This window comes from Apodemus sylvaticus, chromosome 8 (assembly GCF_947179515.1).
Source record: "Apodemus sylvaticus chromosome 8, mApoSyl1.1, whole genome shotgun sequence".
NCBI lineage: Eukaryota > Metazoa > Chordata > Mammalia > Rodentia > Muridae > Apodemus > Apodemus sylvaticus.
Genome location: NC_067479.1, coordinates 119,725,538 through 119,797,626, shown reverse-complemented (window position 1 = coordinate 119,797,626; position 72,089 = coordinate 119,725,538). Strand labels below are relative to the sequence as shown.

Genomic DNA, 72,089 nt, shown 5'->3' with positions numbered 1-72,089 from the left:
GAGCTGAATTTATGCTGTCATTAAAGATATTTTTTACATAATATTTAATTGAGTGTAGATTGATTTCTCCCAGGGATGGCATGTTAATTCTAAGACAGCTGTATCTTCAGCCTTTTAGAAAAATGTTTCCAAAAATTTTTGTGTTGACTCAGGTCACCTTGTTGTAAGTATGATGCTCCCCAGGGCAATGTCCTTGGATTCTTCTTGATTAAACTTCCTAAATTCTTCTGTTAAAAGGCTGTACCACAACAGAGTTTTAAAATTGCCCATTGGAAGCAAATGGTGAACTTTCCATTGCATCAACCGGAAAAGGTTTTTCATGTGAATCATGTATTCTGCCCTCAGACCAGACCACGAGGTACAGAGAACTGTGTATACTGCACAGTGAAACATGATGTGTCAGTGCTGTAATCTCTTATTTCTATTCTCCATGGTCTCTTCATCATTAAAAATTATAATTAGATGCTTTGATTTTTTTTTTTTAGCTGGAATATTTCTGTTTAATTTTGGTCTGGAGAATTTGTCCATTGGTGAGAGAGGGGTATTGAAATCACTAAGTATAAGTGTATGAGGGCTATTTTGTGCTTTTGTTTTGTTTAGAGGAGTGTCTTCTGTAACTGACAGAATGAATATGAATCCATCTGATATTTAGAGAACATTCTACTGAAATATAAGAGAATATACCTCCTGCTCACCACTTCATCAAACTTATAAACTGAGCACATATTTAGACTCATTGTAAGTCTTTATACATACAAATAACTTGAAACACCATGTGTCTTATCAGACCACCATGAATTACAACTGGATATCAACAAAACAAGAAAGAACACAAGGCTTACAAACTCACAGAAGCTGCACACCACACTACTGAATTAAAAATAGGTTAAAGCAGAAATAGAGGAATAAATTAGAGATTTTCTAGAATTCAATGAAAATGAATATGCAATATGCACAATCCTATTTAAAACAAAGAAAACAAAAGTGGTGCTTAGAAGAAAGAAGAAATAGCACAAAATCCTAGATTGAAAAAAAAATTGTAGAGCTCAGATATTGACAATTTAAAAGCACAATTTAAAGTACAGAACAAAATTAAGTCAATCAGTAATTATAAAATGTAGGAGACATCAAGAAATTATCCAACTGGGGGCTGAAATCCATAAAAGAGAAAGAGAGGAAAACAAGGAATCATGGAGTTGGTCCTTTGAGCATTTTATTAGACAAGACAGGCAATCACTTATTGAAAGATAGTGAATCTGAAAATTAATGAAATCTAAATGAAAATGGGGAAAATAACAGATACTGAAGAAATTCAGAGAATGATAAAGGCCAAGCTTTTAAAAAACGGTCCTCCACCAAATTGGATATCTTAAAAGAAATAGGTAATTCCCTGGATAGAAACAACTTACCACAATTAAATCAGACTCAGATAAACAACGGTTTTTCAAATCCATTTATTTATTTATTTATTTATTTATTTATTGTATATAGAACTAAACAACATTAGGTAATTTCATTAAGTGATAATACTCTGAAAATATCCAACACTACTGTATGGGAAAAAAATCTTGGAGTAAATAACGACACAAGGGATTTACCTAAACATACTAACATCACACTTCATCAAGCCTATAGACAACATTAAATTAAATGGAGAGATATTCCAATCAATTCCACTAATTTACAAAAAAGACAGGGTGGTTCATTCTCTATTCAAAGTACTATCTAAAAGTTTAACTAGAGCAATATAACTGAAGGTGATGAAGCAATATGTATTAGAAAGGAGAAAGTAAAATTACATTTATTTGAAAATGACATGGTCGTAAGCATAATGAACCAAAATTACCCAAAGACAACTCCTGAGCTGATAAACATTTTCAGGAAAGTTATTGGATACATGTCTAACTAAAAATACAAACAAAATTCAATGGCTAAGCCTCTGAATATGTACTTTGAGGTCCTGATTAATGAGTAGCAAGTCGACTACAAAACATTCTTGTCATTTGAACTGTCCTGGTGTTTGAATTGTGCTGGAAAAGCTCGCCCAGGTGTTTGTGGTTTTGTGTTGGTAACACTGTTAAACTTCGGGCTTTTTCCCTGCACCGAATTTGCCTGAGCTTCCTGTGAGATCTGCAAAACTGAATGGAAGCAAATCAAAGTGTATGCCAATGCGTGCAAATGACCTGCTGGACACAAAGGAAGCACTGATGTAAATTTATGCAAATGAACCCATGGTCTAATGAATATGCATGAACGAGAGGGCTTACACAGATGAGCTCGTGGTCTAATTAATATTCATAGTTAGGGGTGTATGCAAATGAGGTAAAGGAGCGCTTGCAAATTTATGCAAATACACACATGTATGGGCTTGCACAAGGGCTATATGCAAACTTGTGTGGAGGTGAATGTGGAGCCATGACAGTGGTGCTGAGATGATTTGTGTGTGTGGATCCTGATGACTTGTGTTGCCTTGGTGATTCTCCATTAGACCCCAGGCTCATTTGCATACCGCCTCTCATTCATGAATATTCATTGAACTGCGAGCTCATCTGCATAAATTTGGGGGATCTGTCCCAGCATCAGAAGTTTTCTACGTAGGCTGAGCAGGTTCCTTGGTACAGAAACGAGTGATTGATGTGGGGGCAGGTTTGTCTGAATGTTAGAATGTTTCTGTGAGATCTACAGAGTGTACGAATACTTGTGTCAAGGCAAATGAAGCATGTCACCATGGTGCTTTTTCAAGATTTGAGTAAACATTGAGGGTTGTCATGTTTGTGTGTGAGCTCCACCTGCTGGTTGGTTGTTGTTACTGCAGTCTGTATCCTTTCCATCCAGGGCTGAGTGGTGCCACATTCTTCTTCTGTGCGCGCCACCTACTGGTTAGTTGTGTTATTATAAGCTGTGTTTTTAAATGGTGTTGGTTGATTTTTGTTGCTGGTTGTGCCTTTATCTGTTCACTTATTCTACAAGTTGTCACATCCTCCTGGAAACAAGGCCTTGATTTTGCATCTGTGGCAGGTTTCAGTTAGGAAACATATAACTGGGAGCTGTGGCTATGGCAGGGCCAGGGGGCGTCCTGAGACTCATTCTAAAGTATGCGATTTTCTGCTGATCATCAATCAGGTATTGATTATCAATCGATAGATTGATTATCGATCAGTGACCACCAATTAGTTGTTGGCTGTTGATCAATCAATGATTGGTTATTGATCAATGACTATCAAATGTGCGTTGATTATTGATTGATCGATTATTGGTTATTGATCAATGATGGATCCACGTCTTGCACCTTGCTTGCAATCATCCCCCAGCCTCACACACACGCACACACACACACACATATTTTCTAAAAACTGCAAATGTATGCAAATTTATTCAAATTCAATAATGCATGGAAATTCATTAATTGATCCTGGGCTCAGGGCGGCTGAGAGATGTCTGCAAGATGGAGGAGGAGTCTGCTTGACAGTGAGAATGGGGAGCTTAGAGAAGTGAGAGAGAGGCCAAAGGAAGCTGACTTTCCATCGCACTGTAAACCAGCAAGGAATATGTGGTCCTGGGAAAGGCACAGTGAGTCATGGCACAGTGATGTGAAAATTTCTGTTGTAGGCACACAAAAAGAAGTGAGGGAGCTAAGAAAACAAGGAGTCGCAGGCAACTGGCGCAGTAGTGCCGCCTTGGGAGAAAAACCAAGAATTGATCATCTCGAGTTAATGTAAAATTCTCTGACAATATTCAACACCACTTTATGATAAAATTCTTGGAGTCATTAAGGATACAAGGGACATGCTCGGGGCTCCGGGGCGCGCGAAGTTGCTGGGGTTAGGCGCAGAGCGCGGGGCAGGCGGGGCCGGGCCTCGATCGGATTCCCACCTGGGTGGGAGTCTGGGGGTGCCCGGGGCGGGGGGTGGAGGGGAGGTGGGAGGGCGGGTCGGTGACAGAGGAGGGGCGGGAAGGGGTCAGGACGTGAGGGGCTTCTCACCGCGCCCCCCGGGCCCTTGTTATGGGTCAACGAGGTCTCAGGAATGTGGGGCTGCAGAACGGTGGACCTCAGGCGCCTTGCGCCCCAGCCCAGGGATGGAAGACCCCAGATGCCACAGGGAGGGAGATGTACCCCAGTTCCCCGGAACCTACTGGGATCCGGCAGACCGGCTGGTGACAGTTCGCCCAGGGCCGCAGACTTGGTCTGGGCCTGTCTACAGACCTGCTGGAACCCCCAGCCATTCCTCAGGCTACTGCTGGCCGAGCGAGCGGCTCTCAGAGTGACAGGGCTTTGGCACACCCCTGGATCTGAGATGTAGCCCATATGTGCGCTCAAGTTTGGGCCTTAAAAAAAACTTTTATGTGGTTGAAAAAAGAAGAGTCTAAACAAACAACAGCTTGTGACAGGGCAGTTGTAACTGCATCATGGACCCGAGTTTTGGGTCCCTTCTGTCTATTGTGAAGGATACTGCTCTCTTCAGCATCTTTCTCCGGATGGCTGGAGAAGTTGGCCTTCAGTGTAGTGAGCTCCCCTCAAAGCTGGAATTATCTTGGCTCTTCACACCGCGGGCAGGAATGCATCAGTTTACCTTTCGTGGCTCAGAGAACTGAAGTGGCCTTTTTGACCTGCCTCTGCCCCCTCCCCTGGAGTGACATAGACATTTCCTCCTCCAGGAAGCCTTCCTGGACTAGTGGAAAGCACAAAGACCTCGTGCTTTGAACCTATCTGCTTCTTCTCTATGCAGAACAGCCTCCGGGAAGGGTGTGTGTGTGTGTGTGTGTGTGTGTGTTGTCCATTCCAGGTGCGAGAAATAGGAGAGGGATTGTGAAGCATCTCAAACAATGGATTTGGCAAATCATTTCTATTTAGCTGAGGAATGCAGGCAGGAGTCAGTCCTCTATCAGCCTGGCCCTGGTGCTTAATGTGGCTGAGTCTAAAGTTGGGGGAGGGGTGAGAGAGGGAAGGACATTGGGATCTATACAACTCCGTGTGTTACTCGGGTCTTTTAACTGAAGACCTACTGTGCGCAAGGCCAGGACCAACGGGAGTGCTTCAGGATGGAATGCTGTTGTCTTTTCTTCTAGTTGATCTGCTTGGGAGGGCTCTTGAAGTCTATGAACAGAGATGTAATATTAATACTAATAACTAGTTTTCATGTGGTCATTTATGGTAAGCCAAATGCATTTACCTCACATACGCTGGATTTACTGTTAATGATCTATACTTGTCCTTGGAGTCTTACTTTTACACGCCCTACTGGTTAGGGAGATGGCACTAGAATAAATTATCTGTAATGTTACAAAACTTACCGAGAGTGAAGTAGGGCTGGATCTGGAAGCTTCTTAGTGCACCTGTCCGTCTCCATCTCGACAGAGCCTATCTGCTCCCGCCCTTCAACCATGCCTGAAGCCTTGGGCAAATTTCTGTCCATCTCTGCTTCCCATTTTGAAGGACCAGGTTGAAGTCTCCAGGGCCTCTTCCAGTAGCACTTAAACTAACAGTGCAACATGATCTCAGCACCCAGTTAGGTTTTTTTCTATTCATGTTTAAGTTAGCATACAAAGTAATAGGTTCCATTGTGGCATTTTTGCATGCTTTTTTTTTTTTGAGCCTTCTCGCTCTCCTCTTTCCTGTTCTTCCTGCCCCACCACAATATTTTTTTTAATTTTATATTGTGTATGTATTATAAGTATGTGTATGTGTTTGCATGTGTAGGTAGAATCTAGAGGTCTCTATTGGGTGTCTTCTTCAATTGTTTTTCATCTTCTATTGGATTTATTATATATTATATACATATCCATATATAATATATGCATGAAAGTAATATATATATAATATATATACATATATATTATATATATAATATATATACATATATATATTTGAGATAGAGTCTCTCACTATGTATATGTAGCCCTGGCTAGCCTGATCTTATGCTAACCAGGCTGGACTTGAACTTACAGAGATCTGTCTGCCTCTTAAGTACAAGTTTAAGGATGTGGCACCTTCCCTCTACTTTCTGCTCTCTGTGTGGGTGTAATGTCTTCTTCGCCTCTTGCTGTGTGTGTAGACCTTAAGCTTGCTCTGGCCTTCTCCATAGGCATTTCAGAGAAGCAGCCTGCTTTTCTGGTATACAGGGTGGCTGGGGTGTGGCCTGGTTTACAGGGGTTTCTCCCTCCTCCCTGGCTCTGTGACCCCTATCTTCATCATCATCATCACCATCATCATTTTGTCTTTATTATTTTGAGACAGGGTCTTGCTATATAGTCCAGGATAGCCTTGAACTTGTGATCTTTCTAGCTCTGCATCCAGAGCTCTGAGATGATACGCATTTACCACTATGCCTTGCATCCTATTAAATTTTTATGTTATGTTCTGCTGATATATAAAATAAAAATGATCAAAGTTGCTAGGCATGATACAAATAATCCCAGCACTCTGAGGCTGAGGCTGGAGGATCAGGAGTTTAAGGTCATCTTTAGCTACCTCCTGAGTTTGAGGCCAGATTGGACTGAATGAGACCCCATCAAAAAGAACAAAAACAAACCAAAAAAAGGGTCCTTGTTTTTTGTTTTTTTTTTTTTTTTTTGGACATTCAGTCAAGAAGTTAGGAAGGGGGTTCACAAAAACCACAGTTTAAAGTACAAAGTGAGATATGGGGCTGTGTGCCATAGTTCCAGATATTTGGGAGGCTGAGGCAGGGGAATGGCTTGGACCCAAAATTTGAAGCCAACCCTGGATAGCGTAGTTTAGTGAGTACTTCTAAGAGCAGGATGTTGTGAGAAATCGAAGTTTCAGGAGTACCCCTGATGGAGGAGGTATACTTCAGGCAGCAGGAGGTGAGAGATACCAACTTCAAAGGGGCCTGGTTTCCTGGGAGGAGGGAGGAACAGCCTGAGGACAGATGGGAGAGTAGCTCTGCAGGGCCAGTGAAGACACCTGGATGAGCCACACTGAAGGTGGCATCAGTTGTCCAGCCAGGGGATGAATTCCATCCATCCATCCATCCATCCATCCATCCATCCATCCACCCATCCATGAGAAATGGAGTGCCTGCTGTGTGTGGGCATGGGTTGGCAAACCTTGGGAGATCCTGGGATGCTTGTGGTTTTGGCATGAAGGTCACAGAAGCAGGTCTGGGCTCAAGGAAGTGATTGATGCATGGAAATCATGGTGAGTGGCTGGGACCTGCCCGGAGTGGTAAAGATGATGAGACCCAGAGAGACTTTAGGAGCAGGACCATTTGTGAGGGCTGGGGTGTGGCTCGGTGGTAGAGCACGTTCCTAGGATGTGTGAGGCCCAAGGTTCCATCTTTATCATTGCAAAAACAAAAACAAACAAAGAATCCCAAACCAAACAGAAAAGGACTGTGAATTTGTCACTGGTAAGGAGATGGACAGACAGTTCCAGGCTGTAGCCCTCAACAGCTGAAGGAGTTTCCATGATCTTTTAGCAACCTTGACTCAGGCCAAACCAGAGGTTATGGCTTCATCACAGACAAGAATTTCAAGTATGAAGCAGCATTGGAGACTTTATAAAAAGTATTTTGATATAGACAGAGTTAGCAGGGAGAGAGGTGCTTAGAAAGAAAGCCACTGGTGTGGGTTCATCAGAGGAAATCGTGGGTATGGGCTCTTCAGAATAGGATCATCGTTAGTTGTCTTAGTATTAATCATATGTGCACTTTTGATGGCTGTCAATTTATATTTTAAAAGCTTGCCTAGACCCCCCATCCCCTCTTAAATTAGAAAGAGTTGAAGTAAAATATTTATTTATTTTGTTGATGTTTGTGGATGTGGGCATGCGCATGTCTCTGTGAGTGTGGAGTCAGAGGACAGCTAGTGGAGTCCATTCGCTCCTTGCGCCCTATGGGTTCCTGGGGCTTGAACTCAGGTCATCAGAGTCTTACCCCTCAACCACCTCCCTAGCCTACTCAGCCTGTTTTGATGTGAGGTTATAGGGTAGCTCTGGAGAAGCCTCGGATGGAATTATAATATGATCAGGTAAAATTAAGAGCCACCAAAGTTGCACAAGGAGTTTAATTAGTCCATGTTCTTTCCCTGCAAATAAGCTTTCTGGTCAGATTCCTAGAAACTCGCAGACACATCTGGGAATGGGGAAAGGCTTCAAGCAGTTGTCATTGGCTACGGAACGCTTGCTTCTCCGCTGTGAGAGGTTTTAATCAGAACCTTGGTGAGGGGCTGCTCTCCCTTCTCATGTCCCTGTGATTTTCTGACATTCTGTCTTGCTTAACATAGCTTGGCAGGAGCTTGGAGAGATGGCTTAACAGTAGAGTGTTTGTTACTCTTCCAGAAGATCTCTTGCTGGTTTCTAGCACCAATACCCACATCAGGTGGCTGACACCTCCAGAAGATCAAGCATCCTCTTCTGGCCTCTACACACACACACACACATACACACACACACACACACACACACACACACACACACACACACACACCTTCCCATAAATAAAGACAAACATATGTAAAAAAAAATGCATAAACCTTACAAAGAGTTTCTTGGGTTGGGTCAGGAAAGAAGCATGCTTGGGAAATGGCACTGGATCTGAGTGAGGTCTGATTGCTACACTGTTTCCAATGAGTTTCATTTTTCTGACTAGTTTCTGAGTATCTTTAGGATGTGGCTTCTAATAGCCAGTAGGCTGGGGAGTCTAGTTGGAGGGGCTTCCCACAGGCAGGCAGGCTGGAAAGAAGCTTTGGGAACCTCATAGTCCCGGGTGCCTCCCTTCCAGCCAGCACCAGGAGCGCCCACCTTAGCTCCTCCAGACTCCTGGATCCTGCTGATGGAGTGTCTTTGTTCCCAGGGCTTACACATTCGGGCCCCTGCTGAGCTTGTCTTCCACAAGCTGCTAGCCAGAGTGGAGGGGATGCTGCTGATTCAGGTTCCCTGTGGGAGCTGCCCACAGACCTGGCCACCTTACGTTTTAATTTATGCGGGTTTTATCCCCTGGCTTCTCCCTGCTGGGTGCCTTGTAAATCTCTTACCTTCTGTGAAACCTGGAGTGTGGTTGGTGGAGGAAGGAGGAAAGGCTTTGATGGTACATGTCTGGTGGCTTATTTCTGCCAAAAGAGTCCCTGCCTGTGACTGTTGAGTGGCCCAAGAGCCTCTTGTCCTGGCAGGTTTTGCAAATTGACGTTAGGGTGTCTGCGTTTGTAATTTGTTAGCATTTAGCCCCAGGTTTTGGGTTTTTACATGTATCCACCATGAATTTAATGTGGTTCTGTTTAACAGTGGCTTAAATCTCATTTTAAAATATGAGGCTAACTAGGTTAACATTCATAACAGTCCCAAGAGGTAGCATTTCACAGGAACAGTGGCTAAGGCTGAAGTTCTCTTTCTTGTGGAGGATAGAACAGGGACCAGCCCAGGAACTCTCTGCACCTTGACATCTGCTCACCCAGGCAATTTCTTATCAGCCCCTGGGAATCAATCTCCTGCAGGACTCACAGACAGGACTCAGACAAAAATCAGGAGCTCTCGTGTGTTTTGGAGTGGGGTGGGTTAGCTCTGGGTGACCTGGAACTCCCTATGTAGACAAGGCTGGCCATGAACTAACAGAGATCCAGCAGCTTCTGCTATCTGAATGTTGAGATTAAAGGTGTGTGCTCCCATTTTTAAGTCCTTCTCCTTCTTCCCTGGCCTGCAGCCCTGTGGTGCCCGCTCTTAAGGACTTAGGAACAAAGGATGGTTTTCCTGGGCACAGCCCCATCCCAGACCCTGTTGTCTGTGCTCCTGTTGGGCCTCACAGGCTGCATGTGGAAGGGACCTTCCCAGGAGACTTGCGTCACCCCGGGCAGACAGACAGCTTCTGACATCATGCCTTTCTCAGCCAGGTGACTGAGGCTTCCTCCTGCACATCTGTGTTGACACCCCGAATGAGAGAGACCTTGTGAAGGGCTTAGCAGACAGGAAGTTTGTCCTGACTGATGGGCTGCGGCTTCTGGGGCTTGGGTTTTGCCATTTCTCGTCATGCTTGTGAGAGTCGGGAATGACTCTCTGTGGAGGGCTCAGATTCTGGCTGCTGCCTTTCATTGCAGGTGGCCTTTGTAAAGTCATTCGGGCTGGGGGACTGGGCACTAAGGTCCCTCTAGTTCTTGCCCAGGTGGTTTTCAAGGTGAGCCCTGTCTGGAGTTAGCTTCCAGACCCAAGCCTTACTAAATCATCTCCTCCAAAGCTCTCTTTGCTGCTGACCTAAAGCAGGGAGGAAGAGGGAGGGACGAACGTTAATGAGTAACTGCAGCTCTGATTTCTGATGGAGGACAGGGATTGTTTAGAGAGATGGCTGATCATCTGGAGGTGGCCTGTTCCGCAGCCTCCCTTCTGGCCTGTCTGAGTTGCTTCTCTTCCCTTCTCAAGGAATTTATATTTGGGCTCCCCTTCACTTACTCTGTCCTGCTAGGTTCTTCTCTTTTCTTTTAAAATCTGCTCTGGGAATGAGCCCCAGGGTCTCATGTGTGCCAGGAAAGCTCTCCACCGGCTCACACCCCAGCTTCCGATCAGCAGCCTGCATTTGCAGTGTGACTGCAACAGGGGCCAGTGGCTGCTGGCCTGAGCATTGCAGCTTCAGCTCCTGTGGAGGCCAGAGGCAGTGAGGAGAGACCACCACCAGCTCTGCGCACTTTGGCTTCTAAACCAACACAAATCAAAAAGCCAGGTAGAACTGGGCTAGGTTGTGAGGACGGGAAGGGCACACAGGAGTGTCCTTTGGCCACTTGAGCCTCACATCCTGAGAGCTCAGTTTGTACTCCAGAGCCAGAGGAAGCATTTTGCTTCTTCTGATCTATCCCTTGGTTAACACTGTGTGTGCTTTGACTTTGTCATGCCCTTGCATCCTGTTTCCCCTCTTGCAGTGGTGTATCTGGAAGTGACTTTCTGAGCCTTGACACTGTCTCTGCTCTCAGAGCCAGTATTTACTAAACGGGTTAGTTTTGTGGGTGAAGTGGGTAGAGAACAGCCAGGAGACCTTGAAGGTCAGGAAGCCCCTAGATATTTCTGGGCCACCTTGATGTGTTGGGAAGATCTGACTGTCCCTGCAGGATCTCTGAAGGGCCCATGATCTCTGGGCAGTATTCTGTTTGGTTTTAGTTTGGTGACTTAGAGCAACTTTGTGCAGATTTGAAAAATAAAAAAGGCACTTCCCAAGCTGGGTGTGGTGACACATACCTTTAAATGCTTTAAATTAAGGCAGAGGTAGAGGGATCTCTGTGAGTTCAAGGGTACTGTAGTCTAAATAGCAAGTTCCAGGCCAGGCAAGGTATAAAAGGAGACCTTGTCTCAAAAAATAAAACAGAAACAAAAACCATAGAAAGAAAAATGGTAATTTCTTAAATTAGAAAGAAAAACTGAAATACACGCATGCACACACACACACACACACCCTTCTCATATTATGGAGTACACACAATATATTCCCCTCTTAATGATGGGAGTATTATTGTTGGTTCGAGGTCAGAGCCTCCGGAGGAGTGGTGCATGGGGAGTGATCTTGGTCAGAGGTAAGCCCAGAGTTCACTTGTAACAGGGTCTGATGATGCACATGTGTGTTAGTGTGTTTGTGCATGCCTCACTGTGCCCATGCGAGTCTGCACAGACAGGAACGTGGTGGTGGTGTTCTGGGACTCCGCTGGGAAGCCCAGCTGTGGCCTCTCAGTGGATCAGCGTGTACCTGTGCCTCTCTTTAGCAGGCATAGTACTGGGAACTCTGCCTGCTCCCGGTGCTCTGGTGAGCTGCCATGGAGTGGTGTGCCCCAACACTTCAACCAGCCTGAGGGTGGAGGTGCCAGGGACTGATGAGTAGATCTTGTCTCAGCAAGCTGCTAGCCTCTGCTGGGGCCACAGCCTATGGGAGGAATGCTCTGAGTGGCAGGGTGTCTGGCTGGGTTTGAGTGGAGTGCGTGTTTTTGGGTGTGTACGCACTCAGAGTGACATGTTTTGTTTTAGAGAAAATGAGGTTGAGGTCTGGGCTTGCAATTTTCCACTTGTCTTAATCCTGGGAAAATCTAAACAGCTTTGTTTAAAAATTGGACATGGAGATTGCAGGGACCCGAGTGAGGAAGAGCTCTTTGGTCTCTCAGGAAGGCAATTAAGTTTGCAGCCAGCCTGTGGACTTGTGTGGCTATTATGTATGTATGTATGCATGCGTGCATGCAGCACGTGGAACTCCTGGTTAACGAGGCAGAGCACTTACGGCATAAACCGTGACACGAGTCACTAAATAGACAGTAGATTGTCACTGGGTCTCACTGGTTTGCTGCAGAGGATAGTTGGGAATGGGGGAGGGGGAAGTGCCAGGCTGGGAGGGGCAGAATAATACAGGGCAGTCTATCAAGGGAGGACTGTGGTGAAGGGGCTGGGGTTTGGGTAGATTCAGGAAAGGGGCTCTGTGTGCTTGCAGGGGTAGGGGTTGGCAAGCTTGGAGATTGGTGGAGACAAGTGCTGTTGCATAGAGAAGGAGTCTGCTGGCCAGGAGGGTGGGGTCCTTACTCCCAGGTGCCTCAAGTGCTCCCCAGAGCAGAGCGGTTTGGGTTTGGGAAGACAGCACTGGGAAGCAGAGGCTGGGGAATGAGAAAGGATGCTTCAGCAGACACAAGCTTAGAGCAGACACCAAAACGAAGTTTCTAAGACAGCAACGGCCTCTGCTTCTTCCTCCTCCTCTGTCTATTGTTGTAGACATAAAACAGACATTCAGAATTACATATATTATAGAAATGGAAAATCTCCCCTACTTCTGCCCTTCAGGGATGATGGTCATTCATCCTTTGGTTTGTGCTCTTTCCAGATGAAAAGGTATTTTTTCATGTTTGTTTATTGATGGTGTACATACGTGTCAGAGGGTGCATGTATGAGGTTCAGAGGGCAATTTTGTGGGAGTCAGTGTCTTCTACCATGTGAGTCCTGGGATGAAACTTAGGGTTTTTAGGCTTGGGAGTGAGTACTGTTGCCCACTGAGCCATCTCTGTGACACTTTCCAGATATTTTTATGGTAAGCTGGCATCCGGCCGTTGCCCCGCTCGACTTCTCCTTCCACAGGTCGGCTGGCTCATTCACTCACTCTTCAGCCATCTTTCCACAGCAGCATGACCCCATTCTTCTCAGTGGCTGCGCAGACTAGCTGAATGGCTTTTGTGTCAGTTTTCTAAGCAGCAGAATAGCCGGCTCCAAGACTCAGTGGGATCAGGTAACTGCTGTCCACCTCTCTGTGCTGTGGGTTGGCTCTGTCTTCTCTGAGCTCGGCTGCCTGTGCCCATGCCAAAGCTTTAACACGGCCGGCAGTCCACTGGTCACTCTTCAGATCCTGGAGGGTCCTGGGGATCCTGGCTCGCATGTGGGGCGGTTGACTCTGGCTCTCAGGTGGTCCCCTACAATATGCTTTCTCACTATGAAGGAAGCTAGTAGTCTTTCAGTTGAAATCTGTTAAGTGGCACTGAGATCTGGGCTCTGGATGCTCCCAACACAAAATCCAGCTACTGCTGGGAAAGGGAAGACTCTGCTATCTACTATGGTAAAGACACTGTTCTAGGGTGGGAGAGAGGTTATGTTTCTTTGTAACACGACTGGCCAGGCCACATTCAGGGTTGTGTACCCAGGGATGGAACTATATAGGAGCACAGTTCGTCCCTGTATACAGGGGTAGGAGAATGGACCAGGGATCAGACCGCACAGACTGCTGGGCAGCAGCGGAACAGCCCCCTTCTCTGCCTAGGATGCTGTTCCTCCTAGGCCAGTCACTTAGGGTCATCGCTAAGAAGGGGATTCTGTTCCCGTGCTGCTTCCAGGCGCTGTCTTGGGTAGATTTGGTGTGTGTGCTCCGTGTGTGGGGAGGGGGTGTGCAGATTGTCTAACAGAGTCCTGGGTTTTGTAATAGATAGTGTCTGTTGTCCTCAGGCTCCTAAGACTGCCCCCATACCCCCTTCAGCCTGTTTGCCCTTTGAAAGTAGCCAAGAGCTTAGCTTCTAGATACCCGCTGCTGTTTCTTATTATCTCTTTGAAAAAACTGTCAGTCTGGGTGACAGGCCTTTAACAAAGCCAGATGGGCACCCCAGGTCCAGGTCTGCTGGGATTTCATCCGTTTCTTTGTTCAACAAATCTGTCCTAGGTTCCAGGCTTTCTCTTGTCGCCCCAGCTGTGGAAGAGGAGGATCCGGCCCTTCTGACTCACAGATTTCACTTTCCCAAATTTCTCAGGCAACTCACCACTGGACTCGCATTTTGACTTCCCACAAGGTGTTCTTTTTAATGGTTTTCTCGTGCCGAGCCTCATGCCTCCGTAGCTCTTCTCCCCTGTGAAAAGTCATCTGTGGCCAGGAGGCAGGAGGAAACAGGGAAGAGTCAGCAGCAGGGCACTAATGAATCCCGCTCCCAGTTCTGAGGTTGCTCTCTCCTAGCTGAGGAGAAGCTCTGCCGGGCTCTGGATAGCTTATCCATTATCAAACTCACCTCTCCCTGGGGCATGGCTGGCCCCAGGCGGGCCACACCCCTAGAGCTCAGCCCTGCTCTCCTGCCTTCTGGCCTGTGTGCATTCTTCAAAGAAAAACAAAGGCTGAGTGGGCCTTTGAACTCCCTTTTCTTTTCTCCCAGCTTCCTGGCAGCATCTTTTGGAAAAGAAATGTTTTGCAGCCAAGAGGTTCACTGGGAAAGCATTCTGCACCCCAGGCATAAACTCGCAGCAGCCTCCTTGGATAGCTCAGCAAGGGGACTTGGTGAAGGCTGTAATTTGGGAGGGAGTGCAGCCTGGTGCACCTGGGTGAGTTAGGGACACCCCGTATGTTTCTGTGGTGACACTGGTGGTACCAGCTTATAGGCTCCATACATCCCAGCGCTAAGTGCGGATGGGCATGCGTAAAGCTGACTCTGCACTCCTTTGAGCGCTCTGGCATTCTGGATAAGGCCATAAAACCTCAGCCAGGCTTCTGGAAAGGCTGGGCAGAGGTTCTCAGCCTGCTGTTTTGGGTGTTTGGTACTTTGAAGCAAATGGGAAGTCAGCTTCCCATAGAAGATACCTGACTCCCTGGTTGCAATCTTATTCCTCCTTCCCCGGGCCCCGTTACTGGATCTCCGTGGCTGGGGGGAGTGATGAAGCTTTAGTATGCTCTGGGGCCACAGTTTCAAGGAAGCAGCAGATAATTACTAGACAGTCCAATTCCTCAAGCACTGAAACAACTAGGGCTAGGTGCTCTGAGCAAAAGGAGAGCTGTAGTTATGCTAGGGTTAGGTGCCTAGGTTTCAACATTCTCTGCTTGTTTTATCTAGATCTCTGGTTTCCTGCTGGGATGGTCCTATAACACTGTGTGGTACCCAGGAGTGGGCTATGGGCCATGATGACAGCTCACCAAGTAGAGTAGGAATCAGTGCAGAAGCAACCAGTACCCTCTGTGTAGCACTCAGATGAGAAGGCCCATCTTTGGGAGAGCTGGGGTTTCCATAGTTACGCCAAAATTGGGCATAGAACAAGTGTTACCCTCCACCCCATGCGCTGGTTATCCCCGAGTCATGGTTGTTCACATCCTAGCAGAAAGGGATTATTCTTGCCTGAGGATGCTCACTGGACCATGCCTTGAGCCATGGGGAAGGTGACAGTCTCAGGTAACACTTCTGGGATACAGATGTGGCCAAGAGGGAGTTCACAAATGGGGAGGCAGGCCACCATGCCCAGGGCTGGATGAACTTGTGGGTGTCCTGTACCTTCTCTTGTAGAACACTGCAGTCTGCGACAGGTCAGGTGGGACAGTCTTTCTGTCTGAGGAGCTCACATGTTGACATGCAGAAGAACCCTGTGCATATGCAGGGCTGGTGAGGTCTTCTGTATTGTCTTCTTCCCAGGGAATTCTTTTAGGCTTACTGGCTTTGGGAAACATTAATTGTAGGGCACACGGGTCAAGAAAGGTAGTCGCTGAATTGGCTTCAGCCCTGGGGGACTGTAACACGTTTGATTTTTTTTTTTTTTGGACCTACACTGCAGCTGGCCCTGGTGGTGCTGTCCCCATCAGAAGAGGGGGGTGGGCCCCCTCTGTCTGCATGTGGGGGAAGGGAGCAGGGACTCTAGTCAGGGAAGGTGGACAGTGACTCTGGGCTAAAGGGCCTTTCTCCTTTAGGAGCAGGTGCTCCCTAGCCTGGTGTGCTGAGTTTGACTCTAGCCCGTGGCCAGAAGAAGGAAGCAGACTGGAAAGGCAGAGTTGTTTAGCTTACCATGAAAGCTGTGGTTTACTTTCAGAGAAGTGTGGAAAGAGTCAACTGCAGAAGGTGACCGTGCCTCCAGGCTGTCGACCGACCACACCCTGAGGTGGCTGTGGGAGGGTAGTGGAATCTCCCCAGAAGAGCCACACCCACAGGAGACCTCACTAAGTGTTTGTTGATGAAGATAGGAAGAAAATAGTAACAAATTTGCAAAGAAATACAGCAGGGCCAGCTGTGGTCTGAGGGCCTTGTAGACCTACCTATCTGTCCCTAGTCTGGCGAGCTGCCGAGATCCTGCCACTTGCTATCTGTCCTGTGGAAGCTCCCTGATGAGGCAGCCTGTGCCAGTGGTGCCAGTAGCTTGTCCAGGCGTCTGGGGATGAGATTTGCAGGGAGGGTCAAGCCAGACACACATGTCTGGATCCTTCCCTGTCTTGCCTCCAGGGGAATAATTCCTTAATCTGTTCCTCTTGTGGATGCCGGAGACCGACTAGGAACTGCTCCCTGGCCTTCCTGAGGCTGCTGTGCAGTATGAAGAACCCTCTCAGAAGGTGCTAATTCGGGGGTAGTAGTGCTTTTAAAACAAGTGTCTTTAAAACAGTCTTAATTCATGCCAGGATTGGAAACCATGCTGCTGCCACATTCTAAGCCCAGTGGGATGACAGGCCTGGTCTGTAGCCTCTGCTCCCACAGAGTTAACATCAGTCTCAGGATTAACACAGCCTCTGCTGGCATTCTCTGCTCGTGGGGCACACACACATGTACACACAGAAACACATAGACACACACAGAGACAAATACACATAGACATACACAGACAAACATACCACAAGCTGGGCGGTGGTGGCGCACGCCTGTAATTCCAGCACTCTGGGAGGCAGAGGCAGGTGGGTTTCTGAGTTCGAGGCCAGCCTGGTCTATAGAGTGAGTTCCAGGACAGCCAGGGCTATACAGAGAAACCCTGTCTCGAAGAACCCCCCCACAAAAAAAAACCAAACATACCACAGACTCATAAACATACAGAGTCACACACATAGATATACACACAGACACACACAGATATGCACACGTACATAGACAGACAATACACAGACACACACACATACACAAAGACACACACAGATACACACATAGATATGCACATATGCCCATAGACACAGACAAACACATATGGAAACACATAGACTCACACATAGATATACGCATACACAGATGCATAGACACACACACACATATAGACACACACACACACACACACACACAGAGGCAATAGCTGTTTTAGTATTAGGGGTCAAACCTATGACTTTGTACATGCTAAGCCTGTACTCTTTCGGTGAACTACACCCCCACCCCCCTATATTTTTGTTTTAATAGATTAATTTATGGGGTACAGCATGAGATCCCCAAATATATGTCTAGTTTGTAGCGATCAAATCAGGATAATACCTCGTGTGGAAAACATTTATCGTTTCCTCGTGTGGAAGATACTCAACATCTTCTCAGTCATGAGGCCTGGGGGCACACATCTTTAATTGGAGCACTTGGGAGGCAGAGGCTGGTGGATCTCTGTGAGTTCGAGGCCAGCCTAGTCTACAGAGTTCCAGGGCAGCCAGGGCTGCATAGTGAGCGAGTCTGTCTCAAACAACAACAGTAACAGCAAGAAAACATCCTCTCAGTTATCTTGAAACATTTGCTTTCAATACTAAATACTAAATATGGCTATTATTGCTGTGTGTGTATATGTTCTCTGTGTGAATGTGTATCTGTTTGTCTGTGTGTATCTGTGTGTGTGTGTCTATGCGTATCTGTGTGTGTATGTGTCTGTTTGTGTGTGTGTGTTTCTGTGTGTGTGTTTATGTGTATCTGTCTATGTCTCTGGGCATGTCTGTCTATGTATATCTGTGTGTGTGTGTGTGTGTGTGTGTGTGTGTGTATCTGTGTGTATCTGTGTGTCTGTCTGTCTGTCTCCCTCCCTCTGTTTCTCTGTGTGTCTATCTGTGTGTGTGTCCGTGTCCGTGTCCGTGTGTGGGGGTCTCTGTGTGAGTCTCCGAGGGTATCTTGTTTCTGACATAGGCACCTTTTGTGCTCTACAGCGTTCCGTCTGCACCCCGTGTCTCCTAACCCGTCTTCCCTCTCCCTTGCCATGCCCACATTCTCCCAGGCTCCTGAGACTTTGCGGACTTTAACTTTTAGCCTCTACAGACAAATGAGCACGCAGGAGACAAGTCTGCTCCGCCCTGGATCTCCCCCACTGCGCATGTGCACATGGCGCCGTCCTTTCTGAGGAGCAGAGCCTGGGATTCTCCTTCCTGCTTGTGTGGCTTGGCACCTGATGGACACTCACATTTTTTTCCTTCTTTTGATGCTGGGGGCAGAACCTGGCTCTACACAAACTCAGCACGTACTCCATCTCTGACTGACCTATGGCCAGGCTCGGTTATTTTATTTTATTATTTTTAAATCAAGTCACAGTTTACTTACAGTCCAAGGCTCCTTTGGAATCCTGACCTTCCTGCCTTGTCTTCCTGAGCGTTGGGCAGTATGCTACCTCAATGACCCCCTCTTACATATTGTGAATGAGTAAATGCTGTGGATAGACTCTAAAAAGAAACATGCCCCTGATGTTATGTCTTGGTCCAGGACGTAGTTAGTGCCTGCTGGCTGGGTTTAACCGACTATCCACCCTCGGTTAAGCTTTTCCTGGGGAAGAGACAGGAACCTGCCTCAGGTCAGGAGCTCTCTCTGAAGGTGCCCAAGCCCTGGAACAGAGAGTCACACTGCCTTTCCCAAAGGCTCTGGAGAGGATGCTGAGGGGAAAGGGAAGTATTACTTGAATGTCTTACACTTGGGGAAACTAAGGCTGGCTCTCTTGAGTCCTGGGCAGTTGGGCAGAGAAGCCTGGAGCCAGGCTTTCTTGATCTTACCTGCGTGGTTTGGTCTCTCGTGTCCCTTCCACAACCTAGAGAGTCCTTTTCCTTTTCTTCCCCAGCACTGCTCCGCCCCTCCTCCTCCCCACCTTGGGTGAGTAAGGCTTGCAGTGAGGTGACCTCTCTGGCCTGTAGGCAACTTTGCAGGAAAGCATGTTCCCGAATTACCAAGACCATAAGGACTTGAGACAGACATGTGTGGGGTTATTTTGGGGTTGGTGGGTTGGACTGAGATCTCTCTGGCATGCTCGGCCTCTGGCCTCTCAGAATTGACCAGAATGGAAGGCTGGTAAAAAATCAAGGCTCCAGGAATAGCCAAGAATTCGCTTACCCTCTGAGAAGAGATGCCACTGCCCTACCCGGACCCACAGTGGAAGTGGGGCCTGAGGGAGGGTGGGATGGGGAGAAGAAAGTTCCAGAGCCTTCCGCTTCCTCCCTCAGCCTGCCCAGTCAAGGGGATGGTGAGTACAGTCCACGGCTCAGGGCCAATCTGATAAGGAGCAGGACTCGGGGACCAGCTGAATGTCACTAGTCCTACTCCAGTCACTCTCTGGGGAGTTGCCTGGTAACAGCCCTTGGCGGAGCCTGTGGCTCACACTCTGTCTCTCTGAGTCTCACTGCTTCTCTGTCCTTTTCACACTGAGGCTGAGCAGCAAAAGCTCTGCCTTCAGATCTTCAGGGAACTTTCACTTCTTCCCGCCTTCCCTAGAACCTGTGGGTGAGTATGGAGCACCCTCTCGGTGGGACTGGGAGCACCCTCTCTGTGGTATCTTGGTGCCCTTCCTCCTCCTGCTCCTCCTTTTATATCTGAGGAGAGATCTCACCACATAACCCAGGTTGTCCCCAGTTCATGACCCGTCTGCCTCAGCCCTCGAGGGCTGGATGCCAGACATGAACCCATACCTATGCTAACCTGTCTGTGGGGAGCTGCAGTGGACAAGCAGATCGTGGACACATGATGTTGACTAGAGCAGTGCAGAGGTCAAGACCAGGGCACAGGGTCTTTGCTGGCTTCTCTGAGCCTTAGGTGTGTGTGTGTGTGTATGCTAAGTAAACATTCTGTTGTGAAGCCTCACCCCGGTCCTTTTTTATTTTTGGTTTTATTTTTCAGTAGTTCTCACTTTGTAGCCCTTGCTGGCTTCTGGCTTGTGATCTTCCAGCCCCAGTTTCCAAAACTAGGACTCCCGGCATGCACTAGCGTGCCTGGCTAGCCTTAGATTTCTTTTATGCATAAAGTAAGGGACCTGCAATGCCTGCAGTGATTTTTGGCTGAAGAGCGAGAGGAAAGGATGGTAGGATGTTTGTGCTGATTCTGTGCTGCACCATGGGTTCATCTGCGCTAGCTTGACCCCATGGCGATGCTGCAGTCTGAGGGTTCAAAGGTCACACCAGTGTCTCAAAACTCTCTCCTGTTCTACAGGCTCTTATGCTTATAAGCAGTGTTCTAGCAAGCTCAGGAGTTACTTTTAGCAACTATCTATCTCCATCTCTTTCTCCTTGTCTCTAGAACTCTGGTGCCATGGCCGCCAGGCTGCAATACTGTCTGTGTGGTTTGCATACATTGTGTGGACTTTCTGTGCTCGTCTTTGGACAGTTTCTGCTCTTAGGTCTTCAAGCACTGGGCTCTTTTGTTTTGCGGTTTCTGACAGGAATGAATGACCTCCGGCCTATGTCTCACCTCAGACACCACGGTTTTCATCTCTAGATGCTCACAGCAGACTTTCACGTCTTTCCTTTTCTTTTGTCCTGTTTCCCTTGGTGGCTGTAACACACCCATAAACCATGTTCATCTCTCCTTGCCTGTGAGGCTCACCATCTCTCCTTTTTGCTTGGGGTTGTACCCATTGATCTTTACTGCTTCTGTAGTGCTTGCTGAGTTTTGATTGGATGCCAGTTGGTGTGAGTTTAATATTGACAGATGCTGGGTTTTGTTTCATTTCTTTAAATAGTATTGGACTTTATTCCGGCATGCATTTACATGACTTGGGATCAGTTTCAGACATTTCAGTTTGCTTTTAAGCTTCTTAAAGGGTAGATCTAAAGCAGACTTGCAGTCTAGGGTGAACTTAGCTTCACTTCTTAGGCAACACCCTTCTGAGGACTCTGCTGAATGTCCGGGGTGAGGTCTCTCTGGATGTGTGTGCTCCACAGATGGCGTGGGTATTGCTTTCCACTGCTTTTCCCAGGATTTAGAATTTCACCCTGGTGAGTGTAGGGATCAGCTGGACACTCCAGAGAGTGCACTGCTCTGCAGTCTCTCCCGTCAGTCCCCTTTTCTCTGGTGTGTTGCCCTCAAAGTCCTTGTCTCATGAGCTCTAGTTTTTGTCTCCTCAGCTGGGTGAGACCAGCAGACTGTACCTGGAGTCCTCTGAGAGCCTCTGTCTTGGAGGAACTGCTGAAGCTATGGGCTGTGGTCATCTGACCTGCCTCCTGTGTTTCCCTTCTCAGGAATTTCAGTCCCTGCTGCCCCTAGTCCAGCGGCTGAGGCAGTTTCAAGAGTCTGTTTAGTTTCTTAGTTGTAGTCTATTGTGACTGGAGCTCTGCATAGTTTTAACTCCAAAACTCCAAAACTGGGTGTGACTCCTTCTCTTGGGCCTCAGCTGGACCTGGAGCTACCCTTCCCCACCAGGTCTGGTATCTTCAGCAAGATGTGGACATGGATCCCATGTCTGGTATCTTCAGCAAGATGTCTCACGAAACCCCAGCATGTCTCCTCCCCTCCCCCACCACATACATACAGTTTTATCTGGTTCTGTATTTATCTCTCCAAGGTGGCTGCCCCCTTAACTACAAAGACAATAAGGCAACCTCAGCGCTTAACCTATAGTGAGGACCTAATGTTTGTTGAATAAATAACTGAGAATACATGGAAGAAAATTTAAACTACCCAAGGCTTTTGGTAACTAAGGAGATTTTAGATACTGTTGTTTGTTTTGTTTTTGTTGAGTTGGAGCCCAGGGCCTCATGTGCACTAGCCAAGTGTTGTACCAGGGAGCCACACCCCCAGCATGTTATAAACACCACTAGCCTGGGTGCAGTACCTGTTTTATTATAAGGTAGCTTTGTCCTGTAGCCAAGGGTGCTCTGGAACTTACTGTGTAGCTGAGGTACAGAGGTTGGCCTTGAACTCTTGATCCTCCTGTCTGAGCCTGCCAAGTGCTGGGATTATAGGTGTGTACCACCGTTCTCAGCTCAGCATTGGGTTTCTTGAGTCTGCTTAGGACACAGTGGAATCTGCATTCATCTAGAGGAGTTCTGAGAGAGTAGAGATGACATGGCATGGGAATTCGATGAGACTCCTAAGAATGTCCATTTTGTCTGGAAATTACTTTTATGAGGTGTGATGGAGGAGGGCATGCAAATGTTGGCCTTCATTGTGTGAGGGAATGAGAGCCCAGCCTACAGATACAGGCCATGACCAGGACAGGCTCTCCCACGCTTCAGGCCATCTAGCAGAGGAAGAGGCATCTTGGGAGGTGGTGAGCTATCAGGATTTAAGGAAAGTCCCATGTCTGGTAGTGACGGATGTTGTGTTTGGGGTGCAGCAGTGTATGAAATAATCTCTTAAATACTGCGAACTCAATGCTGAATCTTACAACTTAATTAGGGCCCTGGGATTCCTGTCTGCCTTTCAGTCTTCCATCCTCAGTCTGTAAGTATACACACACACACACATACACACACACACACACACACACCTTAAAGTGTGCTTCTTCCCACTGCATGTCAACTGTGAACACTATTTCCTTACCTCAGTAGGTTTCTTCTCAGGAGCCTGCAGACTGGCAGCTCCCCCCCACCCCCACCCCCAGCTGTCACCTGCTCTTGTCTTTAGCATCCTGACTGCCCTCTTGTCAGCAGCTTCTCATGTCCTCTCCTTATTTGGACATACAACGTCCTGGAGACAGAGATGGCTCCCTGGCTCATCACTTTCCCACTGCCTGCCTTCCCTACCATGTGGCCTGGGAGCCCCGTGAATCCTTCGGCCTGCCCACCAGGCTTCGGTGCTTCCGGTCTAAGGAGCGTCCCTTGGGTCCTCCGGGTCTTCCTTGGGGGCTTCCAGGACTAGAAGCTGTCATTGGAGATGTCACTCACAGGTTTAGGACGCTGCGCACTGTGGGCTCAGTGAGTGGTTGTCTAGCAGGTGTCTGAGAGGCTCTTCAAGCTCCTGCCCTTTCCCATTTGCAGGGAGGTCAAGCCATATTCCACCCCAGGAAGGATGGTGGCTCCGTGGCTCCTGGCTGGAGAGGGGTGGAAGAGAGGCCAGTTTGGAAGAAATCAGAGGCCAAAGAACCTTCTGGGTGGGGGCGGGGCGGTCTTAGGTCCTCTCAAGCCCTCGCCCGGACTTCCTGCTCATGGAACCTTTGGGGTAACTTCTTAGCCTGTTTGCTAGGAAAATGCATGGCGCCTGTCTGGTTCTGGTCCTTCTCTGTTTCTTTCCTGGTTCAAGGGGCACTGGTGAGTCAGAGGGGTGGGCTATGGAGCAGGGGCTGTGTAGAAAGCAGGACTGACAGAGAAAGTCCAACAGGTGGCCGAGTGCCCATGAACACCCTGGGCCCTAGACTCTTGCCAGCCTCCTCCTGCCTGTTGGCCTCCCTTAGCCACGACCACCAGAGAAGTTTACTATGAGTCAAGTCCTATTTTTTTCTCTGCAAAATGGGGGCAGGGGGAAGGGGAAGGATCCTTCAAAGGACTTTTGGTAGTAACTTCCCAGAGGTCATGTTATCCTGAAGACTATGGGAGACTTCTATCTTCCTAAGTAAACTGCCAGCCCCTCTATAGAACCACTCTCTGCTTCCTTATGAAGGAGAAGGTTCTTGAGGACTCGATGTCCCAGAGGGCTTGGGCTAGACTGCATGTGGGCTGCAAACATCAGTGCCCCCTTGGGAGGGAGCACTGGGGAGGAGGAACGTTGATCTTTGGTCCCAGCTGTATGCCCAGTGTCTACAGAGGCCTCTGATAGAAGCGGTCACTCAGCAGGTACTGTCTGTGACTGTGTGGACGGAGTCTAGGGAAGATGGTCCCAGCATCAGGTGGGATCTATGGTGCTCTACCCTGTCTGTCGGCTTTACACATGATGACAGCCAAGTTCAGCAGAAAAGCAGTGCGCCTGAGGCCACATGCTGCTACTGGGATGGGCCTGCCCTAGAACCCAAGAGTTCTGCTCCTGTTCTATCATAGGATGTCAAGACAGTGATAGAGATGACATCATTGCAGTCAAAATTGAGTGTGTGTTCTGTCATAATCTCTAGGGCTTTGATAGCCATGGGAACTTCTTCCTCCTCTTCTTTCTTCTTCCACCTCTCCTTTCCTTCCTCTGCTTCTTTTTTTTGTGGTTCTGTTAATGGAAGCTAGGATCTCACCTGCAAAGCAAGCACCCACCATGGGGCCACGCCCCAGTTCCTTCCTTACCTCTTTTCTTTTGTTTTCTTTTGTTTTCTTTTCTTTCTTTCTTTCTTTCTTTTTTTTTTTTTGTTCTGAGTCAGTCTCCTGCTGTGTAACCCAGCTGCCTTGGAGCCTGCAGGGGTCCTTCTGCCTCAGCCCCCAGGCCAGGCTCCCACAGCCACCTTCTTAAAATGCATTTTCTGAAAGAAATTTTCCTGAACTTGTTTTTTATGCACCTTGGCCGACTTCAGCAGTTCCCTTGTGTCTGATCCAGAACATCCTTGCCCTTGATGTGACAGTAATGGAAGTACAGGTGCCTCTCAGGGTCCATGGGGGCAGTTTCCAGGGCTTCTCTGGGGACATTAAAGTCCAGTGATGCTCTAGCTCTTGTATAGCTTGGTGGTGTCTGCATACAATCTGTGCACTTTCCCTACTGCATACGATCTGTGCACTTTCCCTATCTGTTTGGATTTGTCTCAAGGTTACTTCTGATTCAACCCCTTCCCCAGAAAATCCCTGAACCCTTTGCAGAGTAAAGTCCTTCTCCTACAGGAGGAGAAAGCTGTGCTACTGGGGGATGGATTGTGTGTTATGATATTCAGTACAATAGAAGTATCCTTATACTGTAACGTAGAGGAAATAATGGCGAGAAGGAGGTCTGTTGGATACAGAAGCAGTTTTATTCTTTAAATACTTTTGGTGACCCTCAGGTATGGAATTAGATATAGAGGGAGGTTGCTTACTTATAAGTTTTGTCAGCTGTATCCATGGTAGCTATTGCCTGCATACTAATAGTTTACAGGAGTTTTTGTGTCATTAGGCCGTCTGCCTTCATCTGCATGGTTATAGGTGTGGAATATGTTCATTAAACTTCCTTTTTGACACTTAAGAGTGTGCGGGCAGGTCTTGGGAATTCGGGAGGGGATGGGACATAATATACTGGGTTCCCCGAGGCAGGGCTGTGTGGCTCTGGGTCTCTCAATGGTTTTCTCTTAGCATTCAGGGCTCCCAGTTTAGGGGCTGGGGACAACGGTGAGAAGTCATTTCAGTCTTCCACTTCTGTAGGGCTCATCACAGTGCCCAGCCCCAAACTGTATTCCTCTGCCCTATCTTGTCCTCGTCACATCTTGGTGACCTTGAAGTGTGGCTGGGATGAAGACTGGCACTGGAGGCTGTGGCACTGCATGGCTATAGTCTGCGTATGGACAGCGTAGGATGCACTCTCTCCATCCCTCGCCTCTGCCTCATGCTAGATGGCCCGGGTCTCATTCATTCCCAGGTCCGAGGACCTCTTCTGGACCAGTCACTGTTCTAGGCTCCGGGGTACAGGAGTGCAGCAAAGTCCTGCCCGCAGGAGCTTACTTTGTGGTGGAGGAGTAGATTGGAGGCCTGTGGGTAACAGGGGAGCAGGGTATACTCCCTTCCCAAGCAGGGTATACCAGGACAGAGGAGATAAGAAGGCCCTGGGGTACCAGCCTGTGAGACTGCTAAAGGCCCATCTGCCTAGAGGAACATGAGCCCCAGGGATGATCGCCAGGCTAGGATCATAGAGCCCCGATGCTGTTCTAAAAGCTACAGCTTGTTATTGTTGTTTGAGACCGGGTCTTACTATGTAGCTCAGGCTAGCCCTCTTGCTTGCCTTTGTCTCCCTGAGTGCTGGGATTAAAGGCATATGCTCGCACACCCAGCCAAAAGACTGTAGCTCTCATGGATGTGCAGAGGGGAGCCCCGTGGGGGCCGGCTGTAGGAGTGACAGCCCCCTTGGTTCACGGCTGCGATGTCAGTTCTTCCTCAGGCACCTAGTCTGTCTGCCCTGCCCACTCAGTCCTCACAACTTGGGTCTCCATCTTGCCGAGAAGGAGGCTGAGGTGTCTAAGGACCCAAAGGTGCTGGCCAGTCTGAGCTAGCTTGTGCTCTGGGTCTCAGGCGGGGTCAAGCTGACTCGGTGCCTGCCCCTGGGCTACTGCTCTAGCTCGGGCAGCAGGGCGAGGAGCAGCCCCTCCTCTCACTCCGGTTTGGTGGAAGGAAAGGCAGATGGGTTCCAGATGAGGAGGCTGCTTGGGAAGGGGAACTTGTGCCCCATCTGCAGACAGCAGCCCTCCCGCCCCGCCCTGACCCTGAGGCTTTGACTCACCCTGCTGCTAAAGACCTGAACTTTCTGCTGCTGATTTGGGCTGGACTTGAGCTCCTTGCCCGAGGCAGGAGAGTGGAGATCACTGCCTTGGACTCCCCAGGGGAGGAACCTTCCAAAGTTACCAGTGAAGCTGGCCCCTAAAGCATTTTATCCACCCCCTCTCTCTCTCCTGTCTTTGCGACCTTCCAATCACAGAATGTCACTCTGTAATCCCTGATTTTATCTCTCCCTAAAGAAGCAAGGAGGCCTTTTCTTGTTGTTTTAAAGAAAAATTAGGCTGGGAAAATGGAGGTCACAGAGTGAGGCTGAGGGAGGAGCCAGAGAAAGAACACAGGCCAGCGCTGAGGAAACTGCCTGCATCTGCGTGGGGCACCGAGGAAAGAGCTGGTCGGATGGGGGTGGGGGGATGGGGAGAGGGGGCCAGCACATGGGCACACGCCGGATTTCTATCTAGATGTGGGGTTTATTACTCTTATATTGACCGTGAACATGGGTGTCTGAATTCAAGGAAGTTCTGTGCCTTTCCTGTCCTCATGTCACGTCACATCAGCTGTCCCCAGGAGTGGGGACTAGACGTGTGTCTTCCACGTGTATGCAGGTTTACATGCACACTCATATGTGACCTCTCTACCTTCATATGCACATCCATACACAGCACACGCATTTGCTTTTATCGTATGGTGCTTGTGTGTGTGTGTGTGTGTGTGTGTGTGTGCACACGCGCACGAGAGAGAGAGAGAGAGAGAGAGAGAGAGAGAGAGAGAGAGAGAGAGAGAGAGAGAGACTGACTGATTCCAGGTCCAAGGAGAGGTGCATATTTGACGTGAAGCTGCCACTAGCAATTGCCCATTGGCTGACAAGACACAGTATTTCTGATCAGGGTACAGTCTCTACTATTCTGGACGTCACTCTGTGACTCAGTTTACCTATTTTATGTATAAGAAGAAAGAACCTGGAAAGACTGAGCACATAGTGGGTGCTGCAGTGCTCCCAGCTGTGTTGACTGAGGTGTCAGATGCCAGCTATGTCCTTACCAAGAGCAAGAAAGAGAACTGGCGGTGGGATGGGGGCATCCTGCTGTGACTCCCTGCCATATGAGGCAGGGCCTGGCACCTGCAGCTGGGGCAGCTGTCCTGACTTGGAGTATGCGCAAAGAGCCCAGCCCTTGGCCCCTGAGCCTGGGGGCTTGCTGTTGCTTTGAAAGGTGAAGGTGACAGTTATCACTGAGGGAAAGACTCTTCCCAGCTTCTCAGAGCCCTCGGGTTCCCAGCCACAGAGCCAAGTCACAGTGTCCTCGACTTCGCTCCTCTTCTGGAAATTAGGCTGCTGAGAAGGCTCTGCAGGTAAAAGCTCTTCCCACCAAACCTGAGGAACAGAGTTCAGTCCCTGGGACCTCATGATGGGAGGAAGGAAATAACTCCCACAGACTCTGTCTTCTGTCTTACAGACACACACACACACACACACACACACACAAACACACACACACTCTCACACACACACTAATATAAAAACAAAAAGCCCAACAACCTAACCGGTACCACTGCCAACAGCTTCAAAGTACAGAATCACCACGCAGCTGCAGAAATCAATTAGACTATCTCCCCTCGCGGTGGCTGTGGAGAGAGGGAGGAAGGTACTGTCTCCCAAGATGCTTCCATAAATTCGATCAAGCGTAGTGCGGGGCCAGGCTGTTACTCATCCTTGACTATGTCTCAGTCTCATGGTTGAGAAACCCAGCAAGTAAAACCCAAGGGTAGGGAGGCAGGGCTACGAGAGGAGAGGGGGCCTGACGCTCATGTCATAGCTCAGCCTAATTTGTCATCCTTCCTAGTCTGCTCTGGCATCTTCCCAGGGCTTCAGGCTCTGGCCTTCCATGCAGGTGGGAGAGAGGGACCAGGTATGGGCAGTCTGCCCCAGCCCACAGTAGGTGCCGGTCCCGTCTCCCTCAGGGTCTGGCTCGTCCTTTCTGTTTAGGACAATAGCTGCCAGCGCCAGGCTTTTGCTTTGGGGTCCCCAAGCATCATATTTTAGGCTGCCTCTTCTGTTTTCGGTCCCTTCACATTGTCTCACACTGTCGCCCAGGCTGGCTTTGGGGCCGTCTTCCTGCCTCAGCTTCCCAGATGTGAGTCACAACGCCCGACCTAACTCTATTTTTCTTTCTTTACCATGTTGTTCCAGAAATGAACACTAAAGTGACCCCCAAGTAGAGAGGTGGGAAGATAGCCCAGTTGCTAAAGTGCTTGCCATGTAAACTTGCAATTCTGAGTTTGATCCCTAGCACCTGTGCCAAAGCCAGCTGTGCACATCTGTAAGCCCATTGCTAGGGAGGCAGAGACAGAAGAATCCCTTGACAAAAGGCCATGTGAGCCTGAAGGTTCAAAGACAGATCCTATTTCAACAAACAGAATGGGCAGTGACTGAGGAAGACACCAGGTGTTGATCCCTGCCCCCCCCCCCAGTAACCCCCAAATAGCATATTGGCGTTATAATACTTTTTTCTTCTTTCTTTCTTTCTTTCTTTCTTTCTTTCTTTCTTTCTTTCTTTCTTTCTTTCTTTCTTTCTTTCTTTCTTTCTTTTGTCGGTTTTGGCTTTTTAGAGACAGGATTTCTCTTGTGTAACCCTGGCTGTCCTGGAACTCACTCTGTAGACCAGGCTGGCCTCAAACTCAGAAATCCACTTGCCTCTGCCACTCAAGTGCTGGGATTAAAGGCGTGAGCCACCACTGCCTGGCTTAATAATACTCCTTAAGCATGACTTGGTTCATTCCTGCCTTGCATTTCAGATGTCAACTAGAACTTTTGTCTGTGGTCAGCGTATTGATGGACATGTGCCGAGGCCCTGAACCTCTGCACCCGTTCCTGCTGCGCCAGCACCTCGTGTATCTCCCTTACGTATCCCCAAGGACTCAGTTTCCATGTCTCCTCTCTTCAGATACTCCTGCATCCTCCTTTCACAGTAGCCCCCAGCTCCTGTGCTCACTCCCTTCTGTACTGTGGGATGTGGACAGGGAGGAACATCAAGATCTTGCCTTTGCTGTGGAGTCAGGTGCGCAGAGAGTAAGTGATCTGTCATTTCCACCACTGGGGCAAACATGACAGGGTGATGTAATAATCTGTCATGTCGTAGGTGCTCTCAACAGAGTGAGATGTACAGATCTGAGCTAGCTATTCTGCATGCATAATGTATTGATATTGGCTTAGTGTATGCTGGGAGTGTGTGTGTGTGTGTGTGTGTACACGTGTGTGCACACAATGCATTGCTTAATTTTCCTTTAAATCCTAGGGTTTATGTCAGAAAGTTCAGTACCATTATGCTTTTTATCCGTTGCAGGTGGCCTGACTTTTCTCTCGGAATCTGACGTTTTGTGAAACACCAGCATTGCCTTTTGTGGGTCAACTCTCACCCAATGTGTTAGGCATTCTGGATTCTTTTAGTTGTGAAACCAGTGCTATTCAGTTATTAGGGGGAATTTTCTTACATTATTTCATTGGTGATTTCCTTCTTTTTCTCTCTTTCTCCCCCACCCACCTCATTCTCTTTCTCTCTCTTTTAAAATTTGGATGGTAAATCCCCCAGATTCTTTCATTTAAAAAGACTGGTTTTAGTCCTCTCTTTTCCTCTGTGTGTGTGTGTGTGTGTGTGTGTGTGTGTGTGTCAGGGAAGGAGGAAGCAGGTCTGTGGCTGGCGGGCAGATTCCTCAGCTTTCTTTCCTTTGCTGCATGGAGACACCCGAGGTGAATGCATAGACGAGGGGGCATGTTCTTTGGCTGCTGTGGTGTCAGAGGTTTTGATCCATGATGAGCCAGCTCTGTTTCTTTTGGGTCTCTGGCAAGGCAGCATGCCACGTCAGGAAGATTGTGACAGAGCTAAGCTCTGAGGAAGCACAGAGAGGAAAAGATTCAGAGAGAGGGAAGGATGCACGGGCACACGCCCTGCACGGGAACATCCCTGTGGCTCGCTGCCTTTCACTGGCTCTCCCCTGGGGAGACTGTACTAGTGCCACGGTCTGGGGTCCAAGCCTCCCCCTAACACATAGGCTTGGGGGACATTGCAGATCCAGACCGAAGCCCTGGAGAGGCACACTGCAGGCATTTGTTGTCAGGGAAGGATCCTGAGGTCCTGTGAGCGCTTGAGATTCACATGCCACTTCTCCCTGAAGACCAGAGGGTATCGTTTTCTACTGTGTCCCTGATGATGCTGGAAAACAAGCAACTAGTCCTTTGTTGGGTGATCGGTACTTAAACATCAGCTGCTCCACTCCTCCCCTTTCTTGTCCGGTCTCCCGGCACAAGGTTCCGACACCACCAACTCTTGGACTTCTACCACATTCCCTGGGGAGTTGGGCTAGCAGGGAGGACAGCAGCCTCCATTCAGGCCCTGCCCCCACCCTGTTCTTGGACATGATGGCAGTAGCCTTTCTGAGCCAGAGCTCGATCTCCTCAAAACCTTTGCACACGTGACTCCTGCCAGCTCCTCCAGGTTCTCAGTCAAGCCCTCTGGGGGACACATTCATTGGCCCTGGTGTGGGGCTGCTCCCCGAATTCTGGGCATTCATGGGCCGTAGATGTCTTCCTGCATGGCCATGTGCGTCTCTACTGGTGTTTTTATACTCACGGGTGTGGTTCTCAGACCTTCCTGGTCTTCACTGTGCCCTCCAGTGTCTGAGGGGAGAGGCCTGGGCTGCCCTCTCCCCTCTCTTCTCCCCTTTTTCTCCCCTCCCATCTGGTCTAGCACTACCTGTTTGCTATAAGGACCTGCTTGTGAATACCGTGGGCTTTGCAGACTCTATGATCCGTGTTGCAGTTCCTCAGCTTGGCCCTTGTCTCACACAAGTGATCACAGGCAATACACCATCGAGTGAGTATGGCCGAGTTCCCATTATATTTATTTATGGAATGCTGAAATGCAAATTTCTTATGATTTTCACATGTCAGGAAACACTGTGCTGCTTTTGATTTTTTTTTCAACTTTATAAAATATAGAAACCATTCCTAGCCTGCAGGCTGTACCAAAATTGGCAGTGGGTTAGATTGGGCCCACAGACCCCTGACCCCCAAGGCAGGGTAATACATGCCTTATGTTTTCAATACATACTTGTTGAATGACTGACTGACATCTTGGACTCTGGCAAGAGGTAGTGAGTTGTTGCTTTCCCATAATGAGCTCCATAATCTCTGTCCTTTATCACATTCCTTTTAAAGTACTGAAATTAAGAAAGAGGGCCAGCTGGTTTGCTTTATTCATACGTAACTCACTTCCCTAAAAACTTAACCTATCTTAAGGCTATGGTTCAGTGGGATTTTGTTTGTTTGTTTTTGTTTTTGTTTTTGTTTTAGCATATTCTGTTGTGTGACCATTACCACTCTTACTTCTAGAACATTTTTGTTGCCCAGAAAGAACTCCCACTGGCAGCCTCTCCCATCCTCTCCCTGCTTCTCTCTCAATCCCAGCCCTGGACAGCATGGGTGGCGCTCCATCTGTCTCTCTACATCTGCCTGCTCCACACATTTCTTCTAGGTGGAGTCATGTAGTACGTGGTATTTTGTGACTGGCCTTTAATTCGGTGGGATCCATGCCGTAGCACTCGTCAGAACTTCGTTTACTTTCTTTGTGAGATACTGGGGGATTTGAACACCAAACCACTGAAGAAAGTTCTAGCGTTGAAAAGGGCACAGTCTCTGTGTGTTGTCTGCTCATCATTAGTCAACGGGCAGAGTGGTCTTTTCACTCAGAACACGCGCCTCGAGGGCTGACTGCAGGCTTTGTTTTGTTGAGGTTTTGAGATAGGGTCTTGCACAGTTACCTGGGCTGATCTTTACCTCCCAATCTTAAGCAAGGCTCCTGTCTCAGCTTCCCAAGTAGCAGGCTACCACTTTAGGTTAGCCTTTGTTAAGAGAGTCTTCTTACATAGTCCCGGCCAGCCTTGAACTCCTTTTGTAGGTGAGAATGTTCTTAAACTTAAATCTTAAATAATTGCCTTAAATCCTTCATTTTATAAGTCTGGTTTCTAGGATAAGAATTGCATAAAATATTACCCAATTTAGAAGTAACTTAGAGACCTGTTTCCCTGCATAGGCTCATGCCACATTCACAGCTATTCTGAGTTAAAAGTTTTAAGCCAACATTCTTTTACCAATGTTACAAATTTATAAAAGTGACACCTGTAAGTTGCAGCTCTTATAACACAAGAACTTAAAATGATAAGATGAGTGTGAAATTGCAGAGCCAAGACCAACTCCATGGTGTTTGAAACAATATAGACATATTGTCCAAGAATCCTTAAGAGATTTTGACCAGGGGATTTCACAAGTCATTTCTCTTATTGGTCATCAGAAGTACTTCTGTAGTCAGCCTTTCATTTCTGTCTTTACCTGCTTCACTTTGGGGAGGGCTGCTTGGGATGATGGTCATCCAACAGCATTTGTAAGTACAAGAACACAAGTGATCTTCAACAGATAGAAGACATACAGAATGGACAGAACACCATGAATTAATTCCAAAGAGAAGAGAGTATGCCTGGCATGCCTGGCACCCGCTATCTCACCAAAGATTTTGGTCCAGGAGAGAGATGCCTGCTCTAAAGGTCACATCTCTTGCATCTCTGTGGGGAAGTGGAGATCTAAGTAGCAGGTGTTTTCTCTGCCTTCCTACTTGTGCTTCAAGCCACCACAGGAAAAGTCTTTTGAGGCTTATTCCCTACGACATAGAAAGGTCCTTCTTCTTAGAGGTCTCCAGCCCATGGTTTCCATAGTCAGGAGAACAATGTCACAGTTCACATCAACTTAGGTGCTATGGAGATGCCCATATCTCCATCCTGGTCACTCTATACCTATGAGTAAATTAAAATTCTATGCTGGGGAGAACATGGTCAACAGACAGACCAATTCACCCCCACTGAAAGACAAATTGCTATTATTAAGAGATCTACTTACCATAGGCATAAGGCATGGCTTCTATAAAACTTTCCCACCACAAATATATAGATATTTACCTCCATTTTCATCCTTTGAGACTTACGACTTACGACCCTGTCACTGAAGAATGACCCTTTGTATGAGGGCACTGATGTACTTAGAAATAATTTCAGGAATATCTTTGCTGTATAAAACTTCCATCCACCTAATAGATGAGACTTTCAGTCTCCTGTCCCTATTTAATTGTCTAAAGTATAATGTGGGGCATGAAACTAAAAGAGCATTAGCCAGAGCTGAATGCATGCTATCATTAAAGATATTTTTGCTGAGCCATGGTGGTGCACGTCTTTAATCCCAGCAAATTCCCAGCATGTATTAATGCATATATGTGAAAGAAAACACACCAGATTGTGGGGGTGTAAAATTTGGCTAGGTTAGCTTGAGCCAGTGAATATTGAATTACCAATTAGGGGATTCTCCTGTAGAGATATGTGGAATGTTCAATGATATAGTTAAGTCAGCAAACAAATTTGTGAGACAATGCATTCCCTGTGCTGTGATTGGCCCCAGTAACATTGCCCATAGGGACAAAGTCAAAAATTATCTTTTTACTGTCATGCCCTCTACCAACAAATGTCTGCTCTTTTTAAATGTTAATATACCTATGTGTCTTTTTCAAAGATGTTTATCATTTTAAAAAGTCAATGGTTCCTATTGCTTTTTGAATTTTATTTTCTCTATGTGTAAATGCTCTAATCACTTATTTGTTTCTATTCTCCATAGTTTCCTCATATTTAAGAATTTCATTCTTTTTGCTCAGAAGCTTTGGTATTTAATATTTGTTTCTTGTTAGAGCAATGTCTTCTATAGCTGAGACTTGGCTTATTATTTGCAATTAAGACTTGCTTTGAAGATTTAATCCTGCCTCTGCTGCAATGTGCCTTCAAGATAGTCACAAACCTCCTCTAAGGCTGGGCCCTACTGCTCAGTGTGAATGGAAAGACATTAGTGAATGAGTGTCCCTTAATCTCCATGGGTTTTGTGGGAATTACAAAAGCTCAGAGCTATGAGTCTTCTTAGCAGTGCTTTCATTGTGTGCCAAATTTTGGGTATGTTGTGCCTTCATTTTCATTAAATTCTAAAAAGTCTTTAATTTCTTTCTTTATTTCTTCCTTGATCCAGATATCATTGAGTAGGATGTTGTTCAGTTTCCATGTTTATGTGGCATTTCTGTTGTTGTTTTTTTTTTTTTTTTCAAACCCAGCCTAAGTCTTTGGTGATGTGGTAGGATGCACTGGGTTATCTTCAATCTTCTTGTATTTGTTGAGTCCTGTTTGCTACTGATCATATGATCAAATTTAGAGACGGCACCATGTGCTGCTGAGAATAAGGTATATTCTTTTGCTTTCGGATGAAATATCTACAAATATCTGCCAGATACATTTGGTTCATAAGTTCTGTTATATGTTCAGTTTTGACTCTAAGGAGGATGGTTCCAAGGATGGCCACAGCTACACCTAAATCCAGACCAGAAGAAGTACATTTTAACTCGCCCTGACTGTGCTCTGTCTCAGGGCTAAGACAGGACTATAGTTAATTCATTTTTAGTGTCATTTTTTTATTTTATGTGTCTGGATGTGTTGCCTGTGTATATCTTTGTGCAGTACCTGCAAGGCCAGAGAAGCATCAGATCCTTTGGGACTGTATTTACAGGAGTGGATCACCTACCAAGTTGTTCTAGGAATGAAACATATTTTCTTTCAGTTCACAATGTTCTTCACTAGCATTCTGCCTGTCTACTTGCACTTTTATTGAAAAATTATTTGACCTTTTAATTAAAGTATATTTTGTTATGTCTTGTACTCTCTCATTGCCTTCACTACATCTACCAAGTCAATCATTTTAAGTATGTTTTAGAAAGTATGTACAAATATGAGAAGACAATATGCTGAGTGCATTTCTGTTGGTTGTGTGTATACGATCCAGGGATGAACAATTAGATGAAGACTTGTGTTGGATAAGCAATTTGAAAAGTCTCTCTGCCTCAGGCTAATTCTCCCACTTGAGAGACACTTGCTGTGTTTCCACTTTCATGGTGAACCCATATCCCTCTGGAATCATAAACCAAATTATACTTTTTCAGAGGTAACCTTAGACATTATAATTTATGATTACAACACAAAAGGCACTAGTACATGCCATAAATTTTTACAACTGCAAAAGTTCTTTCATGTAACTTAAGAGTTCTCATTGCAGTTTTCACTATCAGAAAAGGACCTAATAGCATCCCCACTATAAAAGAGCTTAATAATCACAGACACAATTTTAGGAATTCTTATAGGATCATCATTAAGACTTAAGAAGTCACTTATTTGTCTATATAGCATCATTCCAAGAGAGTACATCTTCGTGTATCAGCAGAGATCTTCTGCTAAGGGGTGTACTACTACTTAGTGATTTTTATATCTTTATATAATGATATTTTATATATGTTTAATAATAACAGGAAAAGCATATTAATGCAGGAATATAATATAATATAATATAATATAATATAATATAATATAATATAATATAATATAATATAATATAATATAATATAATATAATTAAAATAATATAATATAATTAATATAATATAATATAATATAATATAATATAATATAATATAATATAGCAGGAATCTTTTGTAAAACGAATCCCTTACAGCCTTGCTTAATAAGGGCGCACCTGTCACAGATTATATAAGAATCTGAAGAAGGCATTTTCAGGAGGATCACCTGCTAGTGTTTAACTTGTCCCATTATAGCTCCCGAGAAGGTCCAGGGCAGCCAGGGATCTATCACACAGAGAAACTGTCTCAAAAAAACAAAACAAAACAAAACAAAATGAACATTAAACACTAGAAATCCTAAGGTTCACCCTTAGAGCATCCCACAGTAGAAGTGAATAGGGAACAGGCCTTAAACCCCAGCTATCTAGGATAAGATATTCTCACCACTACAATTGAATAAAGATTCATTTGAGCAAGTAAGTTACTACATTCCTTGGAGGAGCTGTCCCTGAACACATCTGTGCAGAGCTGGACCACTCGGTTTTCCCTGATTCTTGTTTGGCAGCGGTTGTCTGGTTATTACACGAATGATCCGTTATTAGATTTGTAGAAGTTGCTTAATAGAATCAGAAGGTTGCTTTACCACCTCCTTAAGAACAGGAACCCTGCCTGGCAGTGGTGGTGCACGCCTTTTGTCCCAGCACTTGGGAGGCAGAGGCAGGCAGATTTCTGAGTTCAATGTCAGCTTGGTCTACAGAGTGAAGTCCAGGACAGCCAGGGCTACACAGAGAAACCCTGTCTAGAAAAACCCTGCCTCAAAAATCCAAACCAAATAAACAAAGAAGAAAAACAAAAACCAGAAATCCTGTTTGTTTACTTTGAATCCCCGCCCCTGACATATTGCAACAGCACTGTATCCAGCACAGTCTAGGAGCTCGGAAGCCAGGGGTCTAACAAAGCAGAACAGATTCAGAGGAAGATTTCAGAAGGAAGTGCATACATTCCCCATAACCTAGCTTAGCACACAGATGACCTCAGAGGTGCTCCACCTACACTCAGAAAGTAGGCAAGGGACCCACAACCAAGGTAGCATTTTCCTCCTTGTAGGTGACACCGACTGCCAGTGTAGTGACATGGAACCCCTCAGTGTGGGATAAGAGAACACATCCCACAGCTTGCCATATGGGGATTTGGATAATCATCTTGGCAGTCTCACCCCTTTTGTGTCCCCTTGGTCTCAGGACCCTGCCTGATTGAAGCAACTCCATGGACTCAGGTACAGCAATGGGTTATACAAATGCAAGAAGTTTGGAAACCATGGCTCTACTGATACTGCGCTGGGTTAACACCACCCAAACCACTGCAGTTTAAATGCTCCCAAGCCAGCATCCCTGTGACATCACCAGTGACAAGTACTGTAGAGCATTGTGGGATATGTAGTCTTGGTCTCCAGGGCTATCTCAGAGTTACTTGCAGCTTCTGCTGCCTCCCTAGCTCGACAGGGACACATTTCTCACTGCATAAATTATTTAACAACAAACAATTCTCAGCTCTAAAACCAAAGACATTATTTGTTTAAAACCACCTGCGTCTGAGAAGGCTGCTCTTGCTTGTCAGTCCCCTCTACACACAATTAAAACATCTGGACATTTACTGAAGTCCCGTGCTGCTGAGGCTGCTGCTGCCTATTCTCAAGCTGCCCTTACAAACACACACACACACTCACACACACACCACACACACACATACACACACAAAACAGGAACCTCTTGAGGCCAGAGTGCCATCCAAAATCTCACTGATCACTGTCCGGAAACATTTAATAAATTAGTATGTCTCAACTCAACAATGTTCATGCCAGACCTTCCTGTCCTCGACTTGAGGGTGAGGATTCATTTAATTTCCTAACAAAAGCAGTATAAGCGCCCCACACCGGTAGCATAGCAACATTGTCACCTTTTGTCCCTAAGCCCAAAGAGCCAGGGATGAGATATTCAGGTTATGCACAAAAGTTTCCTAAAAATCCCAGGACAGCTGCAGAGGCAGAGGAAAGTGTGTGACATGCAGACACATTGGGTGCCTGGCTGGACAGACTCTCTCATTGAGGTTATTATTATTAATTAATTAATTAATTAATTTGTTTGTTTGTTTGGTTGGTTGGTTTGGTTTTTGATTGTTTTCTGTTTTTTTGTTTGTTTGTTTGTTTTTGTTTGTTTGTTTTTCCGAGACAGGGTTTCTCTGTGTAACCCTGGCTGTCCTGGAACTCACTCTGTAGACCAGGCTGGCCTCGAACTCAGAAATCCACCTGCCTCTGCCTCCCAAGTGCTGGGACTACAGGCGTGCGCCACCATGCCCAGCTATTATTTATTTTTAATAGAAAATAATATAAAATATATCTGAGATTTCTTATTCTTTTGGCTGATTTTCTTTCTTCCTCTACCAAATAATATAGCAGGACCAAATATCTGTGTTATAGGCCACTTCATTAAGGTAAGTTCCAGGACAGCCACAGATATGCAGAGAAAGACTACATCAACTCTGGAAAAAAAATCTCACAAGGCAAAACTCCAATATTAATACAAATGAAGATTCTAGAGTGTGTAATTGTGGAATCACATACTCCTCCACGGATAGGAACAATATAAATGTCTATATAATTTGTGTTCAAATTCAGCAGTTGAGTCCTAGAAATTTGAAATAACACACAATGTTTTGGGTGAGAATGAATAAATAAATAAATATTTTTTCCAAGAGCATTTTATTTTACATAGGTTTTAGGAGAACATCAAGGACTGCAGCTCATCAGTAACATAGTATAATTTTAACTTGTTGATACTCAGAGCTGCTTTAGATCTAAATATATTAATTTTTTAATTTTATTAAGATTGAGTAGATATGGTCTTCCTCTCTCTCTTCATCTGTTTCTTTGTTTTTTTTTTATAGTTGATGTTTATTGTAAGAAATGTTCTCTTTTTATTCCTATAAACACACATTTACCACCTAAGGTATTTAATGCTAAATGTATATGTGAAAAGTAAACATAACAGCAATTGTAATACTTTTCAGTTATTAGCACAGTGAGTAGCACATAGGCATGCACACTGTATTTGACTTGTTTAGCATCTATGTTAAAGAACTTTTATTTCAGCGATAATGCATTGTACTGTGTAAGGTGAAAAAAGTATCATCAATTAAAAAAACACATTCAGTACATTGCACTTTCTAATTTCTTTTAGTTTAGAAAATTTGTATGTCATCAATTTTATTTTCACAGGAAATTTTCATTTTACACTGTACTGTATTACTCTCCTTTTCTCTTTCCTTCTTCCTCCTCTGTCCCTTCTCTCCCCATTCACTTCCCCTCCACCCTCTCTCTCAGTATTCATGGCCAGCCTCTGTCCCTCTTCTCTCTCTCTCTCTCTCTCTCTCTCTCTCTGTGTGTGTGTGTGTGTGTGTGTCTTCCTGCCTTTCTGTGTCTCTACTGCCCACTCAACTACTCTTTCCATGCCCTAAATAAAATATTCTATTCTATATAAAAAAACAATTGAGAAAACATAAATAATGCTAATCTTAGATGGAAATATGTCTATGTGAGAATATGAATCCAGTGTAATCCAAGACCAAATTTCCATTTAAAGGTATTAACTGAACCCCTCCAAATATAACTCAGCATATGCCACAGCAAAATATACCTGATTATTAATACTACTGTGGCAAGGAATTAAAAAAAAATTGACCTACCACAATCAGTTACCTTGGACAGACATTCATTTCTGCACCACAGGCTATGCCCACCCAGGTACGATGCTTACCATGGATATCACCCACTCTCTATCCTCAAACAAACCCACTCCTTATTTGTGAATTCCTGTGTATCAACCCCCATCTATAGCAAGCGTGAACTTGCAAACATACCTCTTGTGAGACAGATGACCAGGTAGGCTGCCTACCCATGCACATCCAATACTCTCCTGGAACCCAACCCTGACACCACCCACATTCATCCCTAACATCCTTGTCACCTTATCCCAGCCAGTAACTTGAGCAGAGACTCACTGCTGGACCAGAGGCCACATTGCATTCTTCCAGGACTCCAAAAACACTGATTATCCACTGTCTTGCTGCTCCCAACAGTATCCATAATAACACGATCCTGCCTCTGGAGCATGAAGAACTTCCACTTTTGATGGAGAAACCCTTCTGGTTCATCGACCACTTAGTCTGACAAAACTCCAGGTGGAGTTCCAGCACCCCAAGTCCTTCACTCATTCGGGGCCTCTCATGACACTACCCCCAGTTACCCTGCTCCTCTTGTCACTGTGTCCCATGCCCCAAATAAGATAGAGATACTAGGTTCAAGAAGCGACCACACCAGGGGCCACAACAAGAGCCCCCATTTTAGGTTTAGAACCCTTGTTCAGCCACAGACCACACAGACAGAATGACAAACAAACAGGGAGAAAGGACCAAAACACACATCTAACAAAGACAAACCCAAAAATCAGCACCTAGACCTATAATCACCTCAAACCCAGATGGCTTTTCTTATTTAAAGGTGTATTTGACCGTGTTATTCCTGGCAGATTCAAATTTGTAATTAACTAGTAAAATATATTAGCATTATCTGACATGAGAAGTAATGAACACATTCCTGTCATAATAACTCATTTAATTCTGTGGTGCATATATAAAGTCAGGGGTTAAATACAGTGTGATAATATATTTTAAATTAAGGTGAATGTTCAGTAAAGCAGATGTTACATGATTTATACTTTCTTTTTCAATACTCACATTATATACAAATGTATAAAAGTATGAATGCCACATAGAGTCTGTGAATCTTATTTAATATACTAAATCTCTTTGTACCACAGAGCCGTTTATTCATACGGAAATCACAGAGTAAAATGATTTCTCAGGGAGTGCATTAAATTTCTGTCTTTATGAGTAGTATAATTGTTATTTATCATATAAGTCAGATAAGTATCCATTATCCAATTTTCATCTTTGCAAGCAGTGTTCTGATAAATGGTCTCTCCCAAAAATGATCTCTAAATCATTGAGAACACAGTCTAGGAATTGCTATTTTCAACTTATTCTAGATAAAACAGTGGGATCAGAAATAAGCATAAATATGAAAAAAAACAGAATTTATAAAAGCAACAATGTAACTTATCATTCTGTGTGTCTCTGCAAGGCTAAGAATGGAGAGGGTTAGTTAGTAATAGCCCTATTACACAAAGAATAAATGTCAGGGTTAGGGTCAGTCTCAGGATTAGATCTAAGGATTTCTTTGTTTTGCTGTGTGAACTCAGCTTCTTTTAGTTAATCTTTTTTTAGTTAATCTGCCTACCTAATCCTCTTTTTTTCACATTATCAAAATTTCTTTCCTACCCCAAGGAAAGAGGGCAGTGAGTTATCCACTAATCTAGAATTCCCAGACTGGAGATATCTTTACATTACTATAGGGCCCAGTTCATATACAACAGAAAACCTCTACTGCTTTGGTTGTTTTAGTTTCAACTGGGGATTCTCATTAGATGGATGAAATCATGGGACTTGGCGCCCTTCTTTGGTAATGATATCATAAATATCACATGGGCCGTGTGTCTTCACCACAGCTTTAGTCAATATAACCAAATGGTACAAGACAAAATGGTGAAGATACTTATTCTTCATGGTCTCAGTGAGTCAATAGGATCCCTATTACACAAAATATCAGACCTATAAGATATTCATTTTATATCTCTATCTTTTGATTTATTCTTATTCTGATAGCTTCTTCCTTTCTTATTTAATGACTTCTCAAAAGATCCTTAAAGTTGATCCATACACATACTTCCAAAACTAGCATACTAACAAAGGAAGTGAAAATTTTGATATTCACAAAACCCAACCGATAATCATAAGATAAGCTTTCAAGGGACAGACAGACTTCTACTGGCAAAGAATATTTGTGCTACACTGTGCTGATTTTCACTGTCAGATATTTCTGCAGCTAATTTTCCTCTGACATAAAATTCCTTTCAGTACTCTTCTACTCTACACATGCCTGGTTTACTTTCTTCTGAGACTAGCAATATGTTTACTGAAAAACTTTATGTGAAATTTGCATCTGACAGTAAAAATATGGAAATTTAATTCCAACAAGCAATAAACACAAATTAATGGCTTACTAAAATATGTCCCTTTATTACCTATGGATAGATTATACACATGAGATCATGATTTGTATTTAATATCATGTACATAATAGCAAATGGATTACAAGTAAATTCAACTTGCTAACAGCATAATTTCATTATGACATTACACATAAAAAACATATGAAAGGATGAAAATATATTTAATCAATAAATCCACACAGGTAAAATAAATATAAAATAATAATATGTGTATTAATCATTCTTTGGAATAGGTAAAATAAGGATGTATTTTTAAATTTTATTGTCTACTTTTTTTTTTTAAAGGCTTATTTTATTTATATATGTGAGTACACTGTAGCTGTCTTCAGACACACCAGAAGAGGGCATCAGAACCCATTACAGGTGGTTGTGAGCCACGATGTGGTTGCTGAGAATTGAACTCAGGACCTCTGGAAGAGCAGTTAGTGCTCTTAACCACTGAGCCATCTCTCCAGCCCTATTGTCTACTTTTAAGGACATGATATATGTAAACATGTAATTATGGTCCATATGGTATCTCATTGATCCCTATCCAAATTCTAGCTCATAACACAGTCTGCATCCCTTAAGGTCCTAAATTAATTTTAAAGAGTTTACAACTCCTAGACCAGTAGATGTAATTCATATTAGACATACTTCTCACTCATACAAGAAAAACATAGCTGTTCATTAAATTATGACATATACCTATTTGAAGTTTTATACAGACAAAAACATGTTAATTTAAAAATATCTTTATCTTTTTAAAGTCTTTCTTTCAGCGATCTCTTATTGTGAAGATTCCTAGAAAGTGAGTCAGAGAGTTAATGTGTGGTACAGGAAACCTGAAGGGTCTCCAGGCGGGAGTGTAAAATCACGGATAACAGGAATCTACTGTCACCAGATTTCATGTGCGTGGGGTGGCAGGTCTTGGCATACAGAAGCTAAAGCATCTGCTTTTCCATTCCTCTCTAAAATGCCAAATCTTTATTGTCAGACTTCATTTTAGAAAACCAGACATAATTTTGAACTCAGTAAACTCACAGGCACTAGTTTCCATGTTGTCCCCAACAAAGCCTGAGCCTAAATCCAGTTTGTAGGTTAATCACCAACAAGACTAGAGTTTCCAGGTTATACCCTCATCAAGACCAGTGTCTCAGTGTATTCCCTCCAACAAACCTGCATCCCAAGTTTACAGGTCCATCCCTTGCCTAATGACCATCAGTGCAGATGGGAGCAGAAGTTAAGTTTATGATATAACTTCCAGCACCAGCCAATTATGTTAAAGGCCACAGTAGCTTTCCAATTAGATGCTTGCATATGTACTGCCTGCTTGATGCTTACCATAAAGGGTTGCCAATATAGACATTAGGGGCTCCCCCACCATCAAAAACATTATGTGAAACGGTGGTGCATTGGGGGACGGGGCCCGAGCTAGGTCTAATAGAAAAAAGACCTGCTTTGAGCTGTGTCTAATCAGTTCCTGCATGTGCCTTTTTTGGTAATCACTAACATTCCCCTGACTCAACATGTTCAATTTCCACTAATGTGGAATAGCAGGCCAAAACCTGTCCTTAAAAGGGAAAATACTGGAATTGAGGTGATGATGGTAGAGTATTGGTCCAATATTCAAAACCTATGGTTCACAATAAGAGACTGCAAAAGGCTCCAAACAACTTTCCTATCTGACCATGAAACTGGTAAAGCAGCCTGCACAGCAGCCTGGACCTGTTACAGAGCCTTCTCCGGTTTTTAGCCCACAACAGAAAGCTAGCAGCTTTCTGGTCTACTTGTTGTACTGGCTGGGGTAACAAATCCAAGTGAGCAGTTAGGTGTCTCCAGAGTCCTGATATGCACACTAACTGTTGTGCTTCTTCATTTGTTTTTGGGAGTGTCCAAGTGCAATGACTTATCTTTCACCTTGGAATTAGTGTATCTGAATATCCTACATTACTATATTCCTAAATATGTTGAGCACAGGTTCTCTGCCCATGTTGATGAAGAGAAACAAGATGAGAAGTAAGAGCTTGGGTGTTGGGCAATCCCTGGGGATTGATGGGAAGCATTAGTCAAATGTAGCCAGATGTTTGCATCTGAGAGGTCCCTTGTGGTACTCCTCACTTGCTAGATCAGGCTGTGACCTCTGAATAACTTCACTATCAGGGCTTAATCTGCTCAAAACATTTGGACCAGGAATTGATTGAAGAAATGTATGCTAAGCAGGCCGGTTAGAGACTAGGATGTTAGGATTCTCATGTTCGTTCACAAGGTTTTTCTAGAAATCTGTCTCCAAACCATAACAAAGGAGACAACTCTGCTGCACAACCAGTCACTTTGCACATGCTCACAGCAATAACAACAACAACAACAGTAACAACAACAACAATAACAATAATAATAATAAATAAAACAGGTAAGTAGCAAGCTGCTTAAAGTGTCAATACAGAGTCATAATCAACATTAAGTCCTGGTGTGCCTGAAGTCGTCATTTTCTAATTGAGGAAAGCAGAGTTCTGCCACAGGGGACAGACTACACTGGGTGACAGCCATTTGAGAAGAAAAAGCATCTATGTACTTGCAAACATGAGCCTAGCACGGCTATCCTCTGAGAGGCAACACCAGCGATTGACTGAGACAGATGCGAATACTCACAGCCAACCATGGGATTCAGGTCATGGATCCCTATGAAGAGTTTGGGGAAGGATTGATGAAGCTGCATGGGAAGCCAATCCCTTAAGAAGACAAACACTATCAAGTAACCCAGACCCCTGGGAGCTCAGAAAGACTAAGCCATCGACCAATGAGCATGGGCTGTTCCATGGCCTCAGGAACATAAGTAGCAGAGGACATCATTGTCAGTACTCAGTGGGAGACTATACGGCTAATTCTGTAGAAATGTGATGCCCCAGAGAAGGAGAATGGGCGAGGTGAGGAGGTGGTCTGTGGGTGGATGAGAGGAGTAGAGGTGAGTGTGATGAATTACCCTCTCAAAGCAAATGGGAGGGGGAATGGGGTAAAGAGCCCTGGGAGTAGAGACCAGAGTGTGGGGCAACAATTGGAATGTTAATAAGTAAACCAATTAAAAAGTAATTAAGAGAGAGAGAGAGAGAGAGAGAGAGAGAGAGAAACAGAGACAGAGACAGAGACAGAGACAGAGAGAGACAGAGAGACTGTTGTATGGAGGGCTAGCCTTATCCAGCAAGTCTTTCCATGAGGTCCTCATGCATGGAGAATGACAAAGCTCCTTTTCAAACCCAGGAACATACTTGGCAGAGTCAATAACAGCCTGGGGCCTGGGCCTTGGGAGATTTTCCAGAGGCCACAATATACTGACAATAAAATAGAGCTCCTTTTCTAAAACTAGGAATATGCTGGAGAGAGCTGGTACTGGTCTGAGGTCAGGGCCTTCAGGACATTTTATGTCCTCAGAACCCAACTCTGTCCACCATATGGGGCTGCAGTTATCAGTCCTAAGGCCACTTTAGGCTTAGGCAGTAATGTTCCTGAGATAAGGTCTTTTCTCCAAGTGCAGAATTTTATGATAGCTTCTGCTGACTTCCTGTTTATTTCCATTTTCCCTCTGTAAGTAATTCACAAGATGGTTTACTTCAGAGCTTTACTTAGCATAAGACATGGCTTCTGCAAGATCTCCTCATCACAATATTTATACATAATTTTATCATTTTAAAGTTTTATTTTAAAAGACATATATTTTATATTCATATTTTTGTCAAAAATATATTTTATATTTATATAAATACACATTTATGTTTTATAATCATATTTTTATAATTTTATTTTTATTTAAAATATAAAATAAATATATAAAAATAAATATATATAATACAGAAATACATACACAAATATATGAATAAATATGTAAATATATGCTTTTCTTAAGAGCTTCATTTAGCATAAGGCATGGCTGCTGTAAGACCTCCAGCCCACAACTTTGATTCTTACGTTTTTTTCTTTTTAAGGATATATATATATATATATATATATATATATATATATATATATATGTGTGTGTGTGTGTGTGTGTGTGTGTGTGTGTGTGTCTGTGTGTGTGTGTGTGCAGTACTTATTTCCTACATACACTTCCTGAAAAATGAGGTTTGGAGAGCACATACTGTATATACACATATATACAAACATATATATAAACATATATATACAAACATATATATATATATATATATATATATATATATACATGTATATGTATATATTATGTATATATGTGTGTACCATGAATAAGGACAGTCTCCTTTCCCTATTTAAATTGGGTCTATTTCATTTACAAATTTTTTAGCATACAGAATAAAATCTGACTGGAGATGTTGCGAGTCTCTGCAGATATCCACTATATATCATTAAGTCTGCCTCACATAGTGACACTTTAGGTAAAACCGAACCACAAGTATTCAGTGTGTGCATCGGATGCATGGGGACCCATCACCTGCGTTCACACAATGCCATCAAGACACACAACCATTTACGGGTGTGCACAGCTCAAGGCTTTCTCACAAAATGATAGAACTACCATGATTGTGGATGTCACCGACAGGGGTGGTAGACAGGGTCAGCGTGTCTTGGCGAGATTGTGGGCGTCACTGACACGGGAGGTGGGCAGAGCTCAGTGAGACTGACTGTTACTGTGGGTGTCACTGACAAGGGAGGTGGGTGAGCCTTCATGTTTTTTAAGCCTTACTACTGTTGGTCTTTCTTAAAGTTTAACCCCTCAGTAGGTTAAATCATGTACCAGATTAGAGAGTGGTCACTAAGCTCTCAGTGTGAAGAGGACAAATAAGTATCATTTCTTACAGTTTGCTCTCCAAACCTCATTTTTCAGGAAGTGTGTGTAGGAAATAAGTACTGCACAGAAATACAGACCAGCATGTTTTTCTTTAAATATTCAACATTTTCTTTAATTCACACCACCTGAAATTTTCAGCAAAGGTGGGAAGACTCAGGTAATACATCTTGGATTCACTGAGAGAATGACTCATCTCTGGGCAGCAGGCTGTTCTGTGAATATTTAGGAGCGAACCCTGGCTTCGAATCAAGTCCCATTGCAGCTTGCTGGGCATAATCTGATTTGGTTGTCAAAACAAAAGTACCAAGAAACAAAATCACCCACACAGTTGGAAATGATTTCAGCTTGCACAAGCCAAGAGCCAAGAAGAAATTGGCTGTGTGGGAAATTCGCAGTTAGCAGAGCCCTGAGCTTCCAAAGATGTGCACTTTGGCATTCCTCTCTGGAGAAAGAGCAGCCCCCCCCCCACAGCGACCCCTGCTGTGAAGAAGTGGCAGTACCTGGAGCTCAGAGTCAGAGCTGGGGATCTAGGGAGATTTGTGTCTTCTGGATCCTTCCTTGGTCCCTGCTCCAGCCGTGGCCTCTATAAGTGTGGACAAGCTGACAGAAGGACTAACTATGGACCTGCCCTGCGAAGACTGCAAGACTATCCCGAAACTTGGGGGAGTGTGAGTGAGTCAACCAGGGCTGTCCTGTGTTTTCCCTGTCTGTCAAGTGTACTCTTGGGCCATGGACCAAAGGCAACAGGGAAACTACAGCTAGATGACAAGACCAGCTGAGACAGAATACCAGTTGAGCACTTGTCTGTGCCATCTCAAAAATCTTAGAAGAACAGAAAGGAAAGCAGCTGCAAGGAGATTTTGTTTGCACTGAATTTGATGCATTGTGTGAGAGGGGGACAGTGTGGCAAGTCTTTGCAAACTTTGTAGGGCTGAATGGGTCATTAACCTAAGGTAGGCAGTATGAAGTCTGCTTTTTGAAATGTCAAGAGGCTGAGCTGGTTAGAAAACAATCTGAACCCACAGCACCTGCAATGCAACTCCATCCTTGAACCCAGGGGCTAGGCGTTTTGGTCAGCCTTTAGGAGCACACATTCCAGAACCTGAGTTCCTGCAGAATTCCACCTCTCCCTGGCTGGCAGAGTTCAATCCTGTCAGTGAATGTTTAGACGAACAAAATCACATATGAGGATTCAAATCACCTTTGGAAAACAACTAGGGCCTCCTGACAGCCTAAGGGAATATGGCTTGGGTGACAAGTCATAGCTACTAGAGAAGGGGGTCCACATAATGAGCACTGAGGTCCCCATCACCTGTAGCACCAGTGAGGTAGCATCCCTTGTGGTGAAGAAGTCACTGCACTGCAGCTCTGTAGGAGAAATGAGGATCTTCACATGGAGACTTTAGCATTCTTGCCAGGCCTCATTCCTTGACTCTGCCTCCTGCATTGCCCTCAACCACCACAACCATCCTGCATGACAGCGGTTCCTTGGAGGGGACCAAGATAACTCGAATAAAATAAAATAAAATAAAATAAAATAAAATAAAATAAAATAAAATAAAATAAAATAAAATAAAATGAAATAAAATAAAATAAAATAAAATAAAATAAGGAGCATAATATTAGTTATATCAATTTGGCTCCAGTCTGTTATTTTGTAGATCATTAACATTTCCCTAGCACTACAAATATCTTCTCACCTCATTGGAACTCACTTTGTAGACCAGGCTACTCAGAGAGATCCACCTGCTTGATTCACTCCCATAGTGTTTGGGTTAAAGGTCTGAGTCGCCACACCTAGCAGAAGACACTCACCTTTAACCCAGAGATTGAATCTGGAACACACACCTTTAATTTTGGCCACACCTTCATCTTGAGGCCTATATAAGAACACAGAGGAAGCAAGTTTTCACATTGCCTGCTTACTTTCTCCTAGATAGCAAGGCTTAGGACTTCCCTGGCATTATTGATTACTTGTCTGTGATTCCATCTTCTACTGAAGACCAGCTGAGACATCCAGCCTCAGGGACTGAGACCTTCTGGATTCTTGGACTTTGCTTCCCATCCAGCTGTTGTGGAATAAGGCAGACAGCATCATGTAAGTCATTCTAATATAATCCCCTATCTGGAAAGAGAGAGTGAGTGAGAGACCATTCTATGTGATCTTTTAGTCTTTAAAACAGGCACCCCATGTAGATTTACTGACCCATGAGCACTTCCCCTATTGCCTGTCTCATCAGTGCACTATAATTTTAACTCTAGAAAATTGCATCTAGATTGGTAGAATCTCAATTTGAGAAGCTTCCTTCTTTTCTTGTTTTCATTATTTTGATTTTTGAGACCATGCTTTCCTGTGCAACACTAGCTGTCTTGAAACTAGTTCTGTCTACCAGGTTGGCCTTGAGATCAGAGAGCCTTGCTTCTATTCCCAATCTGCTTCATTCCTATAGGTGCTGAGATTAAAGTCTTGCACCACCAGACTGGGCAGAATCTTGCCTCCTTAGGCAATGCTAATAGATGCTAGTATTGTGGGTTTAACACCCAATTTACCACAGTGCAATGCTTGGGAGGGTGTAATTAACTAACTGGAGATTTCTCTATATCAGAAGGTCAAGGACTTACCCTCATCATTCCATGGATAACCTGAAGGTTCTCAGTTTTGTCAAAAATACAGCAGATTCTGAAGAGCATTTACTGCTGAGTGCACATGATTTGCCAGCTGTGAGTTCAAGATCTTCCACGTCTCAGCCACTTTCTTTCTGTGGAGATTCAAACCACAGATTTGATGATGGCTGGATTGTTGATTGGGATCTATACCCCTTTTATTATATATTTGAGAGTTTGGACAACCTGAGATACAGCAGCAGATTGAATTGTGCCATGAAGGGCACAGAGTTCTTCCAAACTGAGGGTCAGAGGGAGCCACAAGTGCCCTCAAGAGATGTGGACAACAACAAAGTCAAAGGTATAGAGGAGCCAGACCAACCCTTGCCAAGCTTGCTCAGGAAGAAAGCCCTGGAACTTGAGACCTGTGATGGTGGAGGCTGCACTGACCAGGATCGTGCTTCTGACATTTCCAGGAATCTAGGCTATTGGGGATGGCTTCAAAGGACTTTCAGCTAAAATAAGAAGTGAATGAATTCACCCAGAACTCTGTTTGGGGCCCAGGAACCCTGATGCCTGCTAAGACTTTTAATTGGAGGATCATCTGTAAGCTCCTGTATTACAACAAAGGAACTCGCAAGGAAGCTGTGTCTTTGAAGCCAGTTACTTCATGTTTGGTATTTTACAGCTTTCTTAATAAAAGTGTTGAAATGCTGGAAATTTGTGTTCTTGTTGAAATGGACCTAGGGAAAAGATGAAGTGTGGAGTGGATACACATCTGGATACACTGTTCTCTAAACCAGGTACCACAAATAGACTTGTTGGCCCATTATCCTTTTCCCTATCTAATAAGTTGCCTATTATGTTTAACTATACACAATTGTACCCAGAGTGAGAGGAATTTTACTTTGATAACCTTCAGTCTTTTGTTTTGTTTTCTTGTTTTCATTTTTGATACTAGGTCCCAGGACTAAATGGTGTTTTATTAAAAAGTTTTCAATCTGGGCGGTGGTGGCACATGCCTGTAATCCCAGTAATCTGGGAGGCAGAGGCAGGAGGATTTCTGAGTTCCAGGACAGCCTGGTCTACAGAGTGAGTTCCAGGACAGCCAGAACTACACAGAGAAACTCCGTCTTGAAAATTAAAAAAAAAAAAAAAAAAAAAAAAAAAGATTAGAGGAATTTGATCCTCAGTACTAGGGAAGGTAAAAATAAAGAATATGGTAGGCATTTTGCCTATGGTATGTGTTCATATGTAGTCACAGGTGATTGTGAGCCCCCATAAAGGTACTAGATGCAAATCTTTTTTTTTTAAAACAATCATTAAGTACTCTAAATTGTGGAGCCAGTGGGACATTTCTCTAGCCCATGAAGGGATTTGTGTGTGTGTGTGTGTTTGTGAGTGTGTTTGTGTGTATGTGTGTGTGTTGTTTTCTTTAAGTGTATAGAATGATAGTAGACTGTAGAGTTGGTTAGGTTCAACTCTTTTTCCTTTTTTTTTTTTTTGGTTGTTTGAAACAGGGTTTCTCTGTGTAGCCCTGGCTGTCCTGGAACTCACTCTGTAGACCAGGCTGGCCTCAAACTCAGAAATTCGCCTGCCTCTGCCTCCCAGAGTGCTGGGATTACAGGTGTGTACCACCACTGCCCTGATCCCTGATGACTTTGAACTTAGAGATTTCCCTGTCAAAATATTCTGGGATTCATAGCCACTGTGTCTCAAGATCTCTAAGCCAAGATCCAGGTCAGGTTCATTCCAGATATAATCAAGTTGACCACCAGGGATAGCTACTACATGGAATATAGTTGGTCTTGCCAGTTGCTTCTTGCCAGTTACTTCAGTCCACTTCACAGATAAACTAAAGTGAGGTGGGGTTTAATTTCTGGAAAACTTGATTTGTTTACTTCTAGTTTGTTCTTATTTCTGAGATACTAACCCCTTATATAGAGATCAGAATATTTGGAAGATTTGTAGACTGCAGTCCTCATTCTTTTAGTATGGTGTTTGTTAAAAACATGGCTACTTTTCAGCCACTCCTCTGGAGTTGACAGATTGGACTTAGAGGGGAAAGAACCCCATTTGGGGAGAATTAGCAGATCTTTGTAAATTTTGTTCTCTTCTGATACTTGACTAATTTCCATTATTTGGGAGGCATCTTTGGTTGGGACAATTTTGTATAGAAAACAGTTTTAGTTTCTTGTGGGCTTTGCTTGGTGTTGTTTTTCCTTCAATATAGACACCAAGCTCACAGCCTCTTGAAAGACAGGCAAGTACTGCATTCCTGATCCATATCTATAGTCTAAGCATCTATCTGAGTATCAGACCTGTCTACCCTCCATATTACACCATCAATAAGGATTTTCTCACTGGCTTTTCATAGCAGAAACCTTGGTGAGCATAGGTGCTCTTAAATGAGCAATCAAATGAATTACTATTTTTAATTTTTTATTTATGTATTTATTTATTTATTCAGAACGGATACTGTTTCTATAGTCTAGCCTGGTCTTGAGCTCATTATGCAAATGAAGCTGTCCTTGAACTCCTGATTCTCCTCATTCTACCTCCCAGACACTGAAATTATAGGTGTAATAACCCATACCTGGCTTTAAATTTGAAGATATATTTTATTATCTGTAGAGAAATGGCATGAGGAGATTGCTCCCAGCTTGCTAGTTTCCAGGCAACCTAGGGTCTTTGTCATTCTCAGCCTACCAAGACAGAGGAGACACACTTCCTCATGCAGAGAACCTGATGTTCTCCCAAGCAAGCTGCAAACCTGAGGAAGTGACCTTCCTGCTCCCTTTCCCATGAGAAAGTAACTTTGCTTATAGTTTAATAGACATCATGATGGGCAGCAATGCAGCAAGCAGCAGGCATGGCAGCTGGAGTAGAATGCAGAGAGCTCACATCTGCAGGCACAAAGTGCGAAGCAGAGAAAGCAGACTGAATATGGCAACAGTCTTTAACCTCTCAAAACTGACCTCTGGGGACTCACTTCTTCCAGCAAGGACGCATCTGTTAATCCCTTCCAAGGAGCACCACCAGCTAAGTGTCCAAATATCTGAGTCTGTGGGGACATTCTTATTCAGTTATATTAATGACTGTGACGTGCACATTAGCAGAATTCTGAAGTCATTTGCTTTTAAAAGTAGGTGTATAGATTCAGAGTTTCTTGGAAACAGTAATTTTCTAATAGAAATTTCTCTGACTCTTAAGTGATAAAGTCTTCAGGACTGGTAAATAAGCTACTTAAGGAGAATTTAAGAGAAACATATGGCAGTTCTGGGCTTGTAATGAATACACCATTGAACACCCTCACACCTGCCTGGAACAAATTTGAAAGCAAAACTCTTCTGTTCACAGAATTAGTAATTTATTCTCAGGGCCTTTTCCATATGCCCCTAAAACATTTAAATTTTCTTTTTTACTCCTATGACTTAGCTGACAACTTCTGTGTGTCTTTAGCCATATTTATATGTCATTAATACAAATTTAAGCCATATATTTTTAGCCATATATAATATGTCATTAATACAAATTTCAGAAACAGAAATCAAATCAAAGGTCATTTTAAAAACTAAAGAGTCATGTGTATGGATAAAGTATGTTTTAAGTGTTAAAGATTCTTATAAATCTTACAAAAGCTAATTTGACTTTGATAGGGTATTTAATGCTTCATATAATAATCTTTGATATAAACATGCATAATTACCAAAAGCACTGTAAATATTGTATTAATTTATGAAATATAATGCAGTGATAGCCTAAGTTGTGGCTAGAAAAATTTGACTTTGTGCCTCTTTTGATCTAATAATGAGCTTACTAGTTAGTCCCTAAGACTGAAGCTAGAGACGTGTCAGCATTTGGTAATCCTGGTGTTGTATGGTACAGTTTAGTTCTGCCAGTGTTTTCTGTCCTCTGGCCCCCTCTTCCCTTATCTGCCCTCATGGCTCTGCTCTTGTCTTTGTCTACCCAGTCTGCAGGTCCTCACCCCTCTGCAGTCTCCCAGTAAACCTCCTTACACCTGACCTCTTGCATGTAGTAATTTCTCAAGAGCACATCTTGGCATGGGTGTGCAGTAATACCCCCTTGCTGTATTATATTTCAGCCTCATGTATTACATTTGTTTTCATGATAATCAGTCCCTTGTGGTGTGTTCTTTTAATGAACTTCTTACGGGGTGCAGCTTGTATGGCAGATGTGTTATACTGTGTGTGTTTTCTTGAGTGGCTAGTATGACCTAGTTTAAGAGCCATTTTCTGTCAGATGATGAAGGATGTTAGCATTCTGTCCAAACTCCACCCCATAGTTCCCTGGCAATAGCCAGGTAGGCCTGACCCACTATAAAAGAGGCTGGTTGCCCCCTCTTTGCTCTCCTGCCCTCTTGGTCTCTTGCTCCTCCCTTGCTCTTTTCCTGATTCCCCTTTTCCCTTCTCTCATTCCCTTCGCCCCTCTCTCTCCACGTGCCATGGCTGGCCTCTACATCTCTACTCTACTTCTCTACTCTCTCTTTCTCTGCCTCTACCACCCTCTTAACTCCCGGCCCCATGCCCTTAATAAACTCTATTCTATACTATACTATCATGTGGCTGGTCCTCAGGGGGAAGGGATGCCTTGGCATGGCCCGCTGAGGCACCCCATTCTCCCATACCTCAATACACCACCATAGAACATATCTCCTCCTCTCTGTATCTTTCTACAAACACTCCAAAGGAAATATTTTAGTAGATTGTTTAACTAATTAGTGGTAGCAAGTAAGTGACTATTAATTTGACTTATTGATGTTTTATGCAAAGTGAATGTTAAGTGTTGTTATTCAGGAGGGCATGGAATCATTCTCTATAGACCTAACTCACCCAGTTGAAAGGTTGAAATGTTTTCAAATATGAGGCTTAAACTGTAGAGAGGAAGTTCTCTGGACAGATTGTACTGATAAAGCATCCTGAAAATAATGCATTTGACAAAAAATTTACTTGGCATTAATCTTTTGTCTTGCATTAATTGGACATTTGAATTTTCAAATTTCCCATTTCCTTTGATAAATATCAACGAAGAGTACATTATGATATCAAATTGACTTAATTTTTTCTACCCACCACGAGGCAGTGCTGTTGGAGGAAGCAATCTGAGAATTATGACTGGGAAAATGGGTGTGTTTTAATGAATAAAGACAGTTACATGTCTAGATAATTCTTTTCTTTTTAGTTTATGATATGGTTTCAGGTATGATGTGACTTTATACACTAACTCTGTGTTTTCAGTGTTCATAAACTGTAACCGTCAAAGTTCATTTTCCTGTCAAGTATTTTGTCCTGAGGAAGTAGATATTTTGCATAGAACAATTTAACGTATTTTAGTTTATCTCAGTATTGCTGGTAATACTGAGAATTAGGACCATTGCACAAGTATCTAGTACATAGTGTCATCTGTATATAGTAAAACATTTTCTTTTTATGTCTCTAATTTTTGAAAAAAACACAGTGAATGTATACTATTTTAATAATCTGTTAAAAACAAGTTGTTTGCAGTTTGGACAGCACATACCATTGTTGTCACTTATAGTTTTACATCAAAGACAAAATAATCAAAACAGTGAAGCCTAATTATTTTAGGGTTAAAAACTGAGATTGCACTTGTAAATCTGTCGGGGGTTTTAAGTAAATTGTGTGGCAGGAGCTGTAACTGTTGTTTGCTGTCTTGCCTTTTCTTGGTTGTGGCTGAGTCCAGAAGCTGGAGCAGCAGTTCTGTCACGCAGGAGAAGGGACACTGGCTGCAATAGTCAGTGCAACACAGACTGTGCATACATTTGACTTTTTTGATGCCTAATTTTATCATGAATTTTTTAAGATTAAGTAAAAATTGTTTTAATCTTTGATTATTTATAGCCTGTATTATTAACCTTTATGCTGCTGGAATAAAATACTATGACCAAGGGAATTTATGGAAGAGATTATTTTGGCTTGTGCCTCCAGAGGGATGAGACCATCATGAAAGGGAGCTGGGAGATCACATGTTAAGCCCCAAACATGAACAGAGAGAGTGAACTGGAATTGAGGCTAGTCTACATGCAAGTCTCAGAGCCTGCCCCTGGTAAGGTATAGCTGTAAAGTCACCACCAGGGTTCTGATATTTGAGCCTATGGGAGACATTCTCATTCAAACCACTCCACTCCACTCCCAGGCTCCAAAGGATAAGAGGCTGTTATTATAATGCAAAGTGTATTTAATCCTGCTTCAGAAGCCCCCATAATCTTCCACAGTCTCAACAGACCCTGTGAATTCTAAATGTGTATTAATTTCAGCATGCATTGGCACAGATACACATTACTATTCCTAAAAGGAGGACTGGGGGCACAGTCAGAAAATGCTGGACCCAGCAAGACTGGTAAGGCTGCATGTAAATAGCTAATCCCCATCTCAGCAACTCCCAGCTGTGGGTCATGACCCATATATAGGGGGGGGTTGCCTTAGACCATCTGAAAACAGATGTTTGCATTATGATTTATGACAGCAAAATTACAGTTATGAGATAGCAATGAAAATAATTTTGTAATTGGGGGTCCCTACAACACAAGGAACTGTATTAAAGGGGTTCAGCATGCTCTTCCCCCTTCTGCTGCCTCAAGAAGAACCAAGAAGAAAGAAACACTTCTGCCAGTGCTGGCTCCAGGCAGAAGACTTATCCACTGTGATGATTTGAATAAGAATGGGCCTCATAGGCTCATGGGTTTGAATGCTTGTCCCATAGGGAGTGGCGCTATTAGGAGGTGTGGTGTTATTGGAGTATGTGTGGCCATGTTGGACGGAAGTGCATCATTATGAACGTGGGCTTTGAGGTCTTAATTTATGTTCAGGCTACACTCAGTGGACACAGTCTCCTGCTGCTGCTTACAGATCAAGATCTAGAACTCTCAGTAACTTCTCTAGCCCCATGTCTGCCTGGATGCTGCCATGCTTCCCACCATGATAATAATGAACTAAACCTCTGAAACTGTAAGTCAGCCCAATGCAATGTTTTCCTTATAAAAGTTTCCTTGGTCACGGTGACTATTTACAACAATAAAACTCTAAGATACCTACTCACCCACTTTTTTGCTCAGTGAGACTGTTCCATCAGTTTCTCTCCACCTCCCAGATATTTATTTATTTATTTATTTATTCCCTTTGATTCCAAATAACCTCTTTCTGAGCTTTCATTTACCCAATCTAAATTTTTTCCTTGCTGATCATTTTAGTACTTGTCTTTGTTTATTGGGTACTACTCCCCAATTTTTGTCTTAATTTTGAGTCTTCTTAGGGTCACTTTTGTGTATGTTTGTCCCCACAGCAAATTGTTCTCAATATGTTTGTCAGTATTACTTTTTTTGACCTGTTCAGCTGTCCGATGCACGTTTAGCATTTAAGATCTCTGTTCATACATCGCTGCTCAATTGCCTGGCTGTCTTGCTGGTTTAGATGATTTCATTGTTTCTGGGCTATGACTCTTAATATATGTGATTATTAGCACTCTTTAGTCCTTAGTGTAGGTCCTTGTTCTAGAGACAAAAGCTAGAGCTACATTTTCTTTAGTATAGTATTGTACTGTTGTCTCTGTGATGACTGAAACTATTAGGGGCAGGTTTGTTGAATTAAAACTAAGTACTAATCAATCAAAGTGTTTGCTTTGCTTAATGATGGTAGATCATATTGTTTATAATTACAAGTTTTGCTGGTAAAGTGTTACTTCAGAGTCTATCCTAGTACAGGTTTTAGAGTTAGTCTCTAGAAAAGGCAAAATATTCTTCAATGTACCTTGGCAAATTTAATTTCTAGACTTCGGTCACATATACTCTGAGAAACAAAAAATTGCTTAAAAAAATCATTGCTTTTTATAATCACTAGTTAAGAAACTCCTTAATTCTCTGTAGCACCTTATTCATGTGAGAGGAAATGAATGAGCAAACAATTGCAGTAGTTACTATTTATTTCTTATTATTTGGTCTAATTATTTGGTATGTTTGTTTCCCTCTGGTGTTGGATTTAGAAAATTGTGGTTCTTTTATTATTAGTTTTTTATTAGTATTTATTTTTGGCCTTTTTATTAGTCTTTACTAGTATTTATTATTGGTCTTTTATTAGTAGGGAGGGGCTGACCTCACAAGAGATCCTTGGCTTTTGTGTTTTTGAGCGAGCCCTCTGGATCTTTTGTCTGGCCTATAGCCTTCAGCATGTGTGTTGATATTAGGCAGCCTGCAGTGTAAGCATTTGGGAGAGCTGGTTTGTCTGTCCTGTGCCCTGTTTAGAAGTGTGGTGGGGGGATATTGGAAATTCAAAAGCTGCAGGGTAAGGTTGGCTTGAGGCTGAAAAGCCTAGATCAGCCTGCTGTGTCTGTGAAGAAAGCTTTGGAAAGATAGCTGTTGTTGTTCAATTGCTGATCTTCAGCTGTGAATGTTGCTTTTCAGGCAGCATTGATTTTGGGTCCTTGAATTTTTCTCAGGCTCAGGGAACCCCAACTATGCTGTGACATTGGTGCCACCTTGTGGCCCAGCTCAGGGCTGCGTTGTTACCTCTGGTTGTTTAGGATATAGGGGGCTGGATTTTCCTCTCAATTTAGTTCAGTTCTAAGCTGGATATAAGGTGCACGAATTTGTTGCTAACATTTCCAACCCTTATAGCCCATATAAATGACACATAATCCAAATATTTTAATTATAAGTCATATGTCTTCATTGGCATAATACTTACTTCCCAACCACTAAGATTTGTGCTTTCTCCCATCCACGTGGTCCATAGTGGCTTCCTCCTCTCCTCTTCCTTCTCTCTTTTTCTTCCTCTACCTGCCCCCCTCCCTTGTTAGTTATTTAAATGTGTGTTTTACTATATTCCTTACACAGCTGTTTTCCAAATATGCCTTTGTCTAGTCTGCTGTAGCAGCATAGACATGTTTTGTTAACAGTGTATTTTCTTGCCAGTAATACATGCATATGTGTTTGCCGGATATGCTACTATTGCTATCTAGAGTCATAATGTTTCAACACTAAAGCTAATTGTCAGAATTTTGTTTTGGTTTTGAGTCAGGGTTTTCTGTATAGCCCTGACTGTCCTGGAACTCACTTTGTAGACCAGGCTACCCTTGAACTCACAGAGATCTGCCTGCCCTCAGTCTCTGAATGCTGTGGTTTAAGTCCTGCACCTGGCTTGATTTTTTTTTTTTTAAATACATCATTTTGTTGACTTCTGGGTGTTTGGTGATACCTAGTATAATTTGCACTTTAAATATATTTAAGTGGATCTTCACTTCCTGCTCAATCCTTTATCTTAACAGGCAAGCTTCCTCTGATTTGGGACAAAATGAAAACAGGCTGGTCTTCCCTTGTACCTGACACAGGTAGATACTAAAATTGTTTTCTTCAAAACAGTTCTATTTGATGCTTTCATTCTGATGTTCTTACTGGTATTCTAATTATTCCAAACTTCTTAATATAAAAAACCCTCTAGGAATGTTAGGTTATATAAGTTACAGTAACTATAACTGAAAACTTTGCCGCTATGTTTCCCATTAAACTTAACTGTGGCTACCTCAAAATGTCAGGTCCTTTCAGTGCTGTATGCACTGGGATTCCAAGCTTTCCTTCTTCATGGGGACTTTATGAGCTGTATAAACGTGACATTTTATATTCCGTTCCTAATCTCCTGTGAGAATGATGCTGATTGCTAATGGTAATTGAGATTTTCTAGAAGGCTGTTTCAATAATGCACTCTTAAAAATTAACATTGAAATAGAACTGTTGTAACTATGTGGTAAACTTAGGGAGATTGTTTTAACATCTATGTAGATTGTCTCATTTCTGTGTGTGGCTAACACTTGTCATCCAAATCCAACAGGAAGCTGTTTTGTGATAGTTGTTACTTAAACTAGATTCTAGTTCAGTTATTTTTGACAAAGGTTTTGGTCTTTTTGTGTGTGTGTGTGGGCAAAAAGTAAGGTTCAAGATTATATGATAGTAATTTTTATAACTGTGGAAAGGGAGGCACAAAGAGGGAGATGCTAATGGGGTTTTAGAAAGTTGCAGGGTCTTTCTATGTGAATGTTTGTTGCTCTTATGTTATTTGTTTGTATATCTAAATAGGCTTTTAGTCAGTAGTTTGGAATATTTCATAATAATGCCATCTGTTATTTGTTTCTTGGTTTTTTTAAACCAAAGGTCACTTGATCTTGAAAGCTTTAGAATACTATTATGAGTTAGGTCAATGAATGGGAGTAAATTTTTAAATTTATTTGTTGTAAGAAACCATGTGATAGGCATTTTATTTATACCTTCTGTACCCCTTAAATATTTAACATTTTTTAGGTTGTTTACCTTCTGTTTCATAGTACTTTGAACAGTAGAATTGTGATTGTTGCTTGCCTTACATAATCAAGTCTCTGAGTTTGATACCTTGTTCTACAAAAGAGAGATCATGATTAGTGAAATTTACATAGAGTATGGCAAGAGTTTGATTTAGTGTAGCCTGGATCTGAGTCCTCGCTCTGCCACTATCTGCGACAGGAGCATGCATGGGTGTTTGCCTTTCTTGCCTATTTCTTTTCTGCAAGAGGAACGACAGGAATCAGTGATGCCCAGCATACGTCTGCTTAAAAGCAACATGGAGAAAGGTTCAGTGCCTTGCACCTAGTGGGACTAGACAATCCCCTCACAGTTAGTACATGAAGTGGCTCAGTTGTTCGGGAGTAAGTTTTTTATTTTGTTTTGTTTTGTTGTTTAAAGCTGATACACAAGCATATTCTTTGAAATCTGGACTTCTTACAAGCTTAGAAAGTTCTTAGAGTTTAGATCCTTAGATTTAGGACCTGTACTATTATATTTTGCAACACCATGATGGGTATTCGTAATAAAATTTTTATAAAGTAATATTATCCTAATAGTTGGATTGTAATAATCCTTATAAGCAATCTTTGGTTTTTTGTAAGTCAGTAATTGTCCTTACGAGATAATATTAACTTTCAGGTCCATTAATGCAAGAAACGTGCTGCAGAACTAGTAACATCTAATGGTGAAAGAAAAATTCCCTTTGTATGTAGATTTTTGTTTTTTTCTGTGGACTTTTTGAAATATGTCTAATTAAAAGAATAGTATGATAGCCTAAGAAGTTGGAAATCAAGATGACTGGAGTTAAATTGCAATTTGGGCATTCATCAGCTGTGGGACTTAAATTACTAGTCTATAAAAGGTGGGGGTGGTAGTAATGTTTTCCATAGTGCTGTGAGAATTAATCTATCCCCCTGTAAACCTCTTTGTTTTAATACTTATCAAGAACACTGGGGGCAGTAGCCATTGTTATTGTTGTTTCATTAAAGAAAGTTTGTAGAGTTGTGCAGAATGGAGCTTATTAAAGCTAAGTATGTGAAACTTCACATACCAAAATTGTTACAAATAATCAAATTTATCTTGTAAAATTAAATTTTAAAAGAAGACAATTAGAAAATAAAATAAGAGAAAATACCATGGTGTTGTTAGAAGTGATTTAAAATTCTATCAGATAACTAGAGAAACTGAAATTCGTCTATTAAGGTGGTATACAGTCCATAATATATTCTATATTATGTTAAGATACCATTCTTCTTGAATGTAATTACTAAAATTAACTAAATCTGTTTTAAAAGAGAAGTACTAGTTTGGCTTTGAATGTTCTTTTTTCCTTTTAGGTAAATTGAGCTGGCCCAGACAGCAGAGCTCTGTAAGGCATGTTGGTATTGATTGCTTCTTTGTCTCAGGGGCTATAAGAAATATAACAGATCTCAAAGGTCTATATTCTTGTTTGTTTTAATAAAGTTGATACATATCAATGTGTGTGCGTGTGTGCATGCGTGTGTGTGTGTGTGTGTGTGTGTGTGTGTGTGAATTGATAACAATGTATTCTTTGGAAAGTATTTTGATTTTTCTCAGTCAAATCTATTCCTCTGTTCAAATTGGCTGGAGTCTATATTCACAAGTGTAGGAAAATTAGAAACTACTGCTTGGTGTAAGCTGAAATATACAGAGAAGAGTATCTTAAATTGAGGACTGTATTATCTCACACAGATGAGGATATTTTCCATATCTTTTTATTGTTTGTTAAAGGGAAATTTCTATTATCCTGTGTCTTCAGACTTTCTGTTCTTCTGTTGAAGTAACTCTCCTTCCTGAATGTAGGTAAACATACTAACCTTTGTGATAATTTTATACTCTAGAGGTGAGTCATCTGGGCAGTCTGCTTTTTTTAAATAAAATTTTAGGTTTATGTGTGTACTACTTACTAGTATTGAAATTTTTATTTAGGATTTTTCCTTAGTTCTTTCTTGACAAGATAGCTACACTAGCATTTTCTTTTTAAAGTCAGTTTTTCTCTTATGTGAAAATCCTAGAAAATTCTAGATTCCCAACAAGGCTTTATTTTTGTCCTAGGTAGTTGTGACTTAGCTTTGAAAGGTAGTATTTTGAATTTGAAAGAATTGATTTCAGCCTTGGGTCAACTTACCTTCTAGCAAATTGGTCTTTTTTTCTAGTTTATGTGGAGAGGCAGGAAGGCTTTCTGTGTTATGTGTTTCTTTGTTCTGAGTCTCCTGCCCTCTAAGCCTGTGGTGTTTTACTTGCACATCAATTTTACAACATTATTGTAGTCTTGACATTTTATACATAAAAGGAAATGATACATTAAAGTAATGTTCTTAACCAAAGCAGAATCTGGGGTTCTGAAATTCACATTTGGTTATATGTTAAACTTTAGATTTTCATTGCTTTGCATGAATCTCCAGTTTGTTTCTATTGCTATAAAATTAAAAAAATAATAAAATAGGAGGATAAACGTATTTATATCAGAATTGTAAAAGTCTATTTATAGTTTTTGTTTTGTTGTCTATTCCTGCAATTTGAGCCTGGAATCTGAGTTGTCTGCTTTTCATTGTAAGAAATGAAAAGGCATGGAAAACTGACTCTGCTGATTTTAGATTGAGTCGGTTTATCAGAAACATTGCTGGAGCCATGCGTGGTGCATGCTTTTAATCCTATCAGGTGAACATCAGTGAGTTCCTGGCTAGCCTAGTTTACATAGAGAATTTCAGGAGACCCTGTCTTAAAAAAAAATTAGGTGATGTTATATGGTGGTGCTTTTTAAGATTTAATGCATAAGTGATTAAAGAACAAATGTTATATAATTAAAATTCCATGAAAAAATTCCATTACATGACCTTAACATTCTTTTGTACTTAGAGAAACAATTCAATTTTTTTTTCTCACAGGAAAAACAGTGGCTCTGTCAGCAATCATGGCACAGGAAGGTCACCTTTTCATCCTGGTGCTAACATCCAGCTGGAGTGGCAGTATTACCAAAATAAAATCCTGAAAGGAGAAGCAGGTACACATGAGTGTTTAAAAGCCATAGTAACCTCTGAATGTTGCTGGTGGTGTTGGTACCTTAGAAGTACAAGTAGAATTAGAATAATTAACAATTTGAATTTGAAGGTTTTAAGGATGCTAGTGACTGTAGAGAGAATATCTTGTCTATTGTACTAAAAGAAAACTTTGGCCTATAGGAAAGTGTAGAATACAAGATAAGACATTCAGAAGGCAGAAAGAATTCTGGGATAGAGCCAGGGATGAGATATTTGCCTGGGAAAATGCGATGAGACTGACACATGGTACCTGAGCCCAGGTAAGTAGTCATGTGTCAGAAAGTAGATTTGAGTAAGTGGGTTATAATACATTGGTGGCCTAGGCAGAGAAGACTAGCTATAAGGCCAAGATATTTGTAAGTATACATATTTTGAGTCTGAGTTTTATTTCTGGGAGCATGGGGCTGGGAAGAAGACCTCGGTCCAAACTTCTACAAGTGACAACTTGAATCACAACAAAATCTAAATCTGAGCAGATGACCAGTGCATAGTTATGTTTTCTGGAATTGGATGATGGTGTTTTCCTGAAACCCAATCTACTGTGTATAAATTTAGATTGGGAATGAAAAGCATGGTGTGAATTGTTTTCATATTAACTAAATAAGTTATTAGCTGTTTGGCTTATGTCACAGTGAAGACACTGAAGTTTGTGTTCTTCAGTATTTTTAAAAATTTAAAAGTAGACACGGTTGTACCTGATCCCAGCCTTTGGGAGATAGCACCAGGAGAACAGTATTTTCAAGGGAAGGCTACAGAGGAGTGAAACCCTGATTCAAGAAAGGACACAACCCCTTTTGGAACCAGAATCTAAATGCCTCATTTGAGTGAACTTGTTTTTTACAAGAAATATTTTCATAGCTGTCTTAGAAAACTAGTCTCTTTACATTCATAAGACCTTTATGTGTTTTTATTACCTTGCATTACAATTTGAAAAAAATTGGGAATTCTTTCTTATTGGTTTCCTTGTGGAATAAATCGTTAAAACCAGAAATCTTTTTTAAAAAAATCATTATTTTAGAGAAGCATTTACCAGAAGACAGATATATAGCACAGTAGAAAGGATATAGAGTTTGGTTTTATCCAAGTTACTTTGGTTCCTTGTTTTGTCAGATATAAAACACTGGGATTATTTTATAAAAGACCCAGATGAGGCAAAACAGAGTCTGGGCATCTGGATTTCTTTTCTGGAATTAGTCTTTCTTGATTGTAATCATCTGCTTACACAGTGTATTGGGAAGCATAATTGTAGGCACACATTTATACTTTTATCAGTTTTTCAAGTTTTCTAAGGCTTTTATTAGCTGTTATCTGTTTTCAGAATATTTTGAGATTTAGTGATTTTTGTCAGTAGATCATGGGGTAACTTTCTGAACTTGTTTAGGCCTTGCTTCATTGTTTATGGTTAGTTTCTTAAGCATACCTTTGTACAAGGTGGCAATGGAGTCTCCCTTTCTGGTCTTCTCTAGCTACCAGTACTACTTCCCCTGCTACTCCTTCAGAGGAACCATGTGGACTGTTTCCTGTGGCTGCCACTTCTGCTATCCACTGGTCTTGTACAAGCATATTTAAGTTTAGAGGTGGTAGGGGAGTTGTAGGTGGAGCTGAGTGTCATTTATCACTCCTATCCTACCAAAGCCAAGAGCATCCTTTCAGAGGTGCAGGCAAGGGAGAAGGTGAGGGAAAAAACCTATGTCTCTCTGGTGTCCAGCCCTCACACCTTGCTTGAGGTTTCTCTTTGTCCTGGAGGGATGGATAGCTAGTTCCTTCAAGCTGGGAATAACACAGTGTCTTGTGGACAGAGGTACTAGTCTGCTCATGGAAGGACCTGGTCCTCGTGTTTCTTGTGCCCCAACCCATCTCTGTGTTTCATCCTGGGGCACTGGAGAATTGTGGGAACCTTAGCTTCCTAGGCTTGGTGTCCATCTAGATGGGATGCGCGGATCTCTGGCAGCAGGCACTTTCTCCACTCTCTATATTCCCTCAAAGCGTAATGACAATATGGTACATGTTGGGTAGGGGAAAGGCAATGAGAGGCACTCGGTCTCCCCACCCCCACCCCTGCCTCCTTATGTCTTGAATGTTGCTATGTTTTTTAATTTATTTAATTATTTTAATTTTATTTTTTTAAAAGACATTTATTTATTATATGTAAGTACACTGTAGCTATCCTCAGATGCTCCAGAAGAGGGTGTCAGATCTCATTACAGATGGTTGTGAGCCATCATGCGGTTGCTGGGATTTGAACTCAGGACCTTCAGAAGAACAGTCAGTGCTCTTAACCTTTGAGCCATCTCTCCAGCCCAGTATATTGCTATGTTGACCAGATTTCTGCCCATCTGGATCATAATTTCCTCCATCCCATGTCTACCAGATGTCAAATCTGGACTTTTTTCTTTCTTTATTTAAATGAGGTTTAAGTTGGCCATTTTCCTTAACTTTTCTTTTCCTAAGAGGATTGTCAACTAGTTGCCTGATTGTTGTGTATATCACTCTTGGTCTCTAGTATTAGGGCAATGGTGAAGCTGGTATTCTGTTCTCCATGTCACCTTGATTCCTAGCTGACAAGTTGTCCTTTTTATTAAAACCAAAATTTGTTTTTAGTACAGTACTCATGATACAACAGTGAATAATAAGATGAACCAATTTTTTTTTAGAAAAGTGGACCGATTTTTAATATTTAATGATTATTTATTAACCATTAGAAAATATAGCCATTAACCTTTATTTTGTTCCTTCTTTTTTAATAATAAAAACCATAATGAGTTCAAGCAGTTTACTGGCTGTTTTCTTGGTTTTTTAAAATTCCTTATTAAATTATGGGGGTGTTGACCAGGTATCCCTGTCTTACTCAACAGAATAAATTGTATTAATAAGTGTTAAAGTAAGATGGGCCAGCTTTAATTTTTAAAGTCATTACTTTCTTATTACAATAAAAAGTGGTAAAAAAAAAATAGATCTTTTCATCTCTCTCTCACTATGTCTCTCTGTCTCTGTCTCTGTCTCTCTCTCTCTCTCTCTTCCTTTTGGATGATTGTGTGCTTTTTAAAAAGATTTTTAATACCTGAAGAAAAATAAAATATTCGGCTAGGTTTGTTTTGTTTCATTTCACTTTTTCTTTTGATTTTGCCTTAATAAACATAAGGAGGTTGACCTCTCTCTCCAGTCTTCCTTGTTTTCGAGGGGCCATTATGAGTCGTTGTTAGCCTTCTTATGCTCTCTCTTTTTCCTCTCTTCTTTATCTGTCTATCTCTGTCTGTCTCTGTTTATATGTCTATCTGTCTGTCTATCATCTATATTTTAGCATTTTTATTATGTAGCCTTGGATCTCTTGGTTAATTTTATTTAATCCTCCTGTGAGAGTTGTGCTATAGATCACCCACAAGCACACACAATTTTAAATTTTAATTATTATAATAAAATGTGATTGACAAGTATCTTTTGTTGTTGGTGGTGGTGAAGATGATGGTGGCAGATGTTGCTGCAGTGGCAGCTCTTTTTTTCTTATTTCATCCTATGAAAAGAAAAAAGAAAATATTCGGCTATTTCTATAGTTCCTCCAGCTTTCCTGTCTTGTTTGTTTATATTTAATCCTCCAGTGATGGTAGTCCTGTGTGCATGTGCGAGCATACACACACATAGACACACACACACACACACTTACACACACACACACACACACATTCACTACACAGCACCCAGGGATGGGGGGCAGTCATGGAGAAGGAAGAACTCATTAAGAAGCATTGACTTAGACATGTGAGAAAGGTGATAGTGAACCAGAGACTTTGAATGTCAAGCTATTATATTCCTTAAAACTTACATAACTGTTCTAACAAAGAAATATTGAGTTTTTTCTCCATCTGTTTCTTTTCACTCCAGAAATCATGCTGACCCAGAAAGTGGAGATCTGATTGCTGAGATTAAAGGCTTGAGCCATCATGATTATCTGTAATAAAGTGAGGTGTTAGAGCCTGTGACCTAGTGAAGTGAACATCGGGGCTGGGTGAGTGTGGACTCAGAGATGACCAACTCTGTGTGTGTGTGCTACACTCAGTTCTCTCCTTCCAGCCAGGGATGAGTCTTAGGCTCACAGATTTGTGAATGTGAGCTTGCTCTGTTGCGTCCAACATAACATGTTTTCTGGTTTGTTTTTTCCTGCATGCTGGCTTCCTTGGTGTGGTTTTGCTTTCTATCTGTGCTGGATTCCTAACCTGCACTGGGGAATGAGAAGCAAGGTCAGAGTCAAAGTCTTTTTGATAAAGAACCAGGAATACATACCAGCACATCTGGGCTGACTGTCCTTCTTCCCAAGGGATGGATCAATCTCAGAGAAGATGGTCCTTCTTCTTGATCTACAGGTAGTACCCTAAATATGGTACAGCCCATTTTCCTTCTTGCACTGTACACTTAATAAAATTAAGTAAATTAAAGAATGAACTTTCCAGTTATATTATTTGTTCAGGCTAGTTAAATTCACCCTCAACACCTATACCTGCCACACACACCTAACTACATATCCCTGTATGTGTGAGGGGGGTTGCCATGTCTGCTGTTCTGCAAACTATTTGAGAAAGCTTGGTGGCCACAGAGGCTATGAGAAGGGTGTCAGTTGGCCTGGGAATGGAAGAGCAGTCAGTGCTCTTAAATTCTGAGCTATGCCTTTCCAGTGGACAGTTTTCAGCATGAAATCAGTCATAATTTTAGTGTGAATGTTTTACAACTCATTGTCCTTTAATATATGTAAGACTAACTAGTATTGATGATGGTTCACTTTTCTTAACCTCGAAAGTCAAACTAGGACAGACTTGCACACTACCTAGCTATTGGGGAGATAATTGATGTGCAGAAAAGGAACTTGTCTAGTCAGTAAAGTGTCGTTGTTTTTTTGGGGGGGGGGGGTTAATAATAGAAATTGTATTTTGTCTCTATATTTTATTACAAGTTCTTGTTTTGATTCTCATATTATTTCAAGGGTACTCTCTAGATCAGTAGAGCCTCCTTACAAGTCACCACATGTAAATTGGATTTACATGCCTATCATCTAGAGGATAGCAAGCACAGAGAACAGCAAAGACAAAAAAGAAAGGACAAAGAACTCAGAGGGTGACACATTAATCACTTTGGGTCATTTTTTTCCTGTTTTACCTTGACTCTGACTTCCAACAAAAAGAGAACATCAAGAAGAAGAAAATGAAAGAAACAAACGTCTTTGGAGCCCTGGTGTTGTCGTCAAGTCAAATTTTTAAAAGACAGAGAGGAGTTGTGAAAATCAGCTTGCTTAGTGGAAGTCCGCAGTGTTATATAATCAGTACCATTGTGCTTTATCTTACAGAAAGTTAACATGGCCGGTGGTCACACAGTTACTGAAGAATTGAACTGTAACCTACAATTCTTATTCTCTCTCTCTCTCTCTCATGAATAAAATTTGAAATTAAACTACATGTACAATGAAAAAAGTGTGGTGCTGTGTGTCTTTAATCACATGACACAGTAGATGGAGACAGGCAGAGCTCTATGACCTGGAGGCAGACCTGATCTAGGTACTGGTCTCAAGGGCTAAGCACCCTCAACTAATGAAATGAAGAGAAAAATAAATAGATATAATTAACCTAGAATTAAGGAAACAAGTAAAGAAACAAAGTAAGGCAATACTGGGTGGCCTGGCTTGGAGAGAGAGAGGGAGAGGAAGGGGGCAGAGGGAGCTAGAGAGAAGTGATGATGATAATCAGAGTGGTTAGAGGGACTAACCTTGTCTTCTCTGCCTTCAAAAGCTCATGCCATCATCCGCAAGCCAGCCTTCTTCCTTTGGTCCTCCCAAGGGTCAGCCAGGCATCAGATGCAGTCAGAGAGAAAATTGGGAACCTCGTGGAGATTCTCAACTGAGGCCTCTCTGGCCCCTTGGAATAAAGCAAACAGGTAGACAGTCTAGTGGTGTGAAAGGAACTGCTGGGATGTCATTGGTAATGGGAGTACATACATTCTTTCTGCCCTTGTAGACCCTTTGTTCCTGGCTTGGAGAGATCAATGTTCAGGGGAGCAGTAATAAGAGGAGGAGAGATCCTGAAATGCTTCCAAGAGTCTAGAAGTGTCAGATAAACAAATAGCTTAGAGCTTGTGAGAGAGTGTGCTACTCTAGTGGGGAGGGCTCTGGTTCTCTGCTCACTGCTCACCACCCAGTGTCATTTTGGTTTCTCATGATCTCAAGACAGGGGCTCAAACAATCAAGCATCTGGAATGTAAGAGAGAGAGAGAGAGAGAGAGAGAGAGAGAGAGAGAGAGAGAGAGAGAGAGAGAGAGAGAGAGAGAGCCTGGAGTCAGTCCCAGCAGAGTTTTTTTCTTCTTGGTTTTTCTTAAGGTAGTGGAGGGGGGGAGAGCATCAAAAATTTAGGGTTGCTGTATAATAAAAGGTTTACTTATCTGTAGGGAGCTTCTTGCCCGTTAACTGTCGTTAACAGTTAACAAGTCCTTATTTGGGTGGAGCCTGTTGAGTCTTGCGCCTTCTGCGTGGATACAGCCTATCAGCAATGCCCACCTGGCTAAGCCTGATTAGCTGGCTATTAGTATTTAAGGGCTGGGCTGATTCTCTCCGGGGTTAGAAGAGGGAGAAGAAGAAGTACAGGGATCCTGAGTAAACTGCTTGAAGAAGATCTTCCTGTGTTGCGTCATTCCTTGCAGGAGAGGGTGGTCGCGACACTTATCTAAGTCTAAGTTACTATGCTAATGTAGATCTGCCTTTTGTGTTCCTCTGAAGCCAGAGACTGCAGTCTCAGGCACTTATCACTTCACCCCAAAAGAGCAGGAGATTAAAGGATTAGTGGCTAGAGCCTTTTCCCCATTGTCCAGATGCCTTTTGCTTGTCAGTCTAGGGTGAAGTGAGGAGCAATAAACTTCTATTGAGCCAGGAGAAGAGAATAACACTTGCAGAAAGAACAACTTTTACATAAGTGAATATGCATAATCTCACAGAAATTCATATATACAGCTCCATACATATTTTCATGAAGTAATCTGGGCCCAGCTTGCATGCATTCTCACAATTCATACTTATACATACATACATTCTCATAATTACATACTTACACACACATCCATACTTACATATGCATATGGAGCAAAAGACCAGCACCAGTGCAGAAAGAACTCACTCATTCTGTATGAAAAATGGACTCCAGTATTTATTACATCGAGAAAGAAAAAGTTTCCACCTTTTCAATGCTAAATGAGTCAAATCCATATTTGTAAGAAAAAGGCTTTGTTTCTCTGAATGGGACCTGTCCTGTCCCATGGTAAGAAGACTGCCTGTTCCTTCTGCTTTCTGCAACATCTTCTTTTTTCCTCTTTCCCTCTGCATCCTACACATTGTTTTCTTAGTTATTTATGTTACCTATAGTTTCTAAGTTATTCCACTCTGCATTCACCTAATCTTGTTCTCTTCTGACTAAAAACTTCTCCTTAGTTCAGTTCTTCTCTCAGCTCTGTTCCTCTCCTAAACTCTTCTGCCCTGACTTCTCTTGTCCTCAGCCCTTAAACATCTTTCAGAATACATGATCACATGTTACAAAGTTCATCACAAGTTCACACAAAATACCGTCATAAATTGAAATAGAAGTTTACAACAGAGAATATTTACATGCATATCCATTAGGAGTAATTATCTAGCTAGACATCTATTATTTGTCTTCTCTACATTATAAGTGAAGTTTTGTATAGATAAACCCAGTCAATATTTTATCTTATAACACCTATCCAACTTCCCTTTTCATGACCTTTGGTTAACTGTTTTTTTGTTTGTTTGTTTGTTTTTGTTTTTGTTTTTGTTTTTGTTTTTTTGGCTGTCCTGGACTCACTCTGTAGACCAGGCTGGCCGCGAACTCAGAAATCTGCCTGCCTCTGCCTCCCAAGTGCTGGGATTTCAGGCATGTGTACACCACCACCAGCAGGGAGGTTAACTGTTTTACAACCTCTTGGAATGTGCTGAGTAGGAGAAAGTCTGATTGCCATCTAAGAGCAATTAACTGGTGACACTTGGGAGACTGGCAGAGTTCTCATTTTAGTTGTAACTATCAGAAAAGGACCTAATAGAAGTTCCACTATCAAAGAGCTTAATAATCACAGATATAATTTTAGGAACTATTATAGGATCATCATTAAAACTAAAGTCATCTATTTGTCTACATAGCATCATTATAAGACTTCGTGGATCTGCAGAGATCTGCTCCAAAGGGGTGTGCTATTACTTATTGATTATTATAAATGCATAATGATAACAGGGAAAATATATAAATAGCAGGAATCTTTCCTAAAATTAGTCCCCCACTCCTGACAGAGTGAAATGATAGCCAGACACTTGTCAGGACATTTTCTTCAGTTTCTCATATGAAATCTGAGAATTTACAGGACTTGAAAGACAGATCAAAATAAATAGAGTAGTGGGAGGTGGGCTTACCAGGAAAAGGTACATGGATTCAAGAATATGAACATTTTTGAAGACATACTTTAAAATGCAAACCTACACAATTGTGAGATATTTCATTTTAAACATCAGAGGCAGAAGACCCATGGATCCAATGCTGGCAAGTATGATCACAAGGTGTTTTATAGTCACAGTATTTATTTCTTTGTATATGGGAGCCACTGCGTTTATGATTTACCACACATTGGCACACGTCTAATATCAAATGTATAGTTAATTATGTTGTGTTTTATGTTGTACTCACCTGCATAACAAGCAGTTCCTTTCATTTCAGCTGTAGCTAGTCTTTTACCATGATCCCATTTTATTATTATAATTATTGTTTATTTTATAAGAATTTACATTTGTTTACAAGGCTTATTAATTTCTGGTTTGTTATATTCATAGTGTAGTTTATTTTCACTTACATCTTTAATGGTCAGTAGAGAAGGATGCAGTTTGGACTGAGGTTGTGTATGAGGCCCAGGACACGAACAAAGCTGTCCTGATAAGATCTCCTTATCTGGCCACTCTATAGCACTGCAGA

General features: G+C 42.9%; 1 long non-coding RNA gene across 4 annotated transcripts; it reads left to right on the top strand.

The window, feature by feature from the left end:
• The first annotated feature begins 55,591 nt into the window (after positions 1 to 55,591).
• Positions 55,592 to 68,497, top strand: LOC127690899 (uncharacterized). Of its 4 annotated transcripts, XR_007979195.1 has the most exons (8): positions 55,592 to 55,770; positions 56,574 to 56,672; positions 58,984 to 59,046; positions 61,366 to 61,464; positions 62,938 to 63,053; positions 66,970 to 67,093; positions 67,319 to 67,448; positions 68,063 to 68,497. It is a non-coding gene; the product is annotated as an uncharacterized LOC127690899 (long non-coding RNA). The 4 variants fall into 4 exon arrangements; XR_007979197.1 differs by lacking the exon at positions 67,319 to 67,448 and having other exon boundaries at positions 68,261 to 68,497; XR_007979196.1 differs by having other exon boundaries at positions 67,322 to 68,497.
• The last annotated feature ends 3,592 nt before the right edge of the window (positions 68,498 to 72,089 follow it).